This window comes from Quercus lobata, chromosome 7 (assembly GCF_001633185.2).
Source record: "Quercus lobata isolate SW786 chromosome 7, ValleyOak3.0 Primary Assembly, whole genome shotgun sequence".
In the NCBI taxonomy this organism is placed as follows: Eukaryota; Viridiplantae; Streptophyta; class Magnoliopsida; order Fagales; family Fagaceae; genus Quercus; species Quercus lobata.
This window is the reverse complement of record NC_044910.1, coordinates 28498547-28570207: the sequence shown is the minus strand read 5'-3', so window position 1 is coordinate 28570207 and position 71661 is coordinate 28498547. Positions and strand designations below refer to the sequence as shown.

At 35.4% G+C, this 71661-nt stretch overlaps 5 protein-coding genes across 10 annotated transcripts in view; 4 read left to right on the top strand and 1 right to left on the bottom strand.

The window, feature by feature from the left end:
- LOC115952750 (serine/threonine-protein kinase ATG1c-like) overlaps nt 1-8458 on the top strand; it is an 11104-nt gene extending 2646 nt beyond the window's left edge. Inside the window, exons 5-13 of one of the 3 annotated variants that reach the window (XM_031069983.1) lie at nt 722-815; nt 897-977; nt 1147-1255; nt 2026-2098; nt 2191-2573; nt 2688-3058; nt 4943-5237; nt 6339-6409; nt 7830-8458. In XM_031069983.1, coding sequence (XP_030925843.1) covers nt 722-815; nt 897-977; nt 1147-1255; nt 2026-2098; nt 2191-2573; nt 2688-3058; nt 4943-5237; nt 6339-6409; nt 7830-8069 — 1717 coding nt within the window. In that variant the 3' untranslated portion in view covers nt 8070-8458. Of the gene's footprint in view, nt 1-721; nt 816-896; nt 978-1146; nt 1256-2025; nt 2099-2190; nt 2574-2687; nt 3059-4942; nt 5238-6338; nt 6414-7829 lie in introns of all 3 variants that reach the window. The other 2 variants (XM_031069984.1, XM_031069986.1) reach the window with 2 other exon arrangements.
- A 5845-nt stretch (nt 8459-14303) lies between these two features.
- On the top strand, nt 14304-19968 carry LOC115953897 (protein RETICULATA, chloroplastic). 2 transcript variants are annotated; one of them, XM_031071717.1, is made up of 7 exons: nt 14305-15319; nt 15421-15519; nt 15966-16186; nt 16440-16509; nt 16591-16670; nt 18038-18102; nt 19564-19968. In XM_031071717.1, the coding sequence occupies exons 1-7, from the start codon at nt 14759-14761 to the stop codon at nt 19755-19757; spliced, it is 1290 nt and encodes a 429-aa protein (XP_030927577.1). In that variant the 5' UTR covers nt 14305-14758; the 3' UTR covers nt 19758-19968. The 2 variants fall into 2 exon arrangements, with proteins under 2 accessions (XP_030927578.1, XP_030927577.1); XM_031071718.1 differs by lacking the exon at nt 15421-15519 and having other exon boundaries at nt 14304-15319.
- Nucleotides 19969-29199: 9231 nt separating this feature from the next.
- On the top strand, nt 29200-30277 carry LOC115951246 (protein MIZU-KUSSEI 1). The gene has a single exon (XM_031068432.1). The coding sequence runs from the start codon at nt 29233-29235 to the stop codon at nt 29989-29991; it is 759 nt and encodes a 252-aa protein (XP_030924292.1). The 5' UTR covers nt 29200-29232; the 3' UTR covers nt 29992-30277.
- Nucleotides 30278-31375: 1098 nt separating this feature from the next.
- Nucleotides 31376-33003, top strand: LOC115953824. 3 transcript variants are annotated; one of them, XR_004083786.1, is made up of 2 exons: nt 31376-31550; nt 32518-33003. XR_004083786.1 is itself a non-coding variant. In XM_031071624.1 (2 exons), exons 1-2 carry the CDS (start codon nt 31413-31415, stop codon nt 32787-32789), a joined length of 321 nt encoding a protein of 106 aa, XP_030927484.1. In that variant the 5' UTR covers nt 31376-31412; the 3' UTR covers nt 32790-33000. The 3 variants fall into 3 exon arrangements, 2 of the variants coding, with proteins under 2 accessions (XP_030927484.1, XP_030927485.1); XM_031071624.1 differs by having other exon boundaries at nt 32607-33000; XM_031071625.1 differs by having other exon boundaries at nt 32558-33000.
- Nucleotides 33004-53853: 20850 nt separating this feature from the next.
- On the bottom strand, nt 53854-58542 carry LOC115954114 (mitochondrial substrate carrier family protein B-like). Its single transcript, XM_031071992.1, has 7 exons — nt 58172-58542; nt 57408-57584; nt 57169-57315; nt 56879-56980; nt 56708-56778; nt 56544-56611; nt 53854-54526 (listed from the first exon to the last, which is right to left on the bottom strand). Exons 1-7 carry the CDS (start codon nt 58388-58390, stop codon nt 54294-54296), a joined length of 1017 nt encoding a protein of 338 aa, XP_030927852.1. The 5' UTR covers nt 58391-58542; the 3' UTR covers nt 53854-54293.
- Between the last annotated feature and the right edge of the window lie 13119 nt (nt 58543-71661).

Below are 71661 nucleotides of genomic sequence, written 5' to 3'. Positions count from 1 at the left end.
GCCATTAGCCACTCAACATGATCATCCCTATGCAATGGCACCTCATGAAGCCTCCCTTGAACCAAAGCCAATTCATAAGACCTAGTTTTGAGTGAAGTTTTTTTTCTTCTCTCTTTTTCCATGGATTTTTTTTTTTTTTTTTGCCAATAAGAGTATGCTTTATACCTAAAATTCTCTTTATTATGTCCAAAAAAACCACAAGGTTTTTTAAAGTAACACTTGAAGTTCATAATATTGTGCCTAATGTCCCCTAGCTTTAGGTGCCTTCCTTGCTTAGACTTAGAGCTTTTGTTGGCACTCTAGTTTCTGGTGGTCAGGGAATGCTCCTAAAATTTGATGTACTAATTAGATCTTTTTTTAACCATCAGGAACGCTTTTCCTTTTAGATAAATACCATTGGATTGAACTTGTGACCTCACCTCTCCATTCCCTTTTGGGGCAGAGGCAATGTCACTTGGTCCAAGGAATTTTTTTTCCCCTGATTAAGCACATGCTTGTTTCCTATACCCTTTGATTCACCTTGGGAGTACACGTGTTGACAAGACATGACATTGGGAGGTTGCGGCATTCAAACACTTCATAATGTGGAATTCTTGGGAAAACAGAAGAAAAAAAAATCACTTGGATGTACCTTGCATCTGACTCTCAATTGACGGGGTTTTCCCTATATCATCTCTCTTAAACTTTTCAATGTTCAGACATTTCAGTTTTCCTTTTGTAGATCTCTGCAACCTAGAAATCTTGCAGAAACCTTGTGTGGCTCGCCTCTTTACATGGCACCCGAGATAATGCAACTTCAGAAGTATGATGCAAAGGTGACTTTCGCTCTTTTCATTTTTTTAGTTACTCATATGATTTCACAACTTCTTCTCATTAACGTTGAACTGAATACACAGGCAGATCTCTGGAGCGTTGGTGCGATTTTATTTCAGCTTGTTACTGGAAAAACTCCATTTACTGGAAACAATCAAATACAGGTTTGATTAGCTTTGCTTTTTTACATACTTAAAGCAGTTTCACATGGTGCGCAGTATTCTTACCTTATTGCTTTTAGTTTCAGTAGTAGTCCTTGAGTTTGGTTAAACTAGTCTTCATGCCTTTAGGGTTTCCTTAATCCAACAGACTTCAATATTGTGTGCTGTGCAGTTGCTGCAGAACATTATGAGATCAACTGAATTGCATTTCCCTCTAGATATCACGGATCTGAGTTCGGACTGCAAAGATTTGTGCCAGAAATTGCTGCGACGTAATCCAGGTATTTCAGATGATGTGTGTGTGTGAGATATCTAAGTAGGCCCAAGAGCAAACAGGCTATATCAGATGCTAAAGTTTGTATGCTTTTCAATAATTAGTATGTTGTCAAATGCATCAACTTTATATTTACTTGTCAAAAATTTTATTTTTTTATTTTATTTTTTGTATATTAGCAAATGGCATAGAGACGTGAGTGATAGAATTACTAACTCAATTAAGGGTTTCCTTCAAATTCTTTCAAGTATCAATCAAGTTATAATAATTGCCCTAGTTTTATTAAGAACCAGGCATTACGGAACTTAATTATGTGCCATAATTGCTATACCTTGATGTCAACTATATATGCATTGTTTGCCAATAAATATAGGACCTTCTTCACATCAATGTAGTTTGGCTTGGGCCAACAAATCTGCCTTGACGTTAAATTGAGTTCAACTTAATTGCATTGACAATAATTGAGGATTGCATGTATTCATTATTCCTGCTGATGCAGACTTGTTGAGGCATGTGACTGCTAATTTGGGTGGTTTTATGACATTTAGATTCATAACTATCCTTCATTCTACAAGTTTTTGATGCATAGAAAGCATGGATTGCTCGAGACAAATGAGCTAAGGAACAATAAATAAGAGCCCTAGGAATCTTGCAATATCTTGCCACTGATATGTGAGAGCCATAGGAAATTTGGTCTTATCTTCCAATGGATTATGAATTCTAATATGAAATTCCACTCTTAATTCTAATCCTGTTTTTTATCATTTTAATTTTCAGTTGAACGACTAACATTTGAAGAGTTTTTTAATCACCCATTTCTTTCTCAGAAGCAACCTGCTGAATCACTGAGGTAAACAATACAAAGTGTTTTGGTTTTGTGGTTTTGTCTCACTGTATTTATCAGTCTTGAAAATAATAAAAATTGCCTGTTGCATGCTGAAGTAGGAGGTCTTCAATACTACTGGATGAATTTCGTTCGCCTGAATGTAATCCTGTGAGGAATATGGAGGAAAGTTCTCCAGATGATTGTCTTCCTTTCTTTTTAGATGATGATTCTAGTGGTGTAGAGGGGAGCCCTTCCTTTGTAAAACGGAGGCCCTTTATGAAGTCCACTTATGGATTTTCTCTTGATACAAAAGTTGATAAAAGGGAAGCAGCATCAACAACTTCTAATAACATTATTCTTACTTCCAGACATGGTAGTTCCACAGATAAATTGGAAAGTACTAGTCCTAAGTTAGACAGCCATAGACCACCCTCAATCAGAAATTTAATTGATCCTCTAAAACCTATGGACCAGAGATCATTTAACAATAGATCAAGAGGTACCAAATCCTAACATGTTTTTGTTTTCCTTTCATGTCACCATATGATTTATCTGGATCCAGCATATGTTAGTAAGACATGGATTTTCATTTTTTGTCGTCTTATTTTCATAGTTTCTGCGGTCATGGAGTCGCTAGAGTCAATTGATCAAGATTATGTTCTCGTGTCTGGACCTCCAATGGATGTGTCATCTTCCTCAGCAAGTGCTTCCAAGCCAAGCCATTCTCCATACAAGTCAGGGTCTCCTCCCCAAGCATTTGTTAATATGACTGACACATCAAGTGCTCCAATGCCAATCATGGGCACAGCTACCAGTAACCCATATCGCATTGAAAACTTGGAAAATCAAAGCTCTGCTCCAGGGACTTCACAAGGATCAATGTCTATAGGAGATGCTTTAGAGCAGCCATCAACTCACTGCATGATGAGGATTAAATCATTAAAACAGTGCGCATCTGCCATTACAGAATTAGAAAATGAAAAGGTAAGTCATAGCATTCCCATTTATGAAATTAATCTTGTTTCTTTAGTATTCCTTCCACAAACCTGTAGGGAAGTTAAAAAGAGCATTTTTTTAGAGAAAATCAGAGTAGTAAATAATAAAATGGTCCCCTGTCCTCCCCCACCACACGGCCAATGAATTTAATGATACATGGTCTCTCTGTAGCACCTCACATGATATATGGTCTCTTGGTGGCATGGGCCTATGTCTGGCCCATTTACTAAGACTATTTTAGTGGTTTCAATCTATTCCTTTGATAGAACTTGATTTCTCTCAATGTCAGCTATACGCATAATTCATTTAGTGTTTCTAGGACAGGTGTTGACCAGCTGACACAGAGGTGGGATATAGCTTGTATGACAGTGGGTCTTAATTCTCAGATGCAAATTCATCTGTATTATGTGATTTTAACAAACCACATACTTTCATAGAGGTGGAGTGCCCCACCATCCCCCCCACCCCCTGCCCGCCAAAAATCCCCTTATACATTAATTAATGTTTTTTATTTTTCTATATTTGTGTGTGTGTGTGTATAGCTTCATTGAAAATAGTAGAAAGGAAATCTTTCCTATTTTATTAATGCCTTTTGAGGTTTAAAAGTTATAAAAAAAAAAAAAATACATATATATATATATTAAAAAGGAAAATAAAGAAAGCAACAATTCAATTGAAGAGAAAAAATTTAGTTACCTTTAAAAGGTGTTAAAACCTCAAATTTTGTATGTAATAATTTATTATGTTTCTTAGAAATGAGAGTCTTACGTAATAAAATTTGGAAATAAGTATAAATAAACTCTATAATTTGATACAGTTTTCAAGTTAAACTCCAAGGTTTTAGATGCACAAAGGGTTACTATATGATTTTAATATTTTAATTTTTTTTATAATTTAATCATTTTACAAGTTTAACAAAAACCAAACATAAGCTGTACTTGAGGTTATTTAATTAATAAAAATCATCGCATGAGAATTTTATGTGGAATTTTGACTATAAAAAAATCACAGCACAACTTATTCATACATATTTTTAAAAAAACCCTAAATAAACACAATATCATGGATATGCCATCTTTTATGAGTAAACATACTGTGTTTTTTTATAAGAAAAATTTTATTGAAAAAAAAAGAAAGACTACTTCATGCAAAATGAGGCATGAAGTTGCCAAAAGAATTACAAACAACAAAAATTTATGTACAAGAAAAAAGAGAATCTATAAACATTGGAATGGAATCACTTGAAGTGAGTCCCCAAGCATAAGACCAATAAAACAAAGTTCCTACAAACAAGGCTATGAGCTGGACCCCTGAACTCCCCAAGTCTTCAAATATTCGATTATTACGCTCCCTTCAAATGTTCCACATCATGCACAAAATTGTAAATATACTGCTTATTACCCATTTAAATTGTATTTTATTGTCCAGATTGATATTAAGTATTATATATGTAATGCATTTGCATTGTGCGTGTGCATAATGTGTGTATCTACATGTATCCATTGGTGTATGGAGACAAATGTATGTTAGTTATAAATTTTGCTCCCATGAAGTCAAATCCTGGATCTGCCAATCATACTTAAGTATACTTGGATGGTTTATTCATGGTAAACTTTTTCTTTTGTTCCCTCAATACATGGTTGTAACCTGATAAATATCATATATCCTTTGACTATTGTTTTGAGGGTATTATTAGGTGGTGGGACTAACTTAATCTTGTTCCCTCATTCTGTTTGTGCCTCATGCTGCTAGCGTGACTCCTTCTGACATGCCTTACAGTAAAACACTTTTTTTTGGGGGGGTTTCTCCTGCTCAGGCTTTAATGAACTTGTTTATGTCTTCAAATTATAACAATATTTGTTTTTCAAAAAGATTGAGACAGGCAGGCAACTAGAAGCATTCTCAATACGACTTGTAATTCTTGCAATTTGGAAGCAAGCGTTGGATATATGCCATACACAAGCTGCCTCAGCTATGGAAGGAAGTCCAAGCCAAGAGAGTACACGATTTAAAAGGAGCACCAGCAAGAAGTATGATAGTCCTGAAGCAGAAGAACGTCTTTCAGTTGGCAGCACTCAATTGCCAGAGGATATTGCCTCTCAGATTGAGAGAGAATTTCTCCTGGAAGTTGAACATGCTGAAGAACTTGCTAAGGTCATTGAGCCTGGTATGACTTGATCTTTGGACTTATCTTAGAGCATTCACATCAACTCGTGCAAAATTTACTGTCTATTTTAGCATAAGAACTTACTTTTTCTATTTTACTTATTCACTTTTCAAAACACTCCACATTAGATTATCTATTTTACATTACATTTCATTAAAATATCAAATTTTCTTGATTTTTTTCTCTTTCTTCACACACATAACAACCACTATCCATCCTCTTCCTTCATGGTTTGGATACGTAAAGAACGAAAAATAAAAAATGAATAGTATCAGTGTAAATTTACATGGTTACTGTAGCAAACTTGTAAATCTACACAATTATACACTGATTGATGTGAGTCATTTTTAGGAAAAACTCTGTAAAATTTATGCATTTTTCTATTATATTCCCACTGATGTAAGTGATCTTATGATGCATAAAGTTTTTCTGTCTCCATATATCATCAGCGATTCAGCATCAGTGTATCAAGTGTTTGTAGCCTGTAAGATAATATGTTTTTCACTTTTTCTCTTATCCTTTTATCAAATCCATTTCATTGATGCCTAAATTTCTATAATAGTTCTTTACCATTTTATTTGATGACTTTTTGAATTTCAAATTGTTATCTGGGTGTTGTGAAGACTAAAACTGTCATATGTACATACACACATTATATTATGTCAGAACTCCACACTTAGTACTAGGATGGGTGACCTCCTAGGAAGTCCTCATGTTGCACCCCTTTCTTTTTACTTATCAAAAAATATATGTGTGTATGCCATGTTAATGGCTTTTATTGTTTAATGTACCTACAACTTATTGGGACTGGGGTCCTATGAGCTAGTGGTTGTAAGTGCAGCATGCCTCAAATGGTGCTTTTCGTTTAGGCCTTAATATCAATATTGGTGCACATTTATGGTATGGGGAGCTTTCTCTGTCATATATCATTTCCATCTCAGGGATTCTGGGTGCTTCTATTCATCTATTTTGTCTATGTTACAAATATGTAAAGAAGGAAGCCTTTTACTTAACAAAAAAAAAAAAAAAAAAAAACGTAAAGAAGGAAGCTTTTGTGGTTTCATTTTAAACTCTGTAATGTTTCTACATGTCATGATTCAGGCAATACAGAGATGCCAGATGCAATGGAGACAATATTCCAAGCTGCCCTTGCTTTTGGGAGGCGTGGAGGCGTGAGTATACTCTCTCTCTCTCTTGCTTAGGAAAAAAAAAAAGAGTTTTTACTTTTCTTTTTCCTGCATTTAGTTCTAGTTAACACTCGCTAACTAGTTGGCAAGGCAAGTTCTTATGTTTATGCATTGTATTCATGCTTGTAGAACTCTTAGGTCAAATTACTGGGTAGGGTTCAGCAGTTTATTCTGTTTAGACAATCTACAGCCCCTACAATAGCTATGCGTCTGAAGTGAGTAGCTCCAAAAAAAAAAAAAAGTAATAAGAAACTTTATTAAAAAGAAAATGACTCCACTACAAAAGAAGCGTACTGGAAATGCAGTAAGGTTTCAATTTACAAGTGTGCAAGAATTTTAAAAGAGTGGAGCTCAAATGTCCTGGGTTATATTCATCTATTCAAACAAGGACCTCAAGTCAATCATCTTAAGCTCCATCGTCTATTGTTTAAGACCTTAAAAAAATATTAATAGGAAATTCTGTATCTTGTTTGCAATGTTAGACCAATTATCTGTTGACATGTCCAAGTTGTGTGTCCATTCAGGCTTGTCTCATTCATAGTCATGCTCCATCAAATATAACATATAATAAGCTCAAAATTGCCTTGTATAATTGATGCGGAAGCTCTAAGAAAATTATATTTTTATTTTAGTCTTATTTAATTTTGGAAGTCAATTGAGTTGAAACTTTTTCCAATGGCTTTGTATTGATTCCAACCAATCCTAGGTGTTGATTCCTAGGTTATTTTAATATTATTTTTCTTCAAATTTGGTGTTGCATCAAGTTTTGGTTTTGTCCTACATCAATGATGCTGTGGAGAAAAGCAGGGGTAGAAATACAAAATGGAATGCATTCACTTTTACATGGTATTGCTTCGAGTCCCTTATATATAAATAAATATATATATATATATATATATATTTGTTTGATAGGTAATTACACACACACGCCCAATGGGATTTGGTGCTCGACTCTTGAGCTCACCCTCCTCTTAGCACATGCAAGGGAAGGAGGTGTTAGCTAAGCTAGACCTCATTACTCACCTTTATTCTCTTTTGATAATTCAATAGTTGGGAGGGAGGGGGGTTTCACCCCTGTATGGCTCCATTGGAAGGCTCTTGGCCCTCACCCTTAGAATTATTGTCTTACGTAAATAATCAAGGTAATGAAACAATGATCTCAAATCTAACTTAAAGGGTAAACATGAAGCTGAGATCTGTCTGTGTACTATGAATAGCAGATGATAGGAATATTAAATATAGTCTTTAGAAAACATTTTAAGTTCATAACATGTTACCATCCAAAATTTTCACTATTATTGAGTGATAGATTGACTCTTAAAAAAATAAAAATAAAAGAAAGTGAGTGATAGAAAATGTTTTCTTTAGCTACTCACTGAGGATTGTTGTCTCATATGTTTGGTAGGTTGAGGAGCTCATGGGTGATATGGAAAAAGCAACAGAATTGTATTCAAAAGCTGTGCGTTTGTTAGTTTTCCTTCTAGTGGAAGCACCATCCCTCATTCTCAATCCGCCATTCTCTCTCACAAACTCAGACCGGTATAGGCTTAGAACTTACATTGATGTCATTAATAACAGGCAAGGTTATTCTAGGTCCCAGCGAATGGCTCTTCTGAACACCCCCTTAGAAACAAGTGACGTTTAGGTACCATTTCTTAATTACTCGTTTCGTTTTACTCTGTAAAATTATTTGTTTGTACAGTTATTCTTTGAGTGTCTGGGGAAGTTGGGATGTTGAAATAGTTGACCTTGTACTGGGATAGGCTGTTGTAATATTACATTTTTGTGATTCAAAGAACGGTGAAATGTGCATTCGTTCTACATTCAATGCACTCTCTGTTCAGATTATCGGTGCAGTAGTTATCATATTTAGAGCTCACCATCTTACAGTTGATCCAGTCGTTGCTCGTAAGTCGTAACTTCTGATCGGTTGAACTGGAAAATGTATATAAGTTTGAAATTTCGTTAGTGCAATATGGGCTGTTTATTTTTTTTATTTTTTTGAGAAAGGATATGGGCTGTGTTTTGAAAGGAGATATTCTGACTTGTATTTTTAAGTTTATTAGCTTTGCCTAAACTTTGTTACTGTTAATGATGGGCAAAAATATAATTTTAAAGGTGGCCTTTATTAGAATCAATAACAAATTATCACTTAGGATTTATTGTGAAAATGTTATGAATGTAACATCTCTCTCTCTCTCTTTCACAACATTTTTACAATAAATTCTAAGTGATAAATTATTGATTTTTAGTCACAAATGTAGTTGTGGTCAATGGCTACAACTCTACTCAATATGTTTTTATTGAAAGTGAATTTTGAGAAATCCAATTAGATTCTAAGTGATAAATTATTGATTTTTAGTCACAAATTATTGATTTTTATTTTAACTGAATTTTGAGAAATCCACCGTTAGATTACATTTTCTTCTTATCTTTTTCATGCTTGCAAAATTTCTATAAAATCAAAAGTCAATAGCTATCATCATCTAGCATTTAAATTTCAAGTTTTTGTAGTCTAAAATTATGCACAAAAAGTAAGTTAATAGATCGAATAATAAATAATAACTAATTGACACAAAATTTGAAATGCATGTTAAGAATATAAAACATGTTTTAATTTTTTTGCTGCAAATAAAGTGTATTAAGAATATAAATAATAAGTAGTCTAATAGTTAAAATTTTAAAATATGTAATGTTAATTTTTTTAGTGAGGGTTATAACCATTGATTACAAATTTACAACTAAGTTTGTAACAAATAACATACTTATAACTTATCTAAGATTCTAAATGATTTTTTTATAGTAATCTTTTTTATTTTGGTAAACTCACTCAGAGTAATCTAACTGCTTCGGAATAGTGTCAATGCCCTGACATGTATTGTATCACTGTGTTGCGTGTAAAAATACAAACAACCAAAAGCTTCCCGTACAGCTAATTGTCCCAAACCAAACAGACCGGGCCTCAAATGGGCAAGGCCCAGATTAGCCCAATCTGGAGTGATTAACCTTATGCTGCAGAAGCACAGAACCAAACTCCCGCAGAAGCACAGAGCCAAACTCCCTGCAGAAGAAATTCTTAGAATAGCTAGGATGGATGGAGAAACTAGTGAGGAAGCCCAAAGATTTGATGACGCCTTAGATCTGCATAATCTTTTCCAGCTTCCTTAATGCTTGCTTGTGTCCCTAAGGAGGAACAAGTTTTGATGATTATGAGAATTTACTTATTGTATACCATAAACACTTATTAGCTGGGTATTACCCCTATTTTAGAGCATTTACTAATGCTGGTACACAGATTGATGATGTTAATAATGTTATTGCCATCATCACTTTGAAAAATGAAGAAGCCCTTAAGAACAATTTTTTTAAGGACACACGCTTTGTCACACACTTTATCACAATTTATACATTTGTCAACCTGTAATTAAATTACGTCACTTACATATAGGATCGTCATTGATACTTGGTAAAAAGTAATCCAATCACCACTTGACATGTGTACAAGTTGTAATAAAGTGTCTCTAGAATTTTTGTCCTGAGAATAGGAAATTTTCCACGGCAAGTTTGAATACCAAGGCCCCTCAAGGTGTCTAATATTGACAAACCTATACCTTACCAAATTCCCTACTCCACTCTCTTGAAAAGTCTTCACAAACTCTATATGACGTTAAGCAAGTGTTCTAGAAAATACAAGCTAAAGTTTTCCTCAATCTACTTGAGCTTAAATGATTCCAAACCCAACCCTACTTCGGTGAAATATGACCTAAAAGTGTGACCATATCACCAGGGACCCATCCATCCCACATATTGTTGTCTAGCCTTAAAAAACACCTCCACCCAACCAACCAAACATTGCCACCAACCCCTTGCCTAAACTCAATCACCGTAATCCTCAACATGTTATTGTTATCACCCCAAACTACCTTAGAGGAAGTTTAAATAAGCCGTCAACTTGATTTGGTAGATCTCATCATGGATACAGTGCCACAGTGGAATACAACATTTAGCCTACCATAAATACTCTTTAATGGCTTCATTGTAAAATATGAAAAATTATTGAGTACTTCCAAAGTATCATAAATGCGTACTTTCCCATCTCATGAATTATGAGTCTCACCATGAATTTAATTAGTGAGATCCACAATTATGTAAGAAAAGAGAGTATACATTTATGATACTCCGGAAGTACTCAATAATTTCCCGTAAAATATAGAGCTTCATAGTGAGATATAGCCATCAATGGCTTTTTACTGTAGATGTAGGCTTCTAAGGATAAATGACATTAATTTCTCACTCTTTCCCTTCTCTTTCTTTATGTATTATTTATTTTATTTTTCATATTTTCTCATATACACTATCATCATATAATAATTAATTAATTAATTATGTCCAACTTTTTGAATATGCTATTACGATTATGTTTTTTTTTTTTGGGTGGGGGGTGGGAATCTATCTAGTCAGAGAACCCTACCTCAACGCTGCGTAAACGCAACCCCTAATATGAATTGCTACACTTAGATGAAGGCCATTATAAAGCTCTTTGAAGGGAGCAGTAGCGGCTCCAAGATATATTTTTAGAGGGGTCAATAAGAAGATGCATTTTGGGTAAAAAATGAATTTTGCAGTCTACGTGATTTCTTTATTATAAAGTGTTATATTTACAAAATTTTCATAACACTTTTCTAACAATTTTAGTTGATAATTTGTTATTAATTTTAATTTAAACTCACTACTGAAATTACTTTTTTTCTATCAGTAACAACCGGTAACATTTGTTACTTAAAATTTGTTGTGAAAGTATTATGAATATAACGTTTTTCATATAAGATAAACTATAAGTTTAATGTATATTATTTATTAATACGATTTTTTATAATATTTTATTAATATAATAAAGATACTAATTATTGTTGCTAAGATTAAATCTTGAAAATAATTTATTGTTTTTAAATACTATAAACATATGAATTATTGTTGTTAAGTAAACTCCAAGCGAGATCTAAATACAATAAAATTTTATGTATTAGTTTATTTCAAATTTTTAAGATCTAACTGATTTAAAAAAAAAAATTAAAAAGAATAAATTTATACTTTTGTTGTTAGGCTTATTATTTCTCCCATATTTTAGGAAAAATTGGTTTGATATTGAGTTTTTTTTTTTTTTTTTTTTTTTTTTTTTTTAAAAAAACAAAATAATCATAATCAAGTTCATTTCAACTAGGCTTTAAAAATATTTAGGTCTAGGGTTCAAAATTTTATTTTAAGAGGGTTAAAAAATAAATTAAAAAATTATATATAAATTTTTTCTTTTTTTGGGCCTGCTCAGGGGGTTCATTTGAACCCCCTGAACTGTTCCTAGAGCCGCCCATGGAAGGGGGCTTTTTTTTTTTTTTTTTTTTTTTTTTTTTTTTTTTTGAGGAAATATTTGAAGGGAACTTGGTTGGCCCATACTCCTTAAAAAATAAGACACCGAATCATGACCTAGAAGCAAAAATAAAAAGGTTTGATACCATAATATTTGGTGCAAAATAAAACAGCGCATATATTCACATAAGAGGAAAATTGATGCTCCAAATTAACGAATATAGATTATAGAATATAAATTCATCGTCGAGAATAACCAAAAAAAAAAAAAAATTATTGAATTACTTTGTTATAATTTATAATAACGAATATAGAATATAAATTCATCATTAAGAATAACAAAACAATTATTTTTATTGAATTACTTTGTTATTTCAATGTTCAAAACTCAATGCATCTCTTTATACAGTAAAACAAACATGGTAAAACTTTGTTGTTTCCGTAAAAATTAGCATCATATAATTCATATTTAATTACAATATTTTCTTTTAAATAGTGATATTACTAATTAAGGGTAAATTACAAAAACCTTCATTGAGATTTAGGAAAATGACATTCCACCCTAAAATTTAAGAATTGACACTTTTTTCCCTTGAGTTTTGAAGAAAATCAACGCATTAGTCATTTTGTTAATAACAATAACATAATTTAAAAAAATAAAAATTTGATGTGGAATATTTCAAATTTTGAGTAGTGATTCTTGTGAAGTGTGTGTGGTACTGTAAGATTTGTAAAGGGAAAAAGAGAATTACCGAGATAGCTGGATTTTTGGATCTACTTAGAGTTGTTGGAAGTATTTTTGTTTTTGGAAGTTTGGTGACAAAAAGCAGTAATGTTTAATCTAAAAAGCACTCACTAACCATTATTAAGGTATGATTAATGGAATCTTTTCAAAAGATTTGAAATATTATATTACTTCTATTAAAGGAATGACTAGTATGTTAATTTATTCTAAACCTTAAGAGAGGAAAGTGTTATTTCTTTTAAGTTTTGATGGTACAATGTCATTTCCTAAAACTTTAAGGGAGGTTCTTACCATTTATTCAATTATTAATTCGTCTCTTAAGCAATTTCCATTTCTTTGTATCCTCAAAACACAAAACAAAAAAGAGGACTTGGCATCTACTAACACAAGATGAGCAAAACAACAACATCTATGACTCTGTGATTAGACGCGACATCTCAACTTGGGCAATAACAAATCTAGAGGATATTTAACAAGGAACCTTATACTACTAATTATAGATAGTATAGGAACCCTTATTCTCCATCCGCCACTCCAGAATTATTACTTAAAAAGGTAGCAATGATGAATTATATTAGGGTAAAATATCATTTTTGTCTCTAAACTTTCAAAAAAAGTTCATTTTTCGTAGCTAAACTTTCAAAAGTTCTTTTTTCGTTCCTAAATTTTGCAAAACTTTCTATTTTTCATCCTTCCGTTTATATCTGTTAGTTTATTACCTATGTGGCCTAACGAAATACTAATATGGTATGTGACTTGAACTAAATTATTTTACTTAAAAAAAATTGACCCGTGGCTAGTAATGATTCGCACACATGACAACCATTTTTTGAAAGTACAAAAATACCCCCTCACTCTATCTCTTTGATACAACTTGATAGAAACACAAACACAACCCACCAGTGACCCCAGCATTCAAACCCACTGGCGACACTAATTATCAAACCCACCAGCAACCCAATCGCACCACTACTCTCCACAACCAAACCACGCTCACAAACCCACCACCCTACCAAAAAACCCAAACCAATAATTAGGGTCGTCGGTGGGTTTGAATGCTAGGTTGTGTTTGTGTTTCTATTAGGTTGTGTAAGAGATGGAGTGAGGGGGTATTTTTGTACTTTTAAAAAATGGTTGTCATGTGTGCAAATCATTGCTAGCCACGTGTTAATTTTTTAAAAAGTAAAATAATTTAGTCCAAGTCGTATACCATGTCAACATTCCGTTATGCCACATAGGTAATAAACTAACAGATATTAACAGAAGGATGAAAAATAGAAGGTTTTGCAAAATTTAAGGAAGAAAAAAAAACTTTTAAAAATTTAGGAACGAAAAAAAAACTTTTATGAAAATTTAGAGATGAAAATGATATTTTACTCATTATATTAAGGTATCTTAAGTAACAAATGCATACTTTTTATAAAAAAAAAAAAATTCTTATATACTCAAAATTTCATAAAATCTCGTGGAATAAAGTTACAAACAATATTTTTATAATAATATCATAACAAAGTGCAGGTGACTAAATATTAGCTGTTAGCAAAAAAAAAAAATAATGTTAATAAATAATAGTGGACTCAAATAAAAACAAGCAACAACTTGTTATTTAGATTTTGTTACGAAATCGTTATAAAACTGTTGCGTGCTACTACTCAATTCCGTGCACATGTCGACTTGAACCTTGTGGTGGAAGTCGAAAAAGGACAAATTCTATTCTACGATAAAAGTGTTTTATATATTTTGGTTGCATCAAATAATTTTGATGATTTAGCTTGAGTTGCCAAAAGCAGGAGGTTCCCATCCACATGCTTGTAAATGTGTTATTTTTACTCACGTGCGAAGACTGAATGAATAAACAGCATTACCTTTACTCACTGGTGCCGCCACCCACCTATCGTCTTCAACGTCTCTATTATTTTTTCACTCTTCACTCAGTTTTCACTCTACCGAGTCTCCACATCCCTCACTTGTGCGCCAAAAGTCCATTCAAAGACCTCAACTTTCCTTTATAAAAAAAAAAAGAAAAAGACCTCAACTTTCCTTTATTCCAAACAAGGTACACACTCTTTTTCCTCTCCTCTTAATGAATCCTTTGTGACTTTACTGATTTTGATCAGCTCGCTACTGTGTTTTTGTGTGTAATTACAGTGTGGTTTGTAGTTTTTTTTTTTTTTGGGGGGTGTGGGAATTGCTTAATAATTTGTCGATTTCTCTGAGTGTTTGTAATGGCTGGTGGGTCATCGAGTGTTGGGTTTTTGAGAAACGAGGTTGTTTTGGGGAAGATGTGGAGTCGGAGTGTGGTTGTAGAGAGTGTGAGAGTGAGAAATGTGGTCAAGGTGGTGGCTTTGCCAGTGTTGTGTAGAAAAAATAGGAGGGTCGTGGTGGCGAATGTTTCAAAATCAAACCCACTTGGTGAATCGCAGTCTGGTGTGTCCTCTGTTTCGGTTTCGAAAGAAGGAGGTAATAGTGATAGTGGTAGTGTTGTAGGGAAAGATATTAGGATTTTGGAAACTGGGTTTGAAGTAAAAGCTGATATTGATGGGAGTGGGGGTGGGGATGTGCTGGGTGGAAGTGGAAATGGGAGCTTTAGCAGTGGTGGAGGAGGTGGTGGAGGTGGAGATGGTGGTGATGACAAAGAAGAAGATGAGTTTGGGCCAATTTTGAAGTTTGAAGAGGTGATGAAGGAGACAGAGGCTAGAGGGGTTAGCCTTCCTTCGGATATGTTAGAGGCCGCGAAGAGTGTGGGGATTCGCAAATTGCTTCTTCTTAGATATTTGGATTTGCAGGTATGACTTTATCAAAGTTTCTGCTTTATCTTGTTTTTTTTAGTGTCTTTATCATTAATAAGTTTTTTCCCCAACCAGTGATTTTGTTAATTGAATTGTAGGGGTCAGTCTGGCCTCTGGGTTTTGCAATGAAGTCATGCTCTATGCTTCGGAATCGAATGTTGGCTGATCCATCCTTTCTTTTTAAAATTGGAACTGAGGTTTGTTAATCTTGTTAGGATATATATTCAATACACATATTTTGTAGAAATACAATTATGCTATATCTGCCAACTTTTATCTTGGAGTAGATAGTGTCATCAACTCTGTTGCTCAGGACGTAGTGCGTTAACTTGGTATGCACCATGCAATAAACTACCCAATTTGGTAAATTTTTATAAATATTGGAATACAAAACCTGTAGTTTGCAAATTGTGAAAGCAGTTAATAAGGCATTTTTGCACTAGGCAAGTTAGACTGCCAAGTGTCCTTCCCATTTTATACAGGTTAAAGGCCCTTCCAAAGTTGTGGCCAACTTCCTGTGTCGCTTAAATTGGTCATATGTGAGGGCCTCCATTTGTGTAATGTCTTAGAACACTGTTGATTTGGTTGTCATTCTTATATTTTTATGTATGAATCTTATCAACATTGATGTAATGTGATACAGATAGTCATTGATTCTTGTTGTGCTACATTTGCGGAAGTTCAAAAAAGAGGCAAAGACTTTTGGGCAGAATTTGAGTTGTATGTTGCGGATCTGTTGGTTGGAGTGGTGGTTAACGTTGCTTTGGTTGGTATGTTGGCACCCTATGCTCGTTTTGGGGGACCATCTGTATCTAAGGGATTCCTTGGACGAATGCAGCATGCTTATGGAGCTCTTCCTAGCAGGTTATTAGCTCATGCCAAGGGTTTTTTTTTTAAGCTCAGACAAAGAACAGTGTTCAACTATTTTCCTCATAAAGAAATGTTTTCAACTTTCTTGTTCTGGATGTAGCCTTTGTAAAGTTGTGATTGAGCTTTCAATCACGCCTTTACTTTGCATTCTGAATACATATTCGTACTTGTTCTGTCTCAAATACATATTCAACTTTAGAATCTTGGTAAGATTTCAGTAAGGCTTTTAAGTAATCTTCTTGTGCAGTGTATTTGAAGCAGAAAGACCAGGATGTAGATTTACTGTAAAGCAGAGAATTGGTACATATTTTTATAAGGTAAGTTATACATATCTGTTCTGAAACATAGTGGAACTTCTGACATATTTATAATTGTTGATCAACCAATTCTGTTTCCAGGGTATTCTGTATGGAATAGTTGGCTTTGGATGTGGCATTATTGGCCAAGGGATTGCAAATTTGATCATGACTGCCAAGCGGTATACTTCCTATATACACCCTTCCTTTATATCTGTCACATGCTAATTGCTGCTCTTGCTCTTTTAGCAATTTTTAATAGTGGTTGGTATGTAGTCATTTTACCTTTTGTTCCCATCAATTATATGAGAATCTTTGTATTCTTTGGGCATTTTCCACTTTTTGGTATGGTGCATTACTGATGCCATCATTCATATGGCAGTTACTAAGTCAGGAACCCAGTTGCAGTGCTTTTTGCTGCAAGTAATGCATGATAAGCCATATCATGCTGTCTTCCACTTAAGGGAAATGGAAGAACATGTTTTCTTTGCTTAGCCCATTTCTCTGTTCTGTGTCTTATGTGGAAGTTTTTTTTTTGTTTTTTTTTTATTTTTAACTAACTATGCTTTCACTTTAGGCTTCTATCTTGTGCACATATTAATGACCATGTGACTGGTAATAGTCCTGCTGGTAATTTTAGTGTAAAGACTATTAATTTGTACAATTTATATGCATTTGAAAGTTTTTCTGGTTAAAAGTATTCTCTGCAACGTGTAATGAAATATGTTTTAAGATGATAATATATAGGAATTGTTCTTAGAAACCATTTCTTCTTGAACTAAAAAGTGGATATGTAAAGTATCCACTATTGTGTCTAATGTAATTCCTGTCCTGTGTTATGGATATTATATCTAAGGCTGTGATTGGCGCCCTATATCTAAAGGGTTGGATTGGATTGAATTGAATTGAATATTTTCTGTACTGTGCTTGGAAAATTCTTTGATTATATTAAATAGAGAAAATATCTTACTGAATTTTTCTGCTGGTGGATTGTGGGCGGTGGTAAATATTGGAGTTGGAAGGGATTTCTTTAAAAAAAGAAAGTAATTATCGTTGGTTAACCATCACCAACAAGCATAAGTATACAGCAGTTGGCCGATAATGGCAAATTCACATGGCTGGCAATTCTCTGCTGGCAGAAAGATTTAGCGATCAGTGGTAATCTTGAGATCATTTGTGGTGATCTCAAGGTGGCCAAATTGCAACTTTTGGACAAACTGATAGGGTGACATATTATCCCCACAGGCTGTATACAATTATACCACTTCCATCCTTGTGTTGTTATGTACGTCACATGGAAGATTAAAAATTCCAAAGGGATTAGTATATCCAATCCAATTGGTCATGCAAAATTGATAGATATGAATAGTTTTGTCCAATCCAACCTCTATCATGTCGCATCAAACACTGCCTGAGAACATTATCTTTTACAAGAAATAGCTAGTTTGTGGTTTTTTCCAAATGAAGTGACATTTCATCTTTTAGTGTATGTGGTTTTCTTTTCTTCTAGTGGAACGTTCCCTCACCATAGTATTTCTTCATATGTCAGGAGTATAAAAAAATCAGAAGACGACATTCCTGTGCCACCACTTTTGAAGAGTGCTGCTCTGTGGGGTATGCCTTACTTCACTGTTTAGATTTGCTACAAGTTGTCAGGCTCATTTCCTTAAATATGATCTTGATACAAGTTTTTGGTATCTCTGAACTGTGGTACATATTTTATTGTTGTTACTAGTTCCTCATCAGTTTTGAGAATACCCAAAAGGTTTTGGTTTGGTATGTTTCCTTGATGTTTTACTAACTTTATTGTAGTTGTTCCTTTTCTCTTTGAGTTTGTTTTCTCTTCCAATTTATAATAGCTCAAACTCTGGATTTGATGCTAATTGTATATATTGTGCAACATCTGAGTTAATGTGACTGCCGTGTTGTGAATCTTGGAGCTGATTTGTCGCAAATTGATATTCCTGGTATTGGACATCTTGCTGTGAGGTCAAAGACTCAAACTTTTTCTACTAGACAAAACAAAGATAAAATTTAGAGATAGTGGGACTCTGGGAGGGCTCCTCTGAGGCTATAGTTGTAGATTTGCCTTCAGTCTGCACTGCACTGGAGCTGAGCTACTAAAAATTTCTGTCCAGCAGGGGTCTTCAGCTTATTTATGAACCATATTCGGTAATACGAGGATTGAGGAATTATGTAGGCATTTTATGATGGTAAAATGTACTCAAGTGTACTTGACGTGGTATTCAATCTAGATTCCATTATCAGAATGCCTTAAACTTTTACCTATAAAAAGAAAATGATAAGCTTCTATTCCCACTGAACTATTGCAACTTTACAGCAGGAGCATGACATACTTCTGGCAGTAGTCCTGCCGTAGGTACTTACCATTGAATCTCACAGCTCTACACAGAGAATTGTTGCCAAAAAGTGAACCAAGATCCATTGCACTGTTTGATAATTTCTTGTAGCTGGTGCAGTACTGGTGGAAAACTTGTGTTTGATGCAGCATGTTTTATTGCAGTTTTTGATGTTTCCTGATTTGCCACATATTCACCATTTTTGTCCAAGACAAAGATTGGGTCCAAAGTCCAAACATGTTTGAAGCATCTTTTCCAACCCATTAGGCCATTTTACATGGTAATTTATAAGACTATGCATGTGTATTATTTAAACAAGTCACATGATTTATTAAAAAAGTCATGTGACTACAATTACACATAGATGGTCTTCAATCGCCACATACTAGGTTGAAGCAAGATAGCTCCAAACATGTTTGGAGCCAAACTTTTTCCTTTCGTCCATGTTTTCTGTTTCTTCTTTTGTAGTACAGACATGTTCTATGTTACCTACCTTGATTATTCATTTCATATTGACTATTACTACATTTTGGTGCATATTGCCTTCTTTATTCAAACTTATCTTTTAGCTCTGAGTGTTAAGTAATTTTGAAATAGTTTTTTAGTTTTAGTTGCCATCTATATAGCCTGTGCTCTCGGCGATAACCTGAGGTTTAATTGTCATGCATCTAGTCTTTTCTGCTGATTGGTTATGGTTTTCTCTCCAATCTTGCAGGTGTATTTCTTGCAGTTTCTTCCAACACCCGTTATCAGATCATCAATGGACTGGAACGTCTGGTAGAAACATCTCCTATAGCAAAGCAGGTTCCACCTGTTGCAATGGCTTTCACAGTTGGTGTGCGATTCGCCAACAATGTATATGGTGGGATGCAATTTGTGGACTGGGCTAGATGGAGTGGGGTACAATAATAATTGTATGGCGTTTCAATTTTAAGTTGGAGTTGTTTTTTAGGGGGACTTAATTATTTCATTTTATGTCTGGTACTCTTTATTCTATTGGATTTTTATTTTGTACCATTTCCAAATCTAGAAATGCTAGCAGAGGGCTGTTTTATCCTTGTAGTTTACATAAGCCCCAATGCAATTTGATCTTTCAATGAATTGGCCGAGATTTGTATTATCGTTTTGTTATTTCTTCTCTTCTGAAACTGAATTCTGATAATACTCAATCTTGTCTATCTTCCACTAGGTTTTTAATTTTTCTTTAACCTAGGTCAGTTTGAATGGTTTGCAAGTCCTTAACATAATCATGACAAAGGGCCCAATAAATCCTTGAAGTCTACATTTTTGAGTCACACTAATGATGCAAAAGTACGAATTTCTTTTTGATGGGATGAAATTGATTATTAGTCCTGACTCATTTGAAGGATAGCTAGGGTCTCATATTTAACAGACAAACTCAAACTGCCCTGGTTACTCTTTTAACTCAAAAGACGTTGATTAGTCTCCGAGAAGTAGGAAGTAGCTGCAACTGATTGGTTCTAGATTTGGTCTTCTTACCACGCATGACTGGGTAGATTATAGGACTCCCCCCCACACCACGAAAATCGAATAGCACTCCTCTATTCTACCGTTTGTGTTCAACTTTATCTTTCACAAATTGTGGTATATCATGTTTCTGATTTCTTTCATAAAAAAACTCTGGTTATGTTATAATTAAAAAAAATAAATAAATAAAAAATAAAAAATAAAAAAATAAAAAAACTAAAATGAATACATGGTAAATTGTGACAGTGGAATATAGCTTCTATGACAGTGGGTTTTAGTTCTCAGATGCAAATTCATCTGTATTATGTGATTTTAACAAACAGCATATTTTCATATAGGTGGAGTGGCTGCCAGCCCGCCCAAAATCCTCTTATACTTTAATTAATTTTTTTTTTCTATATTTTTGTGCGCGTGTATAGCTTCATTGAAAATGGTAGAAAGGAAATCTTTCCTATTTTCTTAATGCTTTTTGAGGTTTAAAAGTTATATATATATTCAATTGAAGAGAAAAAATTTAGTTACTTTTAAAAGGTGTTAAAACCTCAAATTTTGTATGTAATAATTTATTATGTTTCTTAGAAATGAGTGTCTAAGTAAAAAAATTTGGAAATAAGTATAAATAAACTCTATAATTTGATACTGTTTTCAAGTTAAACTCCAAAGTTTTAGACGCAGAAAAGGTTACTATTATATGATTTTAATTTTATATAAGTTAAACATTTTACAAGTTTAACAAAAACCAAACATAGGCTGTACTTGAGGTTTATTTAATTAATAAAAATCATCGCATGAGAATTTTATATGGAATTTTGACTAAAAAAAAATTGCAGCACAACTTATTCATATATATTTTTGAAAAAACCCTAAATAAACACAATATCATGGACATGCCATTTTTTATGAGTAAACATACCGTGTTTATTTTATAAGTAAGAAAAATTTTATTGAAAAAAGAAAGACTACTTCATACAAAATGAGGCAGGAAGTAGCTATAAGGATTACAAACAACAAAAATTTATGTACAAGAAAAAAGAGAATCTATAAATATTGGAATGGAATCACTCGAGGTGAGTCCCCAAGCACAAGACTAATTAAACAAAGTGCCTATGTGAGAGACCGGGAAAATCGGGGTGCTCTCAAAAAAGAGATTTGGGTGCTTGTAAGGGCACCTCTCTTTTGGGTAGTGGTGTGGAGTCGCCAGTTATTTTTTATAAAAAAAAAATAAAAATAAATAAATACATTATCAAAATATTTCGAATGTCATTGATTGAATAAAGACAAGTACAATTTTGGTAAATTAAACCTTACAAGACTTTGGGTCCTAGTTACAATATATACAAAAGAATACAAAACTTTGGTCCTAGTTACAATCTACCAAAATTAAAAGATAAAACACTAATCTACATATCCAAAAACCTTAAGCTCGAGGGCTAGGTTACAGAATAGGAACGTGTTAGACACCCATTCCGCCCAGACAGAATCTGGTCTTCTAAACTCTAATGACCAATATACCCTTTTTTGCATGATATTGAATGATATGTTGAACACACATGACATAAAATAGTTTAAATAATTTTTCCTTAAGAATGATGTCCTCTTTTTCAAGAAAAATCAGATATGTTTCGTGAATAAAAAAAAAAATTGATTTGGTTAGTAAAAAAATTCAAATCTGTTTTTATGTAAAAGAAATAATGAGATATTTGTTAAAAAAATATCAAATCTATTTTTGTGTAAAGTTAAAAAAGGTGATTTTATCAAGAAAATCATATCTATTTTTTATGAATAAAAAATAAAAATAAAAATACTTTTTGAAAGAGGATCCACATTCATGAGTTGAATTTATTATACATGCATCACATATTAAAAAAAAAAAAAACACAGCAAGACTTCAACCTAACTTTCAATTTCTTCTTTTAAATTTTATAACCTGCAATTTTGTAACAAAGAAAACATTTTCTAAAAAAAATCAGATATGTATTTAATGAAAATACAGATTAGTTTTTGTGTTAAAAAAACCAGATCTAAAAAATACAAATCTGTTTTTGCGTTAAAAAAAAAAAAATTAGATCTGAAAAATACAAATTTGTTTTGTGTTTAGAAAAAATCAAATCTGAAAAATACAGATCCGTTTTGTGTTTAGAAAAAATCATATCTGAAAAATAAAGATCTATTTTGTGTTAAAAAAATCAGATCTGAAAAATATAGATCAGTTTTGAGTTTTCATAAAAGAATTTTATCAACCATTGCAGATTTTGAAACTTAAGAAAAAGAATTATAATACACAATTACCGAAGCACATGTTAAAGAAAATTCTAAGAATGTATTCAAGCATGGCAATTATATATCAAGAGCAGAACTTAATAAAAACTTGCTAACATATTCATGCAACAAACAATAACAAAAATTAATGAAAGAAGAAAAGAAAGAAGAAAAACAAGATACCTCTTGCATGAGCGTACTCTTTTAATGAAAGAATAATTTAGGATTCAAAGAAATTTGTTCAACTCTTTAAATCTTAAAATACTTCACTTACAAAAAAGAAGTTCATAAAGTAGAAGCCTCCAAAACGCCTCAAAAGAGAAGAGCCAGAAAGAAGGGGGTCAGAAAGAGTGTTGAATGTGGGGAGGCCTCCCCTATTTATAGAGGTTGGAATGATTAAAAAAATAAGCAAAAAACGTATGGGGGAAAATCCCCAAAAAAAAAAAAAGATTTGTATAAGAGTAAGCTGATTTTTCAGATCAGAAGAAGCTTCAGTATTTTGATCATATCATTTTACTCAAAATTCAGATTAAGTTGCAATTTTGACAATGAAAAGGAAATTCGATTCTTTACAACTTTTCCAGAAATAGCTTAGTCCTAATTTTGAATTCTACTATGCCAAAAGTTCCTCGGAACGTGAATCTGAAATCCGCCATTCATACTTAAATAAACTTCATGGTAAACTTTTTCTTTTGTTCCCTCAATACATGGTTGTAACTTGTAACCTGATAAATAATGTAACTGTGGCATTGCTTGTGCCACAATTTGCCTTGTCTGGTTGGATTGAAGCTTTTGCAGCAATAGCCATGATGGAGTTGCTTACCACACAATGTCCAGAGAGCATGAAGACTTTTGGTGGGGCAGTTTTCTTTCTTAGCTTATCCCTTGCCAGCTACCTAAGCACCATTCTTGTCAGTATCATCCACAAAGTCACTGGGTTGAATGGCAAATTGCCATGGTTAGGTGGCAATGACCTTAACAAGAATACGCTAGACTGCTCTGTTAGCTGTAAATCTTCTATATTTCTGTGTTTTTGCCCACCGTTATTTGAGGTATAGCGAGCTGCAGAAGTCATCACTTCAAGGTGAATCAATTGATGAGGAAATAGGGGTTGCAGACTACAGAAACTGATTAGCAAAATACCTCTAGTGTATTTCATCAAGCATTATGTCTTTGTGGAATTATCAGGCATGTATAGTAAGTGCTGAGATAGCCAAAACTTTGATATCAATTTGTTGTAATTGTAATTAGTTACTTGGAAATGATAATCAAAGCGGGATCGTATCTCTTACTAATGGCAAACCTGCTAATTGCGTAGGAAACTTTCATCAAGTATGATGAATTTTGACAATTCATATTTGTATATTTTTTAAGTTACGAAATACCTTTTAAAAAAAAAAAATTGTTCAATCATTTGATAATTTTACAGTCAAATGAGACTCTTTGGTAAGGACATATTCGATAGTGATAACATTTCAGCTTTGATCTACAGGTTTTACGAAAATATTCAGTCATAACCCATTTGAAACTTTATACTATTTTGATGGACAAAATTGCCTTATGCCATTTTCACCCAAATTATATAGCCTTTTTGCCCATTTTCCCAAACTAATTAGGGAAATGTCCCTCTTTTGAAACTCAACTTTTTCAAAATCGAGTTAAGCCTTATAATGACGTTTTCAAGGACCTATAGTGACGTTTTTAAGGACTTATAATGGTGTTTTATAACTTGATATCCATGAAATCAAGTTATAAGCAATAAAATTGTCTATAACTCGATTTCATGGATATCAAGTTATAAAACGTCAATATAGGTTCTCAAAATGTCACTATAGGGTTCCAGAATTTTTTTTTTAAACTTGATTTTGAGAAAATCGAGTTACAAAAAAGAGGCATTTTCCTAATTATTTTGGGAAGGGGGGCATAAGACTATATAATTTGGATAAAAAGGGCATAAGGCTATTTTGTCCCTATTTTGATAAAAAGAGAGTGTCGAATAAGATTGATTGTGTTAAAAGAAAATTAAGTGGCTCGGCTATTATCAATTGTAAAAGATATGTTACTAAAATTTAAATACAAAACTTAATTAGTAATTTTGCATTTTAGCCATATTCCTGGGGTCTTTCTTTTGGACAGACACCCATTGGTTAGAAGATTTTCAAAAATAAGGGTTCCGGATACCTCTCGAAATATAAGAAGAATGGTATTTAAATATATATATATATATATATATATATTTAATTGGTATTCGAAAATTTTATAAAAAAATTAGAATTATCGCCTTAGCCACAAATTGTATTGAGCCAGTCCTATGTGGCAACAAGGGATTGCATTATATGAAATCCGTAACCCCCTAGTTCGTGTGTTAAAAATGTCATTTTTGTAATGTAGCATCTAATTAGCACATTATTTTACTGTTTTTATTTTCTATCTCATATTTTTTTCATCCACTATTTTAATTAATGACTCAGCTATTATCAATTGTAAAAAATATGTTACTAAAATTTAAATACAAAACTTAATTAGTAATTTTGCAATTTGGCCATATTCCTAGGGTCTTTCTTTTGGACGGACACCCATTGGTTAGAAGATTTTCGAAAGCAAGGGTTCAGATACCTCTCAAAATACAAGAAGAATGGTATTTAAAAAAAAAAAAAATATATATATATATATATATATACATATTTAATTGGTATTTGAAGATTTAAGAAAAATTAGAACTATCGCCTTAGCCACAAATTGTATTGAGCCAGTCCTATGTGGCAACAAAGGATTGCATTATATGAAATCCGTAACCCCCTAGTTCATGTGTTAAAAACGTCATTTTTGTTATGTAGCATCTAATTAGCACATTATTTTACTGTTTTTATTTTCTATCTCATTTTTTTTCATCCCCATTTAATGACAACAATATTTTTGACATATGAACAAAAGATTAAGAACTAAAATAAAACATTAGAAATTTTAGAACCATTTAAAAACATAAGCAAGGGTTCAAGATCAAAAAGGTAATTAAATCTATATTTAAACTTGCCTCATGTCAAAAATCTTGTAACTCAACTAACATTTTTTTGTGTTTCTAACGAAGCCATATAAATTTCAAATCCCCACTCTCCCAACTATCGAATTTATTAAAAAAAAGAAAGAAAAAAAATCCTTATAAGTAATGAGTTCAATTAGGGGTGTGCATTAAACCTACCAACCCAACACTTTGGGTTGGTGGATTGGGTTCAGTGTGAATTTTATTTTGAGTCTTAGGTCAGGTTGGGTTTATGTTGATGGTTTATTTCATTACACTTATTTTAAATTTTAAATTTTAAATTTGATTGATTTTGGTATTGTGAAAATTAGTTTAGATGAAGATGAGAATTTGGAATATAATGTAAGAACATTATTGATGGGACTGACGAACTCACCATCTGATGGGACTGACGAACTCACCGTCTGATGGGACTGACGAACTCACCTTTCTTGGACGACCTCATCGAGATTGACGAGGCTGTCCTCTTAGACGAACTAACCACATGTCCATATTACTGACGAAGGTAACAAAACCATTTAATACAGCCAATAATGTCCCGAGCGGTTACAAGACCAGCTATACAGACCGTTGGATGCCTCATTAAGGCACACATTATTAAGCATGAGACGTTACCAAAAGAGACATTAAAACCACATTAACAACCACAACGGTTAGGGGCTGTGGGAGCATATATAAAGCCCTCACAACACCAACACAAGGGACACAGACACACCTCAAAGCATTTCTAGTTATTCTAATACTTTGTTATTTCCTCAAAGTTCTCTTATACTGACTTTGGCATCGGAGACGTTGTGGTAGGCACCACACCAGTGTCCACCTTAAGGGAGCTACCTTACCAGTTTCACAGTGACACCGACGAGACTACGGCTCCATCTGGACGAACCTACAAGACTGACGATTTGCACTTCATCAGTTTGGCGCCGTCTGTGGGAACGATATTTTCAGATTCATATTTGAAAACGTAGTTTCCATCAACTTCTACGTTCAGATGGAACCCAATCCAGATTCCGCAGCCTTGACCCAGCAAGTTCAAGCTCTTACAGCCACCATTGAAGAACTCACCAAACAAAATCAGGAAATGAAGCTACGGCTTCAACAGGTTCAGCAGGCTCAACATGAGGAGAATCGATCCAAGGATAACGTGGAAGGAGAAGGGGATAGCCATAGGAGGAGCATTCATCAAAGACCAACTACTCCAGACGAACAGAATTCAAACCTCCTTCAAGAGATGAGGAAGGAGATGGACGAACTGAGAAACGCCATCAAGGAAAAGACAGACCGAAGCGTAGACAGAATGGTAAGGGCCACAGATTCACCCTTCACCGCGGCGGTACTTCAATGCCCCGTTCCGTCAAAGTTTCGTTTACCTCAGCTTAAGCCGTTCGACGGACTTAGAGACCCTCAAGATCACCTTAATACCTTCAAGACGACGCTAGGTCTTCAACAGCCACCTGACGGGATATTGTGTCGTTCCTTTCCCACCACTCTCAAAGGAGCTGCAAGGGAATGGTTCGCAAAGTTGCCGACATCATCCGTGGACAACTTTGAGCAATTGAACAATGCCTTCTTGCGTCATTTCATAGGGGGGCAACGTCCAAAGAGGCCGGCAGACCACTTACTCACCATTAGACAGAGAGAGAAGGAAACCCTAAGGTCGTACGTGAAACGCTTTACTCGGGAGACTCTAGAGGTGGACGAAGCTGATGACAAGGTGCAACTGACGACCTTCAAAGCAGGACTGAGATCCAGAGATCTCGTGGCTTCACTTGCGAAGAATCCACCAAAGACAATGGCAGAAATGCTCCTAAAGGCACAGAAGTACATGAACGCTGAATATGCTTTAGCCGCGATAAAGGATGTGGAAAAGACCCTGCCCAAGGGAAACTCGGCCCAACCTGAGAAGGACCCTACCAGGTCGTCCATTACTCCAGACAAGGCAGTTATCACTTGGAGACCATAGACGGGCAAAAATTACCGCAACCATGGAACATTGGGCACTTGAAGAAGTACCATTAATAAATGTAACAGACAGTTGTATTCATTTTTGAAAGCAATAAAAAAAAAAAAAAAAAAAAAACACTATTCAGCCAATGACTTAGCACCAGCAAACCGAGCAGCTTAAAAAAAAAAAAAGTAACAAGATTCCGCCTGGATGGATGTAAGTTACTGACGAAGCCAAAACTGGCTAAGTAACAAGATTCCGCCTGGACGGATGTAAGTTACTGATGAAGCCAAAAATGACAAGATCCCTTCAATGGGTGTAAGTCACAAAAAAATTGGCTAAGTAACAAGATTCCGCTTGGACGGATGTAAGTTACTGACGAAGCCAAAACTGACTAAGTAACAAGATTCTGCCTAGACGGATGTAAGTTACTGACGTCCTCAAGATTTCTTTGTCTACGTCCTCAAGATCAAGGTTCCCCAGGTTCGCTCTAGTTGGGTGCTTGACGAGGAAATCTTTCATCTTCTGGTGGTCGTCATAACACGTCACGACGACCACAGAACCTGGGGGGCATCTGATGGGACTGACGAACTCACCATCTGATGGGACTGACGAACTCACCGTCTGATGGGACTGACGAACTCACCTTTCTTGGACGACCTCATCGAGACTGACGAGGCTGTCCTCTTAGACGAACTAACCACATGTCCATATTACTGACGAAGGTAACAAAACCATTTAATACAGCCAATAATGTCCCGAGCGGTTACAAGACCAACTATACAGACCGTTGGATGCCTCATTAAGGCACACATTATTAAGCATGAGACGTTACCAAAAGAGACATTAAAACCACATTAACAACCACAACGGTTAGGGGCTGTGGGAGCATATATAAAGCCCTCACAACACCAACACAAGGGACACAGACACACCTCAAAGCATTTCTAGTTATTCTAATACTTTGTTATTTCCTCAAAGTTCTCTTATACTGACTTTGGCATCGGAGACGTTGTGGCAGGCACCACACCAGTGTCCACCTTAAGGGAGTTACCTTACCAGTTTCACAGTGACACCGACGAGACTACAGCTCCATCTGGACGAACCTACAAGACTGACGATTTGCACTTCATCAATTATTATATGAAATTGTAATAATTTGTTGGAGATTGTGTTTAAATAATTGATAAAAACCCATTTTTTTATGATGTATAAAACATATATGCATCACCCATCAATCAAACCCAGTTCATGTAAGTTAGGTTGGATTAGTCTCTACTTTCTACATATATGATGGGTTGGGAATTTCTCAGCATGACAAAACGGATGAAAAACCCAGCATTGAGCCATGCACACCTAAAGTTCAATGACAAACCCTTGCCCTATCCTCCCTAGTCCCTTCCCATCCCTCCAACGGCTCTATTTCTCACTTCCCGCGTCCTCTCTTTCTCTCTCACAGAATATAAATACTCTGGACCCCCAGTACAACTATTTCTCACCCCAGAAACTCGGTCTCAGTCTCTCTCCGACTCCATTAACACCCTCACTTCCCAATCCCAAAGCTCCTCTCTCTTTCCCTCTTAAACTTAACTAATTAATCCCATCTCACCCTCTTCAATTTTCTATCAAAAACCACAACACAGAACAAAACAATGACCAAGAAAATCGGCACCCTCCGTCGATTCCTCCCTTCTTGCTTCTTCCCCACCACCACAGCCACCACAAAAACTCCCACCACCACCAAGAAACGCCTTAGCACTTCTCTTCGTGACGACATTCCCGACTACTTCACCTACAATAACACCAACCAAGAACCCATCAAGAACCAAGACCAACACTCCCAAACCTCTTCCACCACTTCCAGCAACGAAACCATAACCAGCACCGTCAGTTTCACCCAACCTCGATCCTCCAAGTCCATGGTTCTTGGCACCATCTTCGGTCCTCGCCGAGGCCACGTCTGGTTTTGCATCCAACACGACCGTCTCTCTTCCAAACCAACCCTCCTCCTCGAACTCTCCATCTTAACCACCCAACTCATCAAAGAAATGAGCGGTGGACTAGTCCGCATTGCCCTCGAATGTGACAATACGTCTTCAGACTTCGGTTCTTGTCCTCTTCACGCAGTCCCGCTCTGGACTATGTACTGTAATGGCCGCAAGATCGGGTTCGCTACAAGAAGAAAAGGGAGTGAGCGTATCAAGTCCATGCTCAAGACCATGCAGAACACCAACGTTGGAGCTGGAGTCATACCTACAGAATCCGAGGACATCATGTACATGAGAGCTTATTATGAGCATGTTGTTGGGAACTCAGACTCCGAGTCTTTCCACCTCATTAACCCGGACGAGTGCCCAGGTCAAGAACTCAGTGTGTTCTTGCTCAGGTCCAGGAACGGCAATTTTCTTTAATTATTTATGGGGTTTTGCAAGGTAGCTCGGAAAACTTAATTGTTTTCTTGCTCTTGCACTTGAATATCTTTATTCTTTACTTTCTTGGAAATGGGGTTTCTTTGTACGTAATTGGATTTTTCTTTTAGAAAAGCCAGGGAAAGGGGTTACTAATTATGTAATTGAAGAGTCTTTTAGGCCTAATTCTTTAGTCTTTCAGTCTATGAAATCAGATTTGTGTACCATATCTCTCAATGTTAAATACAGCACTAGAACCTTTGAGATTTTATCCAAATCAACAAAAGTTAATGAGTTTTCCTTCTCTCTTTCTTGTCATAATGTTCTACACTATGAAAATGTTTCTTCTGATTGGTATTTGGCACTTTCTACTAGCTGGAAATTCCTTAGGATTGGAGTTGTGTACTATATTTCATTTTATAGACAATTATTGAAATTTAGCGTGCGTTCGGATTAGGATGAAAATGAAAATTATTTCACTATTCAGTTTATTTTTGCTACTTTTTATGAGATTCACTGCATTTTTTGACACTATTCATGGACCTCACTGTACTATTTCAACTAAGTCTTACCTTTATCTATAGTACTTTCAGTAATAATTTTTTAGTTTCAGCAAAATAAACAGAATATTCTTAGCTAATCCTCAAAAGTTCAGTTGCGTGTAGGCATCTAGTCCAAATCTCTATATTTAATTGAATGATTTATTACTAGCTGGGCTTGAGAATTAAGCTGCTTAAGCAGTATGGAGACCCCTTTTTTTGCAGCATGAATGGCGTGGGTTTAGAAGCAATGCCACCCACAAAACCATTAAGATTCGAATCTTTCTAGCCTCACGTTTTTTGGAGTTTCAAAAGGTCCTTATGTTTTAACATTTTTTGACCATTCTTGTGCTACTATGGACCACTAACAAAGCATCAACCAAATATAAATGTACCAATCACTTGCAGTTGCAACTCTTCTGCAAATTTTCTGGGTGACCAATCACAATTGACCACATATTATCAGCCATACAAGGACAACTGTAAAACTCTTCATTTTCTTTCAAATGCTAGCTTTTGGATTAGTAAATTTTTTATTTATTTAAGCAGTGGTACATGTATATAATCTTTATTTGCTCTTAACAGAGATATTTTTGCTACAACTGTTTTGATTTAACAGTTCGTAATATGGACAACTTTTCATTTTTTTTCTGAAAGCAAAATGTAAACCATTTATAAAATTCAGAATGAGGCAAAAAAAGAGATTCAGCATTCAACCTCTACCACAGAATTTACCTCCTTTTCTGAGGGAAAAAGAAAAAAGGGAAGAAAGAAAAAAATCTTCTTTTTGCATTATATATGGTCATTTTAAGCTCCTGAAATGCATCTACTGATTCTACTAGTGTATGAAGCAATTAAGTTCATCTTCTAAAATTGCTCACTGAGATGTTGGAAGGGAAAGCTGTGGTGCGCAAGACTGATATGCCTGAGGCAATGCAGAACCATGTCATGGAGTTGGCTTACCAGGCTCTCGATCTACATGAGGTCTCTGATTGTCAATCTATTGCTCATTACATCAAACAGGTGTGTTTAAACCCTCTTGAGTATTTACGGATCAGTATAAAATATAAATGAATTATCTGTATATAATTACCTTCCTCTTATAATACAAAGAAAAGAAAATGTCTTTTACACTAGCCATAGGATATCAATAAAATCTTTGGTTGGGCATTTGTCTCGGAATAGAATGATGTAATAATGATTAGTGGATCGAGAGAATGTAAATGATGAAGAATGACAAACTAGAAAGCTTGTTTTTGTTTAATGTTCAAAAGCAATGGAGCAAAGAAGGATTCAAACGCTATGTTTGATGCAAAGATAAACAATACTTTTGTCCACGTATGCTGGACAAGATTGATGGAATCCGAAAACAAATTCCCCCTGCTTTTTTGAAAGCATTTATATTATCCTTAATTAATGACAACTTGATTGCTTAATTAGATAAACATCTTATATGGATCAGACCTTAGCCGCCACTTTAGGGTCAAAATCAACTTTCTCAAAAGAGGTATAATTGCCTGTTGATTAGAAAATATTAAATTGATGGAGTTCAAGAAGTTATATATGATAATCTATTGGGAGTGAGATTCTTTTTTCTAATTTTTATTTTTTTGGAGTGAGGAGGGGTGCAGGGATAGATTCAAAGGTTAGATCTTTTATCGCGAAAAGAAATGAAAAAGGTGGGAAAACACTGTTAGGTCACCTTTCACTCTCTGTGCTTGGTTTCTTAAAATGCATGTAGCAAGCTATTATGAACTTCAATATTGAATAAATGAAGTAACACCCTGGTGACTGAATAAAAGTTTAGGAGTCTTATTATAGGGGGAATTAACTTTCTTTTGCTTCAAGTCATGTGTAATACATACCCAAAAAAAAAAAAACGATACATGGTATAATGTCATAGAGCATGCTGTTAATTAACTTTTACCGAAGATAGATTTTTCTAGCTAATATAATTTCAACTTGTCCTGGCATTGTGTGATCGGAAAAGACTTCGGGTCCTGCATAACACATATACATGGATGTTTTAGTTTCTTTCATGTGGAGATGTTAGAGTTTCTGATCTTCAATGATGGCAAGGACTTCACTGAAAGCAGGGAAGAGGCTGTTGGAGTTCTGCAGAAAGCTGAAAGAAGGGAAGATGCTATTTGTACTGCAGAAACTGGAAAAAGTGATCCACAAAATCCATTTTTGAAGATTAAAACTCAATCTACTACCAAGAAAGTTGGAAATCAAAATATGCTAGGCACTTTCAATCTTTAGAAGGAAAGAAGATGTTTTATTAGGATACTCAATAAATTTTAAACCAAAAATGATGTCTCAAATATTTGGGTTCAGCTTCATGAATCATGTGATTCACTTATTCTATTCTATTGTGTGGTTGCTATTTATCTACAGATTCTACACATATAGGCTTGACGGATTACCTCATAAAAGAAATATTAGAATTCAAAATTTTAACAACCTGTCAACATAGTCTACTAATCCAAATTTTAATAATAATCCATAATATTTTATACTTTAATAAACTATATTTTGTCCAACATTCCACATGAAATCAGGTCATTTGATACTATACGTTATATATATGACATTTAGTTCATAAACATCACTCTACCTTGAGTAGTACTACAGAAGCAGAAGTTCATTTAGTGGGCAGCAATTGCTTTGTGGATGTGCCATCAACCAAGGGAAATGAATCAATATTTTTGAGTTTTGACCACCTGATGTGTCTGGTATGCGAGCACATACCTGAAAATGCAGCAATAAAGAAACAACCAACACGTAGAAGAAAGCGTGAAAAGTGTACTTCTAAAAGGTAGCACATCAAGTAGTATAGCTTCTTTAAGCTGATCACAAGCTTTTCATTGCCAGCAAGGAAGAGGTAATCTGCATCCCAAGGACTAGATACAATAAACATAGTGATCTAGACCTCAGGATGCAGATTACCAGTACCTCACGCAATTGAACATCATCGGCAGACGAATAAGAGAAGATAGAAAACACATTGGTCCATAGAAGATTTCTAGCAGGAAGGGTTGAGGTATGAGGCCATTGAGCATGATTACTGCAATTTATAACGGTTCTTAAAGTTAACATGATTCTCAAATTATAAGTTAATATATTGTGAAGGGGCGCATATGGTATAAAGCCATGATAAGGTGCCCTAAGAAAAATCTTCCATGATTCTGTTCTTTCCTAACCAATGATTTAGTCGGGACATTACTTTTAATAGACAATACCTGTTTAACCTTGACTACTTTTTCAAGAAGATTAGAGATCTTTTCTTAGCTTTTAATTAAAGGTTTTCTCTAAATTACTTCAACTCTTTCATAAATATTGAAGGGAAATCCCACATTAGAACATTGTCTGCCATAAATAGAGAACTGTTTAGTATGCTTGAAGCTAAACTCTGCAATTGAAGAATCCTAAGCTTTGTGATTAAAGGCAAATCATGTAGGATTCTCAAGCATTCTTCATAATGATGATGATGACATGACAAGGAAAGGATTGCCACATTTACATTTTCTATTTGGTTTGATGGTCCCTATCAGCTTTTATGCGGTAGCATATTCTATTCCCTTGCCTATTTTAAGACACGTTAATGTTCCATTAGCTCACAGGTCACAGCGATGGGCTTGTTCAGTTGAAGAGACATGCAAAATGATAGTAACCTTAAGTGTTTTTAATCAGGACAAAGTTGGATATCTGCATCAATCCCTTCAAATCCAGAACAAGTCGATTACTGATAGTAAACTTCACTCCATAGTTACTTACCAGTATCTACAAGCTGGTGATGCCCTTATTGAACCAATGCAAGTGAAAACGTGAAATCCCATTAATACTAAAATGAAACAAAATAATGCGCGCACACACACACGCACACACACACACAAAAAAAGAAAAAGAAAATGTAAATGAGGGCCAAGTAAACGATTGCCAAAGTACATTAGTTAAGGTTGAGTTTTTTATTACAATCGATCATTTTTTTTTTAGAGAGTAACATAAAATTCAATTAAAAGGGTATTTGTTTATTTACTTTTGTTACTTTCTAATATAATAAGACTTGCTCAATTCCCTTTTAACAAGTGCAATTAAAAGCCAGTTAAATATTCCATAATATGCAATTATAGCCCACGGGAAATGGGAATGGATGCCTTTGATACTTCTCCGGAATAACTATGAGGTAAAAAATAAGAGCATCAATTGGTACACTTGGCCAAAAGACATTTAATGACATGGGTAACACGGTATCTTAAAAAGTTAGCATATATGAATAATGCTCCCATGTACCATTAGAATAGATAGTCCTGTATGTTTATACCATGGTCTCTAATCAATAACCTCTCTCTCTCTCTCTCTCTCTCTCTCTCTCTCTATATATATATATATATATAAAAAGAGAACGATACCGTGTGTATAAAGAAGAGAACAAGAACGATCCACCAGGTTCACATTTACCTCTCAAAAGTGTTGCAGATCTATAACATGATTAACAGACATGACGAAAATATCTCAAGATTCTATTAAAGTAATAATGTCATAAGCAATTCAAATGTCACATTATTAACAGGGTAGTGGAAGGGACTTGCTAGAAACTATCATTATCTTAGAGAAATGCCCCTTCTACCATCATGATCATCTGTTCAAAAATAAGAGGCTACCGTCAAATACTCATTTCAAAAAGATGCTCAAGACATTATTCACCTCTCCTGTAAGATTATACATGAGATCCTTCTAACCAATACAAGTAAATCATTATAGGTTTCAGCTACTATGTAAAGTCCTTAAAATTAAAAATTGATAAGTAATATCTTCTTTTTATTGACGGTTGTATTGAATACTTTCTCAAAGTACTTGTCCTTGCTGACAAGCACAAACTTTTTGCTGTGTAATAAACATCATCTTTCAAAATCACTTAAAACAAAAATCAATTTTTTCTTTGTCACATCTCTCTCTGTCTGGCGTGCCTCCCCCAAATTCAGATTCTTTTCAAAACCTTAGGTCCCACCCACCTCACCCATCGTCCTGTCCCTCTCCCTCTCTCTCTCTCTCTCTCTCTCTCATTTCAATTCCAATTCCTTTTCCAAGCAATTAGGGCTAAAAAAGAAAGAAAAATAAGACTAAGGAGAAGTGAAAAAAGGCATTATTATTATTATTATTGTTGGATTGGAATTAGCTTTTAGGGGTGGAGGAGAGATCTAGTGCTTCGTTGCTGGAAAATGAGTGTGTCCAGGTTCATCAAGTGCATCACTATCGGCGACGGCGCTGGGCAAAACTTGCATGTTGATTTCCTACACTAGCAATACTTTCCCTACCGTCAGTTTAGAGTTCCTCTTTTCGTAATTTTGGCTCCATTTTGGTCCTTTTCTATCTTTGTTTTCTTTCATGGATCTTTCTGGCCAAATAAAGAACAAAAAAGAAAAAAAATTTGAGTTTTTTCTCTCTTTGACGATGGGTGAGGTGGGTGGGACTTGAGGTTTTGAGAAGAATCTGAATTTAGGAAGAGGCACGCACGTTAGAGAGTGGGAAAAAATTAGTTTTTGTTTTAATTGATTTCAAAGAAGGGCATGTTTTTTTTTTTTTTTTGGCTCTCGCACAGTATATTTTCAAGATTTTCAACTAGAAATTAATCATTTTTCACACCATTGGGCTCACGGAGGGTAGATTTTCAACTAGAAACTAATCATTGTTCACACCAGTGGGCTTACGGAGGGGTAGAGCGCTAGTCGAGGAAATTCTTTTCAAAGTGCAGTTAGCCGAACAAGAAGGGTGTTTTCAATCTTTTACGTTTGTTCTACTTAATCAATAAGCATGTGTTTGTCATGTGCTATAAGATTCCATCAAACATAATAGCAAAAGTAACATTGGTGTGCAAAGTGTGATAAGAATAATAGTTTAGGGTGCAAAGTGTAATCTAGTGCATAGTTTAGGATGATAAATTGTAATTTTCCTTAAATTTATCCTATTAAGTTAAACTAATTTTTGACAAAGACTAAATAATATTATCCAAAGTGTTTATCAAGAAAACATTATTACAAATACAAAAAATCTTAATATCCATGCATTTTAAATAGTTAGTATTACAGAGCCAATCTTTAATACTAATAGTGGGGAGTGGGACAAAGATGTTGCATGACTAAAATTCTAAACCCATCTCTACTCCCACCCTACCACCTTTGCGGAATGAGAAAAATCCACATTAGATGAGGCGAGACAGGACAAAATTGCTATCCCTATACCAAATACTAGCTGGGATTATCCTTGGCTACAAAATGTTGTAATATTTTTATATAAAATATAATATTTTAAATATTAATTAATTGCTGATTTAAGTTATTGAAAATTCATACCTTTTAAATTCATTTTATGAGCAAAATCTGTCATTTGACAGCTTTTATCTTTTGTGCCCCATTAGTTGCTCAATTGTCAAACGTTGTTTGTTTGTTTGTTTTTTTTTTTTTTTTTTTAATGATAATTGTCAAACGTTTTGAATACAAAAAACATCAAAAAGTTTAATTTGATTTAAACATGTTAATGACCACTTGGCACATATCCATTCTATGGAAAATGATTGAATACTCCAGAAGTACAATAAATGTGTATTCTCTCTTCTCACATGAATTGTAAGTCCTACCATGAATTTAATTAATGGGACTCATAATTATGGGAGAGAAAAGAGTATGCATTTATAGTACTCTAAAAATATCCAATAATAACCCATTTTCTATATATTCAGCCTTATATGTCTGGCTATATGTATATACGACAGTTAGATAGAAGAGAAACTTTTATCCATATATATTTTCATGTAATAGAAAACTATTCATATATTTACTTTATTAGTTTTCTCATCTTTTATGAAAATAATATGTCCTTGTATATAGTATATACTATATTTCTAAGTAAGAGAAAAGTACTATTGAGAGCTTCCTATCCTACAAGCGGTGTAGGCTTGAAGGATAATTAACAAAGGTGGCTGGGTTATTGTATTCCGGGAGCAGCATGCACAATATTTAGTCTACTACATTGGAAACCCCATAAATGCGTGTATCATCTCAAGACAGTGACTTGGTCTATGCCTCAACCCTGCCATCTAAAAACATAATGAATTGACGGTAATTTACTTCTAATGTTATGAGACTACTTTGAAGCATTATCGAGGTAATATCTCTCTCCTTAAATTGTTGGAGAAATTACCAATAAAATGATATTTTGGTTACAATACAAATAGAAATATAAACGAACAATGTTAGATTGAGGCATGAAAATCTCGCTCTCTTTAAGGAGATTCAAGCCCTTTACGATTGGCAAAGCCTAGAAACTGATGCAACAAATTCACTATTGACTTGTCCCCTCCAGGATACAACAGCCCAACCTCCAGGATATAACAGCCCAACAGTTCATTGTGTAACTCGAACCAACTTTGCATAAGTGGTTGAGCTCAAAGCTCCACCAAAAGAAATACCTTTCTTTGGCCCTAAATCTTTCAAGTATTTAAGAGTATTGTTGAATTCACTCACTCTCACACAATACTCTTTGCTTTAACTATTTTTCTTCATTCACCACCGCACATTCCTAGTGCGATTGTCACTTTACAAGTATAAGTGCTTGTAGAGTGTGGGAAGTAAGGATCGCGGTTAAAGTCTCCAAGAAATAGACTCACACACATATACACTTAGATTAAACTAAAGTAAAAATTTTATCTTGTATAAAATTAAAAAATTAAAAAAAATTAAAAAAAAAACTATTTCTCTTCATTCACTCTTGATCTGAAAATAGTCCATAGCATAGTTATATATATAGTCTTCCAATCTTTCTCTTAACCTATACGTTATTTATTAGTTTAGATAACTCCTCTTAATTAATCTAATTTAACTTACATACATATTAACTCTTTTTTTAACAAATTCCACTATAACTCATCTCTTTATTAATCTATAGTTTATTTAAGTTTTAACGTAACTTAATTTAAAATGCACTAACACAAAAGTTACATTAACAATGAAGAGGAAAAAGAAAATAATGCTAATTTTAATCACTATACGGCGTATACGCTAGTTTAGTAAGAGTCCTTATCAAGATTTTTTTTTTTTCCAAGTAAACTAACTAGAAATTTTGCCATTGGATATCACAATTACTGTTTCTTTTAATTTAGTGAGAAAATAAATTACATTTGAACTGATCCTTATTGTTATTTGTGTTTATTATCATTATAAGTTAGAAACTATTTTGCTAACTTGCTTAACAAATAGTTACATCAGCCGCTAAAGCAGTGAGAAAACATGGTAATTTGTCTAACCTAACAACACAGTCCTAAAGTTTTTAGCATGAATTATTGAATCATTATTATCCGCGTTTTGAATTTTTAAGACATTGGACTCTTTCGTTTTTAAGTACTATGTAATTTTCGGAACGATCATTACACCCGAATATTTAAACCTGTTTCAATTTTTTCTTCAATTAATTCGTAGGCATTGACATTATTTCTTCACTTAATTTTTGTTGATGCTCAAAATTGCAAACATTTTGGATCAAGAAGTAAAAACCAAGACCCAATGAATTTGGGCCTTAAGGAGTAGAGAATTTAAGCCCAATAGAAAGTAATGCCCAAAGGCCCACCAAGAAGACTAAAGAGCAAAAAAGGCCCAGTAAAACAAAAAAGAAATAAAAATCATGACTTACATCTGGGCTAAGAGAGAAATGCAAGGGAAAGTGACCTGCAGCAAAATACAAATCTTCTGTAGAATGACTTTGGCAAATTAAGGCAAATTCGGTGTAAGACCCATTTGATCCAGTAAAGGTTATTTGGCTCACAAAGGCCCAAATCCTTTTGTATAAAAGGATAAAAGGCCAAACCTATCTCCAGTAAGAGATACAATGAAAGAAAACAAAAGTAGCAACGGCAACGCATGAAGAATAAAGAAACCAAAAACAAAGAAAAGACAAAAGTAGCAAGGCATGTGAGTAAGGTTAGGTCTAGGCTTTGCCCTTTTGCATCCCAGCCATGCAAGGGAGTAGGGCCCATGGCCGATGAGGTGTAGAAGGTGTGGTTTGGTAGAGGGAGGAAAGGGTCTAGATCTAATATCCCGTCAAGCCCTCTTTTGGGAATGTCTTACTGGGAAGACATCTTTACCAAAAAATGGGAAAAAGGTAGGTTGGAATCATATAATACATTCTAGAAAGTGAAGACAGAGAATTAATGAGGGCTTTACCATTTTGGGAAAAGAGATAGAGGTAATGGTGTATGGCAGACTGTCCTTTACCAAAAAGATGAGGAAGTTTGTCGTAAAGCCAAATAGTGGGATTGAACCCACCTGCACACGACCAAAAGATAATGACCAATACGTTGTCGGTGTTGGCTAAATGCCTGCAGCAAACAAAATGGTTGGTAAAAATAAGGGTAAAAATGGAAAAGATCATGGATTGAGTTGTGGTATAAATAGTAACAGTACCCACAAATATGGGAACAACAACAACATAGTAACCAAGGAAATCTGGATAGTGAGTTGAAAGGGAAAGAAGAGAGAATAGAGAAAGAAAGTGACATTGGAGAGAAGAGAGAAAATAGAGTATATATGGTAGGAGAGTATAGCATGCATCACTAGGAATCCTTTCTCTCCCTTAGAAAACCCCAAAGTGCACTCTTTACAATCTCCAAAGGATGAATATTCTGACTCACATTCCAAACCACTCAACTTTGTAGCCTAATCGAGTAACTAGATCGTGTGAGTTGGAGATGAGCTCTCTTAGTCAACATCCAGCTGAGAACGTTTTTTTTATTTTTTTATTTTATATTATTATTATTATTATTATTATTATTATTATGTCTGCAAAAACATTATTTATTATTTGCTAACACATGTATTAATTTGTTTTACTTTAACTAATCCTGTCGTACGTGTGTGTGTGTACACACACACATTGCAGTCCATATTCTACCGAGTATATTTTATATATTTGAGAATATGTATGCTAACCCTTGTAAACTAATATTTGCTTGATAGGTATTTTCTTTTGGATTTCAAAGTTTATGTGCAGGAAGTAGAGAAATATTTCTATAGTAGAAAATGGAGAATAGTCATTCACATTGCAGAAAAGTGCAAAAAATTTTACTGCACAATAGAAAGTTAAGAAAAGTCAGTTCCACAGTGTTGAGGGGAAAATTCTGATGTTCCCAAATAGAATATGGGGTAGCCAAGCCGAAACTCAATGATGGGCCCTTGAAATAAAGCCCAAAGGCTATCGGTGTGGTGTAAGTCCGCCCAAGCAAGAGATAGAGGCTACACCCTAACAAGAAGACAACAATAAAGCATAATAAACACGTTAGTGTTGTTAGTTTGTTATATTATTAGTCTTTTTACTGTGTCATAGTTCAAATCAGTCCACTAGCAGTATGGTATTATCTCCAGCAGTAGGGGTGAAATTATAATTAGAGTCCAACAGTCAATGATCAAATAAATTTAGGAAAGTGTTCACTCCTAGGGGTCCTTGTGTGTCTTAGTCAGGGGAAATTATAGTACTTTCAACCATCATTACAACAATATGAGGGAAAAATTCAATTGTTACAAATATATTATATCCTTCATCATAATAATAATAAACAATGATTAAAGGCTCCATAGTTACAAATAAAAAAGGAAAAATAGGATGGAATGAAGGGAGAGAAAGATCCCTAGCTCAGTGCAGCAAGTATTAAACTAAGATTTTGGTGAGTGTATAATTATAAGCCATGAATGAGGTCAATGCGGGCTATTTTGAGTGAGTGAGATGGGATTAACACTGAGATTGAAGCTTTTTGTGAGTAATGAGCTGTTTGTGGCTAGCTGGAAAACACTTATGAGCTGTGGTAGTGTAAAGGGAAGAGAAGAATATCTGGGATCAGATGGGTATGGGTTGAAGGTGATGGATGGTGAGTGAGAAGAGAGTTGAAAGAGAGGGAAATGGCCAACGAATTTCAGAGTCTCAGAGGGGTGGCTTAGTGGGTTTTTTGGTTAGCTTGCTTGTGCTTTTATAATGGAGTTTTCAGAAAAGCATTTATTGACAAAGCTCCAAAAAACGTGTGACCACTCAAAGGTGATGAATCAGAGTCAAGCTTCCCTGGGATTTTTGCTCAGAAGTAGGAAAATCCATATAGGGGGTTGCTTTGCTTTTTTGGGTAATGATGGGATTTTAGAGCTTTTTGCATTAAATGCCTGGATTCTTGGGGCTGAGCTTTGATTATTGTGATTTGAGACATGTATCATGAGTGAATCCTAATGCTGCAACTAAGATTCAGACCCTTGAGAAGTAAGATTTAACACCTCAAGTTAGGTGTCAAGTTCTAGTCTACTTCAAGGGGGTTCCGCTGGAGATCCCTTTTTGCCCTTCAAACCACATGTTCCCAATTTTCCCCCTTTAGGATTCATGAGCTTGGCAATGAATCACGTTTTAAACATTTTTAGCATTTTTAACATCAATTTGTTGGAGTTTGAACAATTTGGTTTCAGCTCCCCTTCCGTTAGAGGTGCAGTTTTGGGGAAGATGATGGAGTTCCATCATTTTTTAGGCTTCAGCTAATGTGACAACCCTTGGGTACTATTCACGTCAAGTGGGGGGTGACAGAAAATTGAGGGGACAGCCTTTAGTCCATTCTCAAAGGCTTGGTTCCCTTGTGAGCAAGAAACACCAGCAGAAGGCAAAGGAGAACAACCCCTGTTCAGTTGCCATGGGCTTTCATTCCTCATGGATTTTATTAGTAAATATTTTTGGGTTTTTCATAAATACTTGCAATGGGCCATTGGGCAATTAGTTGTAATGTTTGAAACAATAGAACAAGTTTGAAAATACTTTTGTAAATAATATTTACTTTGATGAATTCCATGTTACAATAATGTTCATGATTTCTAATAATCGCATCATAACTTAAATGATGATCTTGTGAGTTTGAATGTTTACCATGAGTGTCGAAGGCATATATTATGGATGTCGCGATGCAAATAATGTCCATGTATTTCATGGGTTTATAACATGAAATAAATATATGTCATGGGTCTAACAATCATAACTTTCCATGGGTTTTTACAAGATTATTGCCATGGGTTTTGAGAATAGATAATTCATAAATTCCATGAACTTGTAATATTATAATAATATGTTTAAGAATTTAAAGTACTGTTCATTATCGGACTTTTAAGTGAAATAATTATAATATAGTATTTTGCCAAGTATTAATAACCTTGGGCTTTTGATAGAATAGTGCCAAGTAGTTAACTTGGGCTTTTAATAGTGCCAACGAAAGTTGGGCTTTTGATATTGCCAATGAGAATTGGGCTTTGATATTGCCAATGAGAATTGGGTTTTAAATAGTGCCAACGTAAGTTAGGCTTTTGATATTGCCAATTAGAATTGGGCTTTGATGTTGTCAATGAGAATTGGGTTTTGATGTTGCCAATGAAAATTGCGCTTTAAATAGTGCCAACGTAAATTGGGCTTTTAATATTGCCAATGAGAATTGGGCTTTGATGTTGCCAATGAAAATTGGGCTTTGGATAAATAAATTGCCATGGGTTTAAATCATGGGCTTTGATCATGGATTTGAATTCCATTAATAAAATTGTTTTGCCATGGACTTGAATCATGGGCTTCTCAAATATTGTCAAGCATAAGTATTCTTGAGTTTTAAATAGAATATGATAATAAAATTGGATAAAATGTGAGTTTTCGGGCTTTTTTGTGATATTTTATATCATAACCCAATTTAGATAATGAGATATGAAACGTTTGTGATTATCATAATAATAGAGCAAAAAATATTTGGGAAAACCCTGTAACTTATTAGTGGTGTTTGAAAATAAATAAATGGTACCCAAATAAAATTAGGAGTGAAAAAAAAAAAGTACCCTAACATTCAGCCCCTTGAGTCACATGTGATCAAGTTATTAGTAATACTATATTTTTTGGAAGAAAAATATTAGGATCACACGTGCAAGTTTTTGAAAAATGGTGGCCTATTATAGATAATGAGATAGGAAATATTTGTGGACCAATGAGAAATATTCATGGAGGCCCAAAATAATATGGGTGATATTTTGGTATTTTTTGTGAATAAATAAAAGTGATTAAATATGATTGGGGTATGTGGCATGAGTGAAAAAATTGTACCTCAATCTTTAGCCCCCTGAGTATGTGTGATCAACCTGCCTTTGGTCACACATGTGAGTTTAAATAAGTCCATAAGCTTGTGTTGCATGGGTTGGAAGAGAGAGAGAGATGGTGAGCTTGAAAGAGAGAGCTTCTTCCTTTTTTCTAAGACTAAGAAAACCCTTTTATCTCATTCCAAACTTCTTCCATCTGCCTTTTCTGATTCAACTCTTCTTGATTAAGTTTTTCTTTTGCATTTGTAGTTGATAAAGAGATTTTAGTTGTTGGTGGAATTGGAGCCGCTGGCAAGGTGATACGAGTCCTTCAATAGTAATTGAGAATGATACTCCAATTAGTGCACCTCTGAAGTGGGTGCTACGAAGAGATATTCTAGTGACGAAACTGTATGGGCTCCAACCGCTACTAATGTTTTGTATCCAGTGATAAGAGCTTCTGCCAGCCCCCATTCGATTCATGGGTCTTTGTGGGCCCATTATTGATTGGCTTAATTGAATAAGCTGAAAGATTGATAATAAAGTGTCTTGTTGACCCCTTCATAAAGCCAATATCATTGGTGATGTGACATTGTTCCACTATAAGATTGTATTCCATAATCTGATGCACCGCTGGAGTCTAGAGATGCTGAATTTAACAGTTGTCTGGTTCATGGAGGAGATATCCAGACACTGTGGTGGAAGCCCCCAAGTCTAATCTAGTGAGAATTCCAGCCGTGATGAATCTAGACCCTCCGATGATGGTTATTTAGATCAAACTGTTACTTTTGTTAACCGAACTATTGGTTGCATAGGTCCGACTGTCATGATGAAGCAATTTAGGGGAATACCATTGCCGATAGGATGAAGATTTATAAACCTATGGAAGAGGTTTCTTCAAGAATTCCTTATCTTCTTACATCCTTTCTTTCCTTTCTATTCCTCGTCTTCATTCACGGCCTTGCATTTCTTTGCCCTTATGGTTCTAGCAGCTTGGTGATAATAACAAGACATAGCCAAGGAAGTATGATGATGGATTTGAGGATACGGATACAGACTTCGGTAATTTTATGCCCCTTCCTTCTTTCTTATCATGTATATTTACTGCTGATGCATTTTCACTTCAGGTTTTGCCGTTGACATAATGGCAATTGACAAAAGCCTTATTGATTCTGTTACGGCTGGAGAGACTGCTTTTGAAGAGTTCCAACCATGATTCTGCCATATCTTCACAATGTTCCTTAGAATAAAAGAATCTCCAAGTATGATCTGAAATTACTCATACTGTTAGAAGGAATTATGTCTTGGTACTGTCCATTTGCTCTTTTGTTGTTACCGTTGGATATTTAACTATGGTCTCTTACTTCATGGCGGTGCACGAAAAATTTGTTGTCATTACTCTTGAAAATATTGATCGTCAAGGGTATTTGGAGATATTGTAAAGAAACATTCCAGCTTCATGGTTGGATGCAAGATCGGTGTTGTTGTGAGAGGACCATTGCTCTAGCTGTAGTCATATTTATTGTGCCACTGAATCATGTACTGTTTGTGATGATGGAGATAGCTGATCTGAGGAGAATACTGCGTTGATGATGGCTGAACTTAATCCTTTGATCAGAGGGATGAGATCATGTGTCTTTCAACGGTGTTTCCCCTCTAGTGGAGATCTTTGGCAATGGCTTTGTTGGGGAGTAGATTCTTATATTTTCTTAGGTGTATCTTTTTTTTTTTTTTTTCAAAAATTTACTTTGTGATATATTGTGATGTAATGTAATGTAACGTAGTCACTATGTAATGTGAAGTATGTTGTAAGCTTATATAGTCGTAAATGTTGTATTATATGTGATGTTTTGAAAATTGGTTCAGTCATATATGTTGTTTTTTTTTTTTTTTTTGAAATGACTTGAAGTTGGTTCAAATGTATAGGCTATATTTTCTTTAATCATAAATTTCTTTTGCCAAGATATTTTGATGGTCAAAAGATTACAATTCTTAGGCTCAAAAAATTAAAGCATGGTCATAAAGGTAATATCTATTTGCAAAATCACTTGCTAAATGCATGACCATTTTATTTTGAAGAGTCCCAACCATAAAGGCTGTCTTCAATTTTGAATATGTAAAGGTTTGAAATATGAAAAGTGTTTTGATCATTGAAAGATTGATATGATTGAGCCAAAATACAGTCATGGAGGTTGAACAATTTATTTTGAAAATGTCAAGTTGCAAAAAAGGTTTGTCCTTGCAAGTAAGTTTGAAATACAAATATCTATGTAAAAATGTATCTTAAAATATTTATAGTTTTGAAATAAATGTAAGATATTCATGTTTTAGAGTAAGGATAACACTTACTCTCTATTTCCAAAGCATTTTGGAGAAAATATGATTATTGAGTTAAGTATGACATAGCTCCAGCCATTTGCCATTGATAGGTTTCATGAGATTTTCGCCTTCTGCCATGGCACAGCTTTGATGATGATAATAAAGCTTCTTTGATGACCTCCAATCTACCTAGCTCAGTGGATGATTTAGAAAAAACTTTCTTTTATTGATTGGAACAAGATTGGTGATTCCAGCGACAAGGAGTCATTGAATTTCTTGGATGATTCGGGCTTCTATATTGGGATGAAAAATTCTTATGGGTTTTATGCCTACAAAATAGACAAAGCCCAATATTTAAAAAACATGATGATTACTGAAATAAATAATATGTTTTGTATGATGATCGCAATAATGTTCGAGATAAAGCAACATATATTTTACGTGATAGGTTTGATTGAATGATGTATATGATATAATATTAAAGTAATTTGTATTAAGTGGTATAGTGCTGGTAGAGAAACATATATTCAATACAGATTTAAAGATAGTGACGTGGTGACTTATCTTTGAAAGTTCATGGCTCCAGCTGTATATCAGTGAACTTATGGCAGTCCAGCAGTGTAATGACATGAGTACAGTAGTGGAAAGTCCCTATGTCATGATAAATCTCTCCATGACTTGACATTGAGAGCATGTATCACCAAGTCAGGATCTAAACTGAGCATCATGTTTTACTCCTAAGCAAAGATGTCAATGTAATCACTATGTGAAGTGAAGTATGTGTGGGGCTGCCATGGCTTCAATGGCGACAAAGCTTCTTTAAGGGATGACTGCCAATCTACTTGGTTCAACGGTTGGTACAAGAAGAATTTCCTTTAGCGATTAGGATAATATTGATGATCTTAGTTGCAAGGAGTTATGATCAAGGATTTTATGCCTACAAAATAGACAAATTCCAAGATATAAGAAGCATAACGATGGTTGAAACAAACAATATGTTTCACATAACAATTTTCGATCAATGGTTGCAATAATGGTAAAGATAAAGTAATATACATTTAACATGATAGTTTTAATTGAGTGATGAATGTGATTAATATTAAAGTAATTTGTACTGAGTGATATGAGCATAATAGAGTAACATATACTCAATATAAATTTAAAGAGAGCGATGTAATGACTTATCTTGAAAATTCGTGGCCCTAGTCGTATATCAGTGAACTAATGGTAGTCTAGCAGCACGACGACATGAGTACAGCGATGGAGAGGCCATATGCCATGATAAGTCTCTCCATGGTTTGACATTGAGAGCATGTATCACCAAATAAGGATCTGAATCAAGCATCATATCGTACTCCAAAGCAAGGAAATCAATGCATTCTTTGTTAGATGGAGAAGATAGGTTGAGTGCTGTTGGAAGTTCCTTGAATGGTTCAGCTATACTGCTGGACAAGAATTCTTCTTCCATTAGATGTGTTCTCTTCTGGATATAGCTGTAAGTTTTGTACTAGCTTCATTTGACTTAGTACCCTTCTATTTGAGGCAACTAAGCCTCACGCATCATCATGAGTAACAATATATACTTCCATTTCTTAGTCGAGTTTATTCACATTGTGGCTGTGATTTGCTGCTAGATGCTTCCTTGTACTTTCCTTTCTTTTGGATAAAATAAAAAAAAATGCTTTTCAACTTATTTTGGGTTCATTCTTGATTGGCTCAAAACTGCCGCTGCCTCATGCATCACTCATGATGGTGAGATGAAGTTGGCTAAGCTTGCGGTGAAGATTGCAAATTTAGAGAAAGCAATTGCAGCAAAGTCAGCAAAACTATCCCTTTTGACAAGTCAAAAGAATTCCATCATGCTGCCCTTACCCACCAACGGTGGCTCGTCCTCCGCGGAAACCATTGGTGGCTTATTGGATTAGGCCACTCATGCTTTAGTTTATACATATATTTTCTTTTATAGCCATTGTATTAGTGGACAACTTCATTTGGGATGTAATATGTGTTTTGAGATTTTCTTAGTTATAAAGACTTCTTTCCCCCTTTCTTTTTGTAATAGAAGAAGAAAAAATCTTCTAGGTGCTATTACTACTCATGTATGCGAAACTATTTAGTTATATATAAAAAACTTATTTAGTTGTAATTTGTCTAGTTTTTAGTGTTGTTGTTATCTGTACAAAAGGTCATTCAATTGTGGAGACCAACATCTCATGTGAAAGGACTAGTCAACTATGGACATTGTCTTGTAAAAGGGTTCATGCCTAAAAGGTTTTTTTTTTTTTTTTTTTTTTTTTTTTTTTTTGCATAAAAGCTAATTTTTCTGCATAAAAGAAAACTTTCTGCACAATTTTTCTGCATAACAGAAAACTTTCTGCATAATTTTTCTGCATAACAGAAAATTTTCTGCATAATAGAAATTTTTCTGCATAACAGAAAAATTTTCTACATAACAGAATTTTCTGCATAAATGAATTTTTTGCATAAAAGAGTTTTCTACATAAAAGAGTTTTCTACATAAAAGAATTTTCTACATAAAGGGGGGTTGTCGATTGCCACTTTTTCATGTGTGCACATGTCTTTTCTCACTATTCATGTGGGGATATTGCATTGTATATAGTAGGAAACACCTCCAGCCGTAGCTGTAGTGCCCATTTTCTTTGCAAGAATGACTTTTTGAGCCAAAAGGGGGGGGGGGAGTTTTGGTGATAAAATAGTGTTTATTCATCTATGTATATGTATATACATGTATACTAACATACATACACGCATCATTACCCTTTTCTTTTAGCCATTCACATGTAAATATTGTACTTTTCATGGAAAAGGACACCTCCAGCCGTAGCTACTAGGTTCCCCCTTTTTTTTCTGCATAAAACCATTTTTGAGCCAAAGGCAAAATAAAAAGTTTTGTGATTTTGAAAGACAACAAAAAGTGCCCATTCTTCTACGCATGTATATAAACATACATATGTGCATTGTTATCTTTTTCCTTTTGACTAACCATGTGTAAATATTGTACTGTTCACCTTGAGGACACCTTTTTTTTTTAAAAAAAAAATTGTTTCTTTTTTGAAGGAAAGAAAATAGAGTGTTTACTTATATATTCATATGTGTATATATATATATATGTGTGTGTGTGTGTATGTATGTATACTTATATATACATAATGTTAGCTTTGTAAAGGTTGTAGCAAGGTAGCAAGGCAGTAGCGGCTGCTCTTCTAAAATTTGGCATCAAGTGCAGCTGTAGAGTGCTAACTTTGTACCGCCGGGCTAACATTATGTTGACTTGCTTCTTGTTGGTTATTATGCAACCTCAAGGGCATGATAGACTTTCACTACGGTTGGCTCCCCAGTGGAGTCACCAAAATGTTGAAGGGAAAATTTCTGATGTTCCCAAATAGAATATGGGGTAGCCAAGCCAAAACTCAACAATTGGCCCTTGAAATAAAGCTCAAAGGTTATCGGTGTGGTGTAAGTCCGCCCAAGCAAGAGATAGAGGCTGCACCCTAACAAGAAAACAACAATAAAGCATAATAAACACGTTAGTGTTGTTAGTTTGTTATATTATTAGTCTTTTTACTGCGTCATAGTTCAAATCAGTCCTCTAACGATACGGTATTATCTCCAGCGGTAGGGGTGAAATTATAATTAGAGTCCAGCAGTCAATGATCAAATAAATTTAGGAAAGTGTTCACTCCTAGGGGTCCTTGTGTGTCTTGGTTAGGGGAAATTATAGTACTTTCAACCATCATTACATCAATATGAGGAAAAAATTCAATTGTTACAAATATATTATATCCTTCATCATAATAATAATAAACAATGATTAAAGGCTCCATAGTTACAAATAAAAGAGGAAAAATAGGATGGAATGAAGGGAGAGAAAGACCCCCAGCTCAGTGCAACAAGTATTAAACTAAGATTTTGGTGAGTGTATAATTATAAGGCATGAATGAGGTGAATGTGGGCTATTTTGAGTGAGTGAGATGGGATTAACACTGAGATTGAAGCTTTTTGTGAGTAATGGGCTGTTTGTGGCTAGCTGGAAGACACTTATGAGCTGTGGTAGTGTAAAGGGAGGAGAAGAATATCTGGGATCAGATGGGTATGGATTGAAGGTGATGGATGGTGAGCTAGAAGAGAGTTGAAAGAGAGGGAAATGGCCAACGAATTTCAGAGCCTCAGAGGGGTGGCTTAGTTGGTTTTTTGGTTAGCTTGCTTGTGCTTTTATAACGGAGTTTTCAGAGAAGCATTTATTGACAAAACTCCAAAAAACGTGTGACCACTCAGAGGTGATGAATCAGAGTCAAGCTTCCCTGGGATTTTTGCTTAGAAGTAGGAAAATCCATTTAGGGGGTTGCTTTGCTTTTTTGGGTAATGATGGGATTTTAGAGCTTTTTGCATTAAATGCCTGGATTCTTGGGGCAGAGCTTTGATTATTGTGATTTGAGGCGTGTATCATGAGTGAATCCTAATGCTGCAACTGAGATTCGGACCCCTGAGAAGTAAGATTTAACACCCCAAGCCAGGTGTCAAGTTCTAGTCTACTTCAAGGGGGTTCCGCTGGAAATCCCTTTTTGCCCTCCAAACCACATGTTCCTAATTTTCCCCCTTTAGGATTCATGGGCTTGGCACATGAATCACGTTTTAAACATTTTTAGCATTTTTAACATCAATTTGTTAGAGTTTGAACAATTTGGTTTCAGCTCCCCTTCCGCTGGAGGTGCAGTTTTGGGGAAGATGATGGTGTTCCATCATTTTTTAGGCTTCAGCTGATGTGACAGCCCTTGGTCACTGTTCAGTCAGGTGGGGGGTGATAGAAAATTGAGGGGACAGCCTTTAGTCCATTCTCAAAGGCTTGGTTCCCTTGTATGAGTTCCTAGTTGCTCTTTTTGGTTAGGACTGAACAGGGGCTGTTCTCCTTTGTCTTCTGCTGGTGTTTCTTGCTCACATGGGCTGAGTTGTGTGCACATGTTGCCATGGGCTTTCATTCCTCATGGATTTTATTAGTAAATATTTTTGGGTTTTTCATAAATACTTGCAATGGGCCATTAGGCAATTAGTTGTAATGTTTGAAACAATAGGACAAGTTTCAAAATACTTTTGTAAATAATATTTACTTTGATGAATTCCATGTTACAATAATGTTCATGATTTCTAATAATCGCATCATAACTTAAATGATGATCTTGTGGGTTTGAATGTTTACCATGAGTGTCGAAGGCGTATATTATGGATGTCGCGATGCAAATGATGTCCATGTATTTCATGGGTTTATAACATGAAATAAATATATGTCATGGGTCTAACAATCATAACTTTCCATGGGTTTTTACAAGATGATTGCCATGGGTTTTGAGAATAGATAATTCATAAATTCCATGAACTTGTAATATTATAATAATATGTTTAAGAATTTAAAGTATTGCTCATTATCGGAATTTTAAGTGAAATAATTATAATATAGTATTTTGCCAAGTATTAATAACCTTGGGCTTTTGATAGAATAGTGTCAAGTAGTTAGCTTGGGTTTTTAATAGTGTCAACGCAAGTTGGGTTTTTGATATTGCCAATGAGAATTGAGTTTTGATATTGCCAATGAGAATTAGGTTTTAAATAGTGCCAACGTAAGTTGAGCTTTTGATATTGCCAATGAGAATTGGGATTTAAATAGTGCCAACGTAAGTTGGGCTTTTGATATTGCCAATGAGAATTGGGTTTTGATGTTGCCAATGAAAATTGGACTTTAAATAGTGCCAACGTAAGTTGGGCTTTTGATATTGTCAATGAGAATTGGGCTTTGATGTTGCCAATGAAAATTAGGCTTTGGATAAATAAATTGCCATGGGTTTAAATCATGGGTTTTGATCATGGATTTGAATTCCATTGATAAAATTGTTTTGCCATGGACTTGAATCATGGGCTTCTCAAATATTGCCAAGCATAAGTATTCTTGGGCTTTAAATGGAATATGATAATAAAATTGGATAAAATGTGACTATAGGTACCAAGAATTTTTGTCTTTGACTTTGGCTATTTGGCTTGATTGCCTTGCCTTTGCCTTGGCTTGAATTCTTAATCCCACATTGGAAAGATGACTTCCCTCTTTCTACCTTATAAGGCATGAACCAATGAGAAAGAGTACCACTAGTTTGAACTAGTGGTACTCTTTCTCATTGGTTCATGCCTTATAAGGTAGAAAGAGGGAAGTCATCTTTCCAATGTGGGATTAAGAATTCAAGCCAAGGCAAAGGCAAGGCAATCAAGCCAAATAGCCAAAGTCAAAGACAAAAATTCTTGGTACCTACAGTGAGTTTTCAGGCTTTTTTGTGATATTTTATATCATAACTCAATTTAGATAATGAGATATGAAACATTTGTGATTATCATAATAATAGAGCAAAAAATATTTGGGAAAACCCAATATCTTATTAGTAGTGTTTGAAAATAAATAGGTGGTACCCAAATAAAATTAGGTGTAAAAAAAAAAAAAAAAAAGGTACCCTAACACACAACAAAAGTTGGAGAAATGTTCCTTGTGCGGTAGAAGTGGAGAATAAGCCCAGTTTGTAGCGTCGTCCCCCTGAACTTTGGACTCAATGTTTATGCACAAACTGGCAACAGCAAAATGGGACTTTAGAGCCCATTTCGTGAGAGCGTCAGACCCAACTTCTTTCCTTAAAAAAGCCTAGACTGGAAGTTATCTAATAACATCAAAACACACGTCTAAGGTACAATAAGTAAAAAAAACACCCATAACAATTTTTATTCAACTCATCCTTGAGTTGGGCAAAAGGGCCTATAGTGGAAACCAGAATTCCTCATGCATCACAATTTTCATATTGTAGAAGATCATATGTATCTAAAATAGAGACAGGTCTCCAAGGCTTCTACCCCCCCCCCCCCCCCCCCCAAAAAAAAAAAAAGAAGAAGTAGGTCTCGAAGAGTATTCTATTATTTATTAACTAACTCTAAGGCCAATTTCCAAAAGCTTTAGCTTAATTAACACCTCTTCATGCACAAAGTGATCAAGGCTCTAAGGAAAAAAAAGATTCAAACCGCAAGGTTAACAATATATTGCAACTATTTATAAAATAATAAAATAAAAAGACTAGGACAAGCGCCACATTGCTATGAGCCTTTAACACCCGCAGAGTCATTAACCAAGAAACATTGATACTTCTGACAGTCAAATTCATATACGGAGGGATTCTTATTTTACGCATTTTATGCCTTTTAGCAATGATTTATCTTCTTAGTGAAAAATTAGCCTGATATATGGAGAATTATGCGGTACACTTTTTCTTTTTAGTATCATACCTATCTAATCTTATTCGATAATCTATTCTTATAAAATATATATTTAGAAAGCAATAACTTATGTTCAGCTTTTTATTTCATACCAAAAAAGAAGAAAAAAAGAAAAGAAATGTGTACCATAAAATCACCCATGATACATATTTACAAATATTTACTTATATGATCTTAATCGATAATTTATTCTTATAAAATATATATTTAAAACGCAATAACTTATGTTCAACTTTTTATTTCATACCAAAAAAGAAAAAAAGAAATATGTACCATAAAATCACCCATGATATATATTTACAAATATTTATTTATATGTTATTCAGAGTATCTCTGATAGTTGAATAAGATATTTAAGATTCAATCCTTACTTACACCAAAAATTGACTGGTGTCTTAGTTTGATGATAAAAATCTATCATCAAAAGCGGATGTCATAGGTTGAAATTATCTCAAAAAAACAAATATATTGATACTACATTGTTTTCTAAATTTCCAAGAATGATCATATCCGGGTTTGGATCATGCACATATTCAGTATCCTTATTCAGTATCCTTATTGGTGCTTCCCAAGTCTTTAAAACACTATCTTAATAAACAAAAATAATTTCCCAGTGAAATGGGACACATTCAGATACATTGATAGCATAAATAGTTAGTAAATATGCAGAGACAGACAAGTAACAAACAAGTTGCGACAACAAAACTGAACAAAACTTTAGTGATATTATGATCACCAATGAATACTATCATGTCACGACCTAATCATATTGGAATTGGGTACAGTTGATGTTCCTCATTGTGCTAACTACCTATACATGAAAAAATATGGGCTCATGGCAGCAAGGACAAAATTTACCACCACAATTTCTCAAAAGACAGACACCACGGAACTTTCTCTACCTACCTTGTATCTTTTATGAAGCACCTTCCATATTGGAGAGGAGAATAGAGTTTGACTTTAATGGCCACAATCAATGGCAGTAAACGTGAAATTTTATAGGCAACTGCAAACTTCATGGGATGCGCGATAGAAGCATCTTTAATGTCTCGTAAGTCATGAAGACAATGCCTACACTGGGAACAACCTTTAAGTATTCTGGTATAATCCCTCTATACAAGCCACGTAGGCCTTCACTCTTCATTATGTTCCCCAATGTCCCAAACAAGCCAGTATTATAAACACGGGCTCGACCACCAGCACCCTCCAATTGCATCCTTCGCCTCACAAGATCCAAAGGGAATGTTGCTGAAAAGTAAGCAGGAGAGAAAATGAAAATCATGTAGATATATTGAAAATGCCAGATATAATTAATGTCAAGTATAACCAACCATTTGATTATAAATTGCTAAAAACAATTTACAATATGAGATTCATAACTATATCAGTTTTTGCTGGCACTGTCAATACAGGGGAAAAACGGAAAAAGAATAGCAGCACCTAACAAATCTCATTAGGATAGTAGTTTTAAGCCTTCTTAACTAGTTTACCACTTGTAACTAAATAGCACCAGGGCCTATTGAGTGTATGCATAAGACATGGGATGGTCGTTCAGTATGAGGAAGTTTGCCACTAACACTGTGTTTGGTTGGGGTGAAAATAGGGAGGATGGAAAACTGAGGAAGGAAAATATGGTGGAAAACAGTGTTTTCCACTGTTTGACAAAAGAAGGAAAATGCTGAGGCCCGGGAGAAAATTCTCTCTCCTGGGCCCACAATTTTCATCCTCCCAAATCGGGAGGAAAATTGTGGAGAGAAAAGTGCTCTCACAACACTTTTATAGAAATGCCCTCACAGCTACAAACACAACAGCTACAAACGCAATAATCTTTCTCTCAAACATCTCTAAACTCAAGCATAATCAGAATACAAACTCAAAAACACAATTTTAAAGTTAATCGAATCATAACAATAAAAAAAAAAAAAAAAAAAAAAAAAAAAAAGACAAAATACAGAAAACAGAAGCCATCAGACCCATCTGGACTGCGTTAAAGACAAAGATGAGCGATGGCTCCGACTGGGCCAACTACTTTGGGACAAAGATGACCCATCTAAACCGCGTTGGGGACGACTATTTTGGAATCAAGTAAAAAAAAAAAAACGCAGAGAGAGCGAACTGGAGAAAAAAAAGAGAGAGAATGAGAGGGCTGGAACGTTCTTGAGACTTGAATGAGGGAGAAAAAGAAAAAGAAGGGGGTGGGGATAGAGATAGGACAACATGTGTGGAGAAGATAGCGTAGAAAAAAAAAAAAAAAAACGTATGGATGAAAGGCAAAGGGAGAAAAGAGAAATATTATAAAGAATAAAAAATCTTATTTGAGAAATGTTACTATAATATTTTCACAATAAACTTTAAGTAACATATTGTTATTAGTTAATATTGGTGAGTAAAAAAATAATTTTAGTGGTGGGTTCAAACTAGAACTAGTAACAAATTTCAACATAAATTTTGTTGTGAAAGCATTGCGAAAAATGTTATGAACGTAACACTTCTCATTGAAAAATATAATTGTTGGTAAATTTTATATTATTTAATGAGGACAAATAAATCTATTTTTTACCTATTATGTAACAAGGGTGTAGTAGTCAATTTATATAAACTCCATTTTCTATCCTCTTCTTTTACTCTCTAACCAAACAAAAGAATTTTTCACTCTCCCACTTTTCCACCCCTCCAACCAAACACACATGAGGGAAAACCAAATCTTTTCTATCCTCTCACTAATTTTCCATCCTCCCACTTTTCCACTTCTCCAACCAAACGGACCCTAAGTCTATAGCACAAATTATACAATTGTCATCAGACTCCAATGCACAACAGCAACATTTCATTAAAAATGTCAACTTATTGAGAAAAAAATCTTTTGTACACAGGTTTCCCAAAAATTAAAATATGCCAATTGAGCAAGACATCTAACTCAACTTCTACAAAAACACAAGCATTGCAACATTAGAAGTTTTTCTCACATTTAGAGGCTTGATGAATAGTAGTAAATGATATTCAAAAGTTCATCTCCAAAAGATATCATATGAACATCCCCACACAAGATACAACAAATATATATAATAAGCCATTGATTAGCAATGAGGAAACAAAATTCATATACCCTAAGAAAATTTCCATTTATCTCCTTTCCATCACCATTGCCATGACATCACATAAATATAAGCACTAGTTAGAACCTCCCCTTCTCCCACCCCTTATGAACAAAACTTATCCATAAAAATAATAATAAAAAAGAAAAAAGAGGTCCTGGACCACTCACCTGTTGATGATGCAATGCCTGAAAGACTGCCACAAGCAAGACTGACCATGGCAGGGGAATCATCAGGCCTGATGCCAAAAGAAAATATTAGTATAGTAGTACAACCAAATTGCACAAAGCAGGAGACAGCAAACATAACTCCACAACCAAAATGCAGTATTCACCTATTCAACTGCCAAAGCGATCTCAAGGTCTCATAAACAGAAAAGCTTATTGCTATACTAGGTCCAACACCCTGTGTCACGCAAAGCACACCAAGGGAAATTTAAGTCAATAAACTAGAGCCACCAAGGAGAATGAGGAGGAGGAGAAGAAGAAGAAGGTTAAAATCATACTAAAAGTGTCGGTCCAAGTCCCTTATACAAGCCCATAAAACCTTCATCTCTGCAAATGGTATGAAATGAATGCCAGATACCTCTGTAGTAAGTTGCATTTGTCTGCAGATTTTAAAATCTAATTGAAGTAAGAAAGAAGTTGAAATTCAAAAGACAGGAAATGGTTTTTCCTTATTCTTTTTTTTGATAATCGGTTTTTCCTTATTCAGTTCACTGTTAGTTTTACTCTCTACAAGACATGTCCTCACAAGATCCAAAAAAAAAAATCAACCAAGATATGCTGCCAGTACCTGTGCTGCAAGACGTGTCCTCACAAGATCCAGCGGATATGTAGCAGAGGCAGCTGTTATTCCCGCCAACCCACCACCTACAAAGTGCACACAAACATCTGAACTCATATTACCCCTACGATTTTCCCCAAGAATCGAATGCAACAACTGCAGAACATAAAAGGGATCAACAAATTGATATCAAGCAATGGAAGAGATAATATATGCATCAGAATTACTCAAAGAAAACCTGCACTCACATTCTTGTAGCGTTCATAAGCATAGAAGCTGACTGAAGAATAAGGAAGACGATGAGCAATTGTGACCAGATTGCCTTTCCAAAATGCTCTGAACCCTTCTTCATTGATAATTCGGGAAGCCTCACGCCATATGCTAGCCTTGCTCAGTGCTGAAACATCAGAGTGCATACCTTGCACCTGATAAGAACGATTTGGAAGAGTCAATAACCAAGCTTTGGAATGATATAGACCTATCCACAAATTTTAATCTCATGTTCTTCCAAACCAAGGACAATAGTAAGCATTATGTATAATCAACAATTAACTAATTATTGCTCTAAGCCTCAAACACTCATTATCATGATTTCTAAACAATATTACAACCAGAAATGTACTGATAGTCATGGAAAATGGAAGTCATTGTATGTATGCAATCAAATAAGAAGGCTTCACGATAAAATCCGCCGTGTTTTTCCGCCTAATAGTTTCTCTTCTTAGCATTTGTGTTGCATACTACTAAGAAACTAAATTAGACATTTTCTTTATTTAGCAGAAATCAAAACCCCAAATAACACATAAGTCTTAATTCATTCAAAAAATAAACAGAGCCCAGATAATATAAACACTCCCCAACCAAACCCAAGTCAAAAACCGTAAGACCCACTTCCCCAAATAAAATAAAATAAAAGAGTCAGAATCACAAACCACAAAAATACCCAGATAGCAAAAACCACAAACACAATAAGTTTGTGAATGAGAAAGAGAACCAAGAGAGAGAGAGAGACCTGAAAGAGGATTGTGAGTCGAGCAAGAGGAGCGGTGCAGGTCTTGCTGAAAGCTCCGGCGATACCACCGGCGAGAAGCTGTTGCACCGTTCCAATCTGATTGGGTGTCTGTGTTTGTGAGCGTGTTGCTTGGCTCTGCCTCGGTTGCTGAAATACCTGAGTTGGTGAACTCCGAGCTCTCTGTCCTCCTTCAACCACCACACCCACTCTAGCTTCCATTGTTTTATTCCTTCCCTTCTTCAACTCTCTCTTTCTCTCTCTGTCTGTAAATGTAAAGTGAAAACTATCTCCCTCTTTTATCTCTCTTACAGAATCACATGGGATTCTACAAGAGAAACCCTCCAGCAAAACCCTAGTCTAAATGTCCAAGAATATACTATGGTACAAATTTTGGCATATAAACAATTCAAATGCATTATTCACCCCCAAAAAAACATAAACTATTTTTTTTTCATTAAAAATAAAAATAGTAATAAACAATTAAACACCTTTTCCACACGATTGGCATGTGGAAAAGTTTAACAAAGTCTTTTTTTCAATTTTTTTTTAATTTAAAAAAATTAGTATAACAACCGAAGATCGAGAAATTAAAAGAAAAACACTATAGCAATTAAGAGTTAAACTTGTAATCAAATTTGAACAAAAATATATAAGAACTGATCTCTTCGAATTGTGCCGATGACGATTTTTTTTAGATTAAATCAGTCTATCTTCATTCTCTTGTCATCTGGATCCACTTTACTTGTTACTTGATTCATTAAAGCCAAATTTTCCAATCTACTCTCTACAAATTCATTGTATTGGACTCTTTGGACCTAAGTTCATCCATCCTTTGACCTTAGGAATCAAATTGCGACCTTACAATAACTTTTTATCTCATCATTTTTAAAAATTCATTAAAATAAAATAAAGTAGCCAAAGGCATAACATTAAAAAGTTTTCTGTGTTTCTTAAAAAAAAAAAGTTTTCAATGTGTTAAACATTTGTCAACTGTAACAAATGAATTATATTATTTGAATAGCAATACTACAGAGAAAACGTTCTATAAGAAAGAAAGGCATTTTTCTATTTAAATTTTTTTTTTTTTTAATATTTGCGCATATTAAAATAGGAGTACATACAATAATGCATTATGAATGTATAATTTTTTTTTTTTCACTTATCAATATATATATTTTTTAAATCAGAATGTAAACTTTTTAGAAAGCCAAAGCAAAAACTAAAAAAAAAAGAAAAAAGCATTCCTTTGACCGTGAGATTAAGTTAACACGTTGTTCATTGCGTGCTTGCTTTCCTTATTCCCAATTAGGCAACATTGACCTTGTTCATTCCGAGCAATTAACACATTGAATATTCGCAGAATTGTCAGTATTCATTCATTCATGTTCTTCATTCCCTATGGTCAGATGGACGGTGTTATCCACGCTGCTAAACGACTGAAATTGATATGGACTTGCCCAATTACAATCATAACATTTTTTTTCTTAGAATTTACCGTAAATTATAAATTTATAATGCTAAGTTTTGTCTCAATTCAACTCCTCCACCGCAAAATATTTTAATATAAAAATAAATAAATAATGATAAAAATAGATTGGGTTCTTTAATGGTAATAACCTATAGTGAGTTCTAATTAATTTAACTTGTAAAATATTTGAAATTCGATCTCCGCCTGCATGAAAAATCAATTAGTATCTTAATCTAATGATAAGAAGCAATCATTCAAAAAGGACACCATAAGATAAAACTATCAAATATATATATATATATATATATATCATATACTATATACTATATAATAAAAATTATGCTTAAAAGTCAGCAACAATCTTCATCTATTCCTTTTTAAAAAAATTTAACTTATATTACTCCGTGTAAACAACAACAACATAGTAATAATAATAATAATAATACCCTAAAAAAAATAAAAAAACAAACAAACAAACAAACAAACAAAATGTATTCAACAGCAAAATCTTCCTATTCACACATGGCTTTTTTTTTTTTTTAGATAATTATTATTTATACCGATTTACCCAAAAAAAAATTGGATAAAGTTAAAAAAAAAAAAAATTTAAATAAGGTGATAAATATTTGAGTTTAAAGTAACACCTTCTCTTCTAAAAAAATGTTTGTTTTTTTTTTTTTTTTTTTTTTTTTTTGGTTATAAAAGAAAAGTTTCATTTTTTCAATAAAAAAAAAATGTTTTCTTTTTTCTTTCTATTCATATGACCTTCTTTTTAATCCACTTTTTATGAGATTTATGAGATAGCAACAAAGAAACTGATTAGAAATCTTAATTCCAATAGGATTTAAATTCTATATCAAATGAAACTCTACCTATATATTAATATATATATATATATATATATATATATCTTTTTTGAAGTGAAGTTAATTCCAATATGTGAATGTCTAAATTCCATGACAGGTATGCATTCTTTCTTCATTATTATTTTTTTCATTTTTTTTAAAGCTATATTTCTTTAACTTCAAAAAAATTAATAAAAACTTCTCACATTCATTTCAACCCAATTCATAATATTAAAATTTTGCACTCATTTATTCTCTTCTACAATAAATTGGTTTAGGTTTTAGTTACATACTCACACTTTCATCTCTCAAAGTGATAGAAAAAACAAATAGATTTATTCTTTGTTCATTTTCTAAATTTATATCTTAATTTATAATTTGCCTTAATTTATTAATTTTAAATTATGAATAATTTCGATTATATTCTTTATATTGAATGTAAATTGTTGTTTATAGGTTTTTGGTTGTGTTATATTCTTCGGAGGAAAAAAAAATGTTTATATAAATTTGGCAACAAAGCTAAATAGATAAGCCTAATAAATGTTTACTAATAATAGTTTTATTAGTAACTTTTTATTAACATGATTTTAAAAAAAAAATTGAATAAAGAGATAATTTATTAACGTGATTTAAACTCTACTAAATCTTTCTTAAGGGATTGGTTTAAAAAAATTTCAAAGTAATTTTCTAATTATTAATTACTATGCGCTAACTTCTAGCTACCAAAACCCACAATTGAAATACTAATCAGTATAAAATACTACTTCCAAAGATTAATATCTTAGCTGTAAGGACGCGATTCGTGGCGGACCGTAACAGTGTCGGGTTCGCACGTGAAAAGGCCCCTAACAATATCATTTGTAGAGCGTGGGTTTGGAAGGCTAGGCCTTGGTTGATAGGCGGTGGGTTTTTCACGGTGTTCGTACTAGTTTCAGTTTTCCTACACCCCTGGAGTCTTTTTCCTTGAGGTGGGCTGGGAGGCTCTGGTTTCTGGCCATTTTTCCCAGCCTCCCAATCGGTGCACCTTCCTTTTTATTATATAGTCCGTCTTGGCTGATCCTGACCCTCCACTTGTAGGTCAGGCAGGAGCTTGTTCCTGTGTCCATCCCATCAACTGTCCCGTCTAACTTTCTATTAGTTGCATGGATCGACGTTTGCACCGTCCAAACGTCTTTTCTCATTAACCAACTCTGGGTATTGGCAGGTACATTTACTGAAGGGGGTGGGACGCACTTTCCTTGGTCCGAGTTCACACCCTGCTTCCCTATGGGCCCCATTCCGTTCACATCCCTTTGAGGGGGCTGTTTGGGGATTGCCTACACCAAGGTGTTGGTCTTCCTGTTGAAGCTATGGAATGCCGAGGACAGGGTAAGTTCTCAGCCGTTCCCCTTGCTACCTCGGCCACTGAGCATTTGTCTTCGGCAAGGTACCTCCTCGGCACGGGCCCTGGGCCCAGATAGAGTTTGGGCCGGACTGCAGAGCTCTCGGACCCACAATAGCCCCTCAAAATCCTGCTATCCGTCCCCTCGGACGGATAGGAGGGTTTTGATGACATCATGGATCTGCCAATGCCTATCAATCCTTGTCATCTAGCGATTCCCGAGGTTTTTCACCTGCCCAAGGCACGTTCCTAGAGCCGTTGGAAGGCGAAACGTGGCCTCATTAAATACGGGCGGCTTGGTGCTTCCCACGTTCAACGGTGTGATGGGAATCGAACGGTGGTGATCTCCTGGCCTCTTTGGGCGGGAAAAAGGGCGTGCTGTTTACCCTAGAAAGTATAAAAGATTTTTTGGAGATGGATCCGTCTCTCCAGTTCTATACTTAAGAGTTTTAGTGCGTGTATCCAGGGTTCATCCGAACTTCCGCCCAAATTCAAGTCTATCTCAAGCACATATAGCCCATCCGAAGCGTAATTCTCTTTTTATGTAAGTTCCCTACCTCTATTAACTCACGTTTTTTCTTTTCTGGATTTATTTCTCTTTAGCTCCCTTTCTTTTCCGTCGCGGGTTAGGTTTGTTTTAGTAAATGGCGAAAGCGGCTAAACTGAGATTGAGGAAGTTGGTTGATACTGAAGAGGCGATGAATAAGTTCATCGTTGATTATAGGATTCCCCCTAACGTAAGGCTGGAACACTGTAAGATGGGGGAATGGCACATTAAATGGGGAACGGGCGCGGTTGTAATTCCCGTCCTCGCCTTTGTAGAGGGAGGTATGAGAATCCCCATGGGACCAGTGACAAGGGGTTACCTCAGGCATTTCCGTTTAGCCCCTACCCAGTGCGCCGGCAATGTTCTTAGGATTTTGGGTTGTGTGGACGCTTTAAACGAGAAGATGGGTTTAAGACTGACCCACCATGATGTAAACTGGTGCTATAACCTCCAAAAATTGAAAGGAAAAACCTACTACATGAGGTCGAGGGATGATAGGATTCGGTTGATCCAGTGCCTCCCTGATTCCAACAAGGGACTGAACAAGGATTTTCTTATCGTCTCTGGGGAGTGGCATGATGGCGATCCATGCCCCGTAGTAGAAGGAGAACCAGGTGGGGTATTAGGAATGGAAGAGGGATAACCCTTTAAACCATTCCAAACTTACTTCCTTCGATGACTAACTATGCATATATGTTTGTTGTTTTTGTAGATGAACGCGCCTATAAACGGCATTTTCATTTAGTCAATCGGGCAGATTTGGAGACCGTTTTACAAGCGGCAGTTTTTGTGAATGACAGTGATGGCCAAGTTCGTGCAGCTCACAAAATACTAGGGTACCCTCCGGTTCAGAAGTCGTTCGGGGACGCGAAGCACGTGATCAGTGCCCGCCGTCCTTGGCTTCCAAAGATTACGGTGGTAGAGAAGGGGTTCTTGATCTCGCAGGAGCCAGCTGTCCCCAAGAACATCCCCCTGGTGGGCCCCTCTTCGTCCCATCAAGCAGCAGAGGACGAGGGTGAACCAGGTCAGCCGGAGGAAGGGTTTGGGGTATTCGACTTAATCTACCAATCTGAGGACCCTCCGGGTGACCTAGGTGACCCAGCCTTGTCCGAGGCGGAATTATCATTAATAGGCACCTCTTCTCAAGCCGAGATGGGAGTCAAAAGAATACCTTTAACCCCCCTTCTCCAACTCCTCGAGGACCAACCAGGGAAGGATACCCAGGAGGCACCACAACCCAATGCTCCTCCTCCACCAGCTCGGCCCCTTACAATTCAAACCAGGTCATCCTCCACCAAGTCCCAACTACAGTCCACCCGTTACGAACCTCCCACTTCCTCCCAACCAGCTCGGTCTCCTCGACCCGAAGGTGCTGATTCTAAGAGAAAGAGGAGCCCCAAGGGCAAGGACATCGTGGACGAGGGAAAATCCCAACCTCCTAAGGAGAAGGATGAGACTCCGCCCACAAAACAACCGAAGATCGGACCCCAAGGCAGAGGCAAAGGACCCGCAGTTCAAACCTCCCAAGGCAAAGGAAAAGGAATTGATTCCCAATCCTCTCCGAGCGCCTGACTTCCTGCCCCAATGCTTCACGGGGGTCCATTACTGGAAACTGCCTCTCTGAGGGACCTTGGAGACGGCGAGGGTGGATACGTGGCAGATGCATTAGGGAGAACCATGCTACTTCCTAATGACATGGAAGAGCTGAAGCGAATGAGGATGCAGGAGGTTTTTCTCAGTACTAAGAGATACTTGGGCATGGTAAGATTTCTTGAAACCTAACACTTTACTAATTCTTGTCACCAGTTTGTCACTCACTACACGTTCATCTTTCTTGACAGGCTCTCCAGGTAACCTATAGGATGGAGGAAGAAGTGCATGACAGGAGTAAGGTGGCCGAGAACGAACGCAAGAGGCGCATAACGGCCTCAAAGACTCTCGAAGCTACTGAAAAGGAACTTGCCCAAGTCAAGGATGACTTAACAATGACCACTCGCGAGAGGAATAACGTCTCGGCGGGCCTTGCTAGTGCCCAAAAACAGGCCAAGGACCAAACCAAGCGCGCAATTGAAGCCGAGGACCAGCTGCAAATAGCCAGAACTCTGATCGAGGATTTAAATAAGCAGCTGGCCACGGCTCTGCATGAGAAAGGAGTGGCAGAATATGCCCGTGATGAAGCCGTAAGGGCAAAGCAGGAGGCCGAGTTTGCCAGGAATGAGGCGGAAGCTGCCAAGAATACGGCCGAGGACGATGGTTACAACATGGGAGTAGCTGAGACCCAGGCCATCCTTAAGGCGCAGATCCCTGGTGTGTGTAGGTTTTATTGCTCCCAGGTTTGGGAGGAAGCATTGAAGCGAGCTGGGGTGGATGCCTCATCCGATTTGTGGAGGGCGGAGAGCATATTCTACCCGGCAGCCATCCGCGAGGCCACTTCGACTAGCCCCGCGGCTACTCGTGATCAGCCCGAGGAAGAGATCACCCCGTTGGAAGACTCGCAGGCCAGCGGTTCTTCTAGCAAGGCGCCCAAAGAAGGAGAACTTCAGGATGTGACAGTGATATCCCAGCGCATGAGTTCTGAGGCACCTAAAGAGGTTGCCGAGCCCGTGGCTGGCATTCAGGTGCCTAATACAGAGGAACCCACCATACTTGCAGAGCCGTCGCAGGCCACTTCCCTTGCTGTGGTTCCCCAGAGTACCAGTGCTGGTCCTGTTCAGCCTTCCGCGGAAGGGACCATCCTTCCAGGCACCGAAGCTGAATCTGCTCCCATTTCCCAAAATGTTACCGACAAAAAAGCAGAAAAGTAGAAACCTTCGTTGGGCTTTTTTGTATTCGTTTCTATTTGAACGATTAACTTGTTTCTTTTCCTTTCACAAACTTCCTAATTTATTGATGGTTTACAAGCATTTGAACATGTATATATGAAATCTTGCTTTTTCTTTTTCCTTCTGATTACATCGTTAACCGCCCTAATAGACGCGCACTATTTGCTTATGAACTCTGCGCTGATTTATTTTAACATGTAAAAATAGTTATGCATGTAATACATTCATCACCATGTTCCCCGAACCCTAATTTGCTTGCGCCCACAAAGGCCTTAGATTTATTCCTAACCTTTGTCTTACGAAGATATAAGCACCATTTTTAACGTTACGCATAATAGTTAAAACTCGCTTAGTGCCTGGTTTTCCTCATCCAAGTAGTTGGTTTCCCCGTAGGCTTGAGTCCGAGGACCATACAATGCCTTGGTTCTGTCCAAAACCTAGTTTTCATTACATCCAGGTAGTTGGTTTCCCCTGAGGCTTGGGTCCGAGGACCATGCAATGCCTTGGTTCTGTCCAAAACCTAGTTTTCATTACATCCAGGTAGTTGGTTTCCCCTGAGGCTTGAGTCCGGTGGACCATGCAATGCCTTGGTTCTGTCCAAAAACCTAGTTTTCCACATCCAAGTAGTTGGTTTTCCCATAGGCTTGAGTCCGAGGACTATGCAATGCCTTGGTTCTGTCCAAAACCTAGTTTTCCACATCCAGGTAGTTGGTTTCCCTGAGGCTTGGTCCCAGGGACCATGCAATGCCTCGGTTCTGTCCAAACCTAGTTTTCATACATCCAGGTAGTTGGTTTCCCCTGAGGCTTTGAGTCCGAGGACCATGCATGCCTTTGGTTCTTGTCCAAAACCTCGTATTTCCACATCCAGGTAGTTGTTCCCGCTGAGGCTTGGTCCGAGGATCATGCAATGCCTTGGTCTGTCCAAACCTTAGTTTCCACTCCAGGTTAGTTGGTTTCCCTGAGCTTGGTCCGTAGGACCATGCAATGCCCTCGTTCTATCCAAAACCTAGTTTTCATTACATCCAGGTGTGTTTCCCTCGAGGCTTTTGAGTCCGAGGACCATGCAATGGCCTTGGTTCTGTGCCAAAACCTAGTTTGTCCACTCCAGGTAGTTGCGTTTCCCTGAGGCTTGCGTCCGAGGACATGCAAATGGCCTTGTTTCTGTCCAAACCTAGTTTTCCACATCCAGGTAGTTGTTTCCCTGAGGCTTGGGTCGCGGACCATGCAATGCCTTGGTTCTGTCCAAAACCTAGTTTTCCACATCCAGGTAGTTGGTTTCCCCTGAGGCTTGGGTCCGAGGACCATGCAATGCCTTGGTTCTGTCCAAAACCTAGTTTTCACATCCAGGTAGTTGTTTCCCCTGAGGCTGGGTCCGTGGACCATGCATGCCTTGGTTCTGTCCAAAACCTAGTTTTCCACATCCAGGTAGTTGGTTTTCCCTGAGGCTTGGGTCCGAGGACCATGCAATGCCTTGGTTCTGTCAAAACCTAGTTTTCCACATCCAGGTAGTTGGTTTCCCCTGAGGCTTGGGTCCGTGGACCATGCAATGCCTTGGTTCTGTCCAAAACCTAGTTTTCTCATTGTGTGGGATCTTGGCTTTAGGGGAGTTAGCTCTTCGGCCAAGCCCCTAGAGTTTATCCATACGGTTAACGTTACAAGGTACCTAGTTTACTCTTTACAGGGGACCTTGGCTTTAAGGGAGTTGGCTCCCCAACCAAGCCCCTAATCAAGAAACATAGTTCCTAACAGAACTTTATGCTAGAACTCTATAACCGACGGTTAGATATAACGAAGAAACTCTATCGACCCACTTCCCATACCAACACACAAGCCTTTCCCACAGACGGCGCCAATTGTAAGGACGCGATTCGTGGCGGACCGTAACAGTGTCGGGTTCGCACGTGAAAAGGCCCCTAACAATATCATTTGTAGAGCGTGGGTTTGGAAGGCTAGGCCTTGGTTGATAGGCGGTGGGTTTTTCACGGTGTTCGTACCAGTTTCAGTTTTCCTACACCCCTGGAGTCTTTTTCCTAGAGGTGGGCTGGGAGGCTCTGGTTTCTGGCCATTTTTCCCAACCTCCCAATCGGTGCACCTTCCTTTTTATTATATAGTCCGTCTTGGCTGATCCTGACCCTCCACTTGTAGGTCAGGCAGGAGCTTGTTCCTGTGTCCATCCCATCAACTGTCCCGTCTAACTTTCTATTAGTTGCATGGATCGACGTTTGCACCGCCCAAACGTCTTTTCTCATTAACCAACTTTGGGTATTGGCAGGTACATTTACTGAAGGGGGTGGGACGCACTTTCCTTGGTCCGAGTTCACACCCTGCTTCCCTATGGGCCCCATTCCGTTCACATCCCTTTGAGGGGGCTGTTTGGGGATTGCCTACACCAAGGTGTTGGTCTTCCTGTTGAAGCTATGGAATGCCGAGGACAGGGTAAGTTCTCAGCCGTTCCCCTTGCTACCTCGGCCACTGAGCATTTGTCTTTGGCAAGGTACCTCCTCGGCACGGGCCCTGGGCCCAGATAGAGTTTGGGCCGGACTGCAGAGCTCTCGGACCCACATTAGCCATTATATATTAACGCTAACTTTTTTTTTTTAATTATGAAAGAAGGGTTTTCTCTCTCCCTACAAAACAAAGGGATTATAACAAGAATTAACTAGACAGGGGTAAAACTACACTGCCTCTTTTCTACAATAAATATTAAATTCATATCATTTTTCATGCATATACACACACTACACAAAAGAATTATAACAAGAATTAGCTAAACAGAGATAAGCCTACACCACCTCTTTTCTACAATAAATATTAAATTCAAAGCATTTTTCATGCATATACACACACATGTAGTGTGCAACGCATAGAACTTAAACTTTAAGTTTAAACTTAGGGTGAAACTCACTCAAATTTCAATGCCTTTTTCCATGCTTTCAAGGACAAAAATTAAATTCTCATGTGAGTCTCTCTTTACTTCAAATTTTTAAATGTTTAATAATTTAGATTGTTCTTAATTATTGAATTGAGATTTCACTTAAACATGATTTCAATTATTGTTTTGGATAGTTTTTACCTATTAAATTCAAGGGTTTTCCATTTAAATATATGTGATTAATTGAGCCTTAAAGTTCAATGTATTATTGTAAATCATTATATATATATATATGCATTTTATGATACCTTAGATTCACACAACATATATTCATTATGTAACTTAAAAGTAAAATATTCATTTATTTTTATTATTTAATTTAAGTAAATTAATAAAAAAAATATTTACATATAAATTTTGATTAATTTATATTAAACTATGCATCGCGACATAATGCTGGTATAATAGTAATAGCCAGTAGGAATAAGTCCCAGCAGCGGTTAGCACAAAATGAGGTACACACATCTTCTTAATTGGGCCTCTTAAACCGAAAAGAAAGTACAGAATTTCGTGGGTTTCTCAAAGTTAAAAATTTTGGTTTAAAGTTTCATTGGTGGGGACTGGGATATACTCGTCAGTCATCAGTCTCTTCACGCTTCAGTTTCCAGCCAATTAAACTTGCTCGAACCTACTACAGCTCCATATTCCCAAACTTTTTTGTGGGCCTACAGGCCCATACATATTTGAATGGTTAATATATATATATATATATATATATTTTTTTAAGTTTTGAATTTACAATGCCATGCGGACATGGTTAGCTCCAGCTCCACGCGGCTGAACGCCTGAAATTTACACTGACTAGGCTGTAGACATTGCAAAATGGGTTAGAATTTTCTGACCTGAAACAAAAATGAGTTGACCTGGCTCATGTTTTTTGCAGGTCAACCCAATCCGACTTAAACCCGAACTATTTTTAAAACTTTTTTTTGGTAAAAAATTAAAATAAAATAAGAATAATATTGATTTAATTGTTTGTTGTGAGCTTTAAGGAAACAATTGAGACATTTACATAACTGTATGCAAATTATTTGAAAGATGAATGGTTGAACATTCTCTAATGAATAAAGATTTTTAGATATCAAATAGTAAAATACATGCTAAGATAATCTGGTTACAGTAGAATTAAAAACATAAATTTAAAATCATAAACATGTGTGAGAAACATTCACAAGTGTAAAAATAATAAAGCCAAAGTATCAAATTAACATAAATTATGAAGGTTTAAACCTATTTTTTTAACAATTTATGTCCAAAATAAATGGCTTTTCAAAATAAATTATAATATTTCCTAGAGTGTGTGTTGTTTAACAATGATATAATATTCATAAAAGAAACCATGTATAAATAAGTAAACTATCAAACTTTAATGTATTTCTCAAATTGAAATAAAATGTCAACCACAATTAATAATAAATTATAAAATTAATTTTCGAGATTGTCAACTGAGTTATCCAATAAATCATTTGTAATTTTCTTTTATATTTTGAAATATTGATATTGTGTAGAAATAAAACTTATGCATTTGTTTTACTTATTTTTGTGTTATTTTGTTTTAGATAGGAATGTTATAATTTGTATAATTTTAAAATTATTGAATAAGTATTAATAAATTTAATTAAGTTCATTCTTGAGTGATAAATTCAAAATATGCATTTGTTTTTGTGTTATTTTGTTTTAGATAGGAATGTTATAATTTGTATAATTTTAAAATTATTGAATAAGTATTAATAAATTTAATTAAGTTCATTCTTGAGTGATAAATTCAAAATATGCATTTTACATCAAGTAATTTGTTGCATGACTTTCCAAATGAAATACATGTTTTTTTTTATTAAAAAAAATATTCACATGAAAAATACAAATCAACCCAACCCGATCTACAATCCGATTGACCCGAACCCGTTTTTAACCCATAACCCATTTGACCCACAACCTGATTGACCCAACCTACCCGTTTTTCCATGCCTACTAGGCTGTATGCAATTCAGCTCGGTCAGTTTTGAAAAGGTTTTTTGTACCACACTTATAGGGTGCACTTTCCCTCTATGCATGACTGCACCTTACTTTTAGAGGGTAAAAACCGGTCTACCCAGGATGCGGTTAATTTCAGCTATTCAATGCAGTTAGTTCAGTTATTTGGGCTGGGCTTCTAAAAATTATTATTCTAAGTTTTGGGCTTTTAGGCCTCTAAAAAATAGCATTTAAGCCCATTTTGACTTTTTTTTTTTTAACTGGGCCTTTCTTTACAAAGGGCTTATTTTTCCCCTAATACTTGGGCAATTTACTTATACATGTTCGGCTTAACATTAAACCCTTATAAACATATAATTTATAAAACAAATAAATTATAAATTTTGAAAATCTCAACCTGTCAAACACAGTAATAAACTTATTATCAAAAAAAATAAAACATAGTAATAAAATTTTAACTTGTCACATTAAGCCCTATAAATCTCAACCTGTCATATTAAACACACTAACACATACCTTTCAACCCCCCCCCCCCCCACCCCCACTCAAAAAAAAAAAAAAAAAAACACATACCTTTAAAAAAAAAACACACTAACACATATTAATAAATCTCAACTTGTCACAACATTCCAAATCAAATACCCAACACTAAATTATCAAGTTTCAACCACAATAACACTATGCATGTTAACTCAACCTATCACAACATTCCAAATCAAATACATAATTATAAAGTCTCAAGTCTCAACCATACACAATTATAAAATATCAAGTCTCAATCATAATAAGACTATAAATCTCATCCTATCAAATTAAACACATTAACAAATCTCAACCTGTCACAGCATTCCTAATCAAACACACAATTATAAAGTATCAAGTCTCAACCATAATAAGATCATTTCAGCAAGGCAGTAACATTAACATTTAACAATAATATTTTATATTTCTAGCATAGTCTACTAGTAATATCAAATATAGTCAGTAGCACAGCCACAAATATTTGAGAAAATACTCTAAAAAAATTTGAGCCTTTGGGATTTAGTCCTTTACCATGCTGAATCTCTTAAAACACCCCTAAAATTACAAGAAAATAACCCAAAAAAAAAAAAAAAAGAGTCAGCAAGAAACAATCAATGAACTCAAAATAAAACCAAAAATAAATTAGGGGTTAGGTTTACCAAAGAGAGAGCTACATAATGGTAGAGCCGATGGTGGAGAACAGAGATGACAAAGATTGATTTCGTGAGACTATAGCTATGAAAAGGAAGTTTTTCTCCATGACTGACTGACTGTGAGAGAGTGAGACTATAAGACTTGAGAGAGTGAGACTACGGAGATAGTCTTATTAATCAGTGGAAGGTTAGGTGAGGGAGAGGGAAAATTTAGGGTTTCTTCGGCGGGATTGGGACTTGGACGGGCTGTAGAAAAAATTGTAGATGAGAGACTATACAACGTGTGGCTGAGAGCAAAAGAAGAGAAAATATCTTCTATAGTAAAATTAAGAGAAGCAGTGTCGTT

What these genes read in the sequence shown, in the direction of transcription:
- LOC115954114 (XM_031071992.1), bottom strand. Translation starts at nt 58,390, where the DNA reads ATGGAAGCTAGAGTGGGTGTGGTGGTTGAAGGAGGACAGAGAGCTCGG. An exon ending in GACTTGGACCGACACTTTTA is followed by an intron (nt 56,779 to 56,878) that starts GTATGATTTTAA and finishes TGCGTGACACAG; the next exon opens with GGTGTTGGACCTAGTATAGC. An exon ending in TCGCTTTGGCAGTTGAATAG is followed by an intron (nt 56,612 to 56,707) that starts GTGAATACTGCA and finishes TTTTGGCATCAG; the next exon opens with GCCTGATGATTCCCCTGCCA.
- LOC115953897 (XM_031071717.1), top strand. Translation starts at nt 14,759, where the DNA reads ATGGCTGGTGGGTCATCGAGTGTTGGGTTTTTGAGAAACGAGGTTGTT. An exon ending in TTTTTAAAATTGGAACTGAG is followed by an intron (nt 15,520 to 15,965) that starts GTTTGTTAATCT and finishes AATGTGATACAG; the next exon opens with ATAGTCATTGATTCTTGTTG. An exon ending in TATGGAGCTCTTCCTAGCAG is followed by an intron (nt 16,187 to 16,439) that starts GTTATTAGCTCA and finishes CTTCTTGTGCAG; the next exon opens with TGTATTTGAAGCAGAAAGAC.
- LOC115953824 (XM_031071624.1), top strand. Translation starts at nt 31,413, where the DNA reads ATGTTGGAAGGGAAAGCTGTGGTGCGCAAGACTGATATGCCTGAGGCA. An exon ending in TTGCTCATTACATCAAACAG is followed by an intron (nt 31,551 to 32,606) that starts GTGTGTTTAAAC and finishes AATGATGGCAAG; the next exon opens with GACTTCACTGAAAGCAGGGA.
- LOC115951246 (XM_031068432.1), top strand. Translation starts at nt 29,233, where the DNA reads ATGACCAAGAAAATCGGCACCCTCCGTCGATTCCTCCCTTCTTGCTTC.